Source organism: Mixophyes fleayi, chromosome 2 (genome assembly GCF_038048845.1).
Source record: "Mixophyes fleayi isolate aMixFle1 chromosome 2, aMixFle1.hap1, whole genome shotgun sequence".
Taxonomy (NCBI): Eukaryota; Metazoa; Chordata; class Amphibia; order Anura; family Limnodynastidae; genus Mixophyes; species Mixophyes fleayi.
In genome coordinates, this window is record NC_134403.1 from 133,907,538 (window position 1) to 133,979,626 (window position 72,089).

The following is a 72,089-nucleotide window of genomic DNA, read 5'->3' on the forward strand; positions in this document are numbered from 1 at the left end:
CTGGTACTGGTCTGTTCTAGTTTAAGGATCAATTGTGGATTTATTTCCTCTATATCAGGGGTCAGGGAACTTTTTTACCTTTTACCCCAAAATATATTTAGATATGCAGACATTACCCCCTTGATTTGAAAGGAAGAAAATCACATATTATTAATTATTGGAAATCAAAATTTTATTGAATCTATTCAAAATTCCTTTGAAAGCTTCAACTTCAAAACTTCAGGTTTTGGAGAAATGAAGTTGTTTCATTTTTGATACGAGAGCATCAATATTGGGGCATTTTGATGTCAGAGCAATTTGGATACAGTCTTCAGTGTCCAATCGATTTCTCTGCTTTGTTTTTATGTTTGTTAGAGTGGAAAATCCTTGTTCGCAAAGGTAGGTTGTTGCAAAAGGCATCAACTTTTTGACTGCCTCCTAATGTGTAATTTTGAATGTGTCTGCAGCTGTTGACATCCACAAATATGACAGATCTGCTTTGTTTTCAAATGCAATGCGTGCTTCATTATTGCATCGAAGCTCAAGAAGTGCCTCTGCCAACCCTTGAGGCTCTTCTGGTACAACAGCAATTTCACATTTAAAGGGGTCTACAATCCAACTGACAGCATGTGAATCGGCAGCATTACCCCCAGGAATTTCATTTTTACCCCATTTGGGGTAATTTACCCCTGTTCCCTGACCACTGCTCTATATGGTCTAAGCACAGCAGCGAGTTATTTTTGGATTGAGTGCACACTCTTTTTTTTTATTATATATATATACACATACATTTTATATGTGTATTGGTTGTTTTACTTCTTCTCTCATGTATTTATTTTTTTTTGAGCACATCAATTTTTCCAGCCATGTGTAACTGATTTTCCGGTGAGGGAATTTAGTGTACATAGTGTTCCACTCACCAGGTGACCATGTGACGTGTTTCTAAATTAAGTGCTATACAGTGTTATGTCTGCCTTATGTGTAATTAAATGTCACCATACATTTCAAACTGGGAAAGACAAAGTGCACTCTTTATTTTAGCCATCAACCATTTAGCATTTTGCATTCAGTCCTTCTGAATGTAAATTCACAGCAGGATATATTGCTTAAGGCAATGGGGGAGGGACACCCATTTGCTGCATGGGGGGGGGGGGGGGGGGGGGGCAGGTCATAAGGAGTTGGATGTCAAAAGTGTGAAACTCCCCTGGATGCATTTGGTCCTTCTGAATGTGAATTTATAGCACATTGCTTAAGGTATCAGGCAATCAACACCTTTTTGCTGCATGGGAGAACTGGTTGTCCAAAATGTACAAGAATTTAAACGGTTTTATCTTTCCAGCAGATGTTTCCTGTATAATGCCTTTATCATCAATATGCAAATGAGAGTGATTCAATAGCATTTCAATAAAATTAAGGGGGTGAGTCTGGCCTTGCCCTCTGGGAATATTTAGTTTCAATTTAATTCCTGCTGACTTGCTCTTTTACCTGTTTTAATCTTTGGTGCAATGATTTAAATTATAACTCTTGTGTTTCTGTAGTAACTGATGAGAGACCAACTCAACTATCTCCTTGCAATAGATCTACTAAAGAGTGCATAACCTACCGTGCAGAGTGTAGTCCTGCTTATAAGGTCTGTTTACAACCCATTACATTTACTTTGCAATTTTAGGACATGATTTAACATGCCTATTTATAAAAGCACAGTGGCTTAGTGGTTAGCACTTCTGCGTCACAGCACTGGAGTCATAAGCTCGATTCCTGACCATGGCATCCTTGATTCACAATTATCCTTTGTTTCCCACATCGACCCTATATCTAAGTCATGTTACATACATCTAAAGAATACGCATATATCTCACTCAAGACACTGCAAAAACCTGCACTCATCATCTCCTGCATTGACTTTTATAATTCCCTCCTTACTGGTCTTCCCAAAATCAGACTTGAACCCTTACAATCTATTTTGCACACAGCGACTAGATTGATTTTCCTTGCAAACCGTTATTCCTCTGCTGAGTCACTCTGTCAGTCTCTACATTGGTTGCTTGCTTTTCAACGAATCCAATATAAAATTCTACTAACATACAAGGCTGTCAACAAAATTGCACCGACATACATCTCCTGACTTGTCTCAAAATATCTCCCAACTTGACACCTCCGTTCTGCACAAGATCTGCACCTTATGCTCTCATCACATCCTCCCATTCCTGGATACAGGACTTTTTTGGGCTGCACCCTCTCACAATAAGACTTTCCTCTAGTCTTCAAACCTTCAAGCGTTCTCTGAAAACCCACCTCTTCTGACAAGCTTATGATATTCCTCAACCACCATCTTAATCTCCCTAGGTTACCCTATTACCACCCTCTACACAGCTAACACAAGACAACAACCCTCTGACCAACATTGTTTTGTGACTGATCACACAGCCCACTTAATACTTTTTACCTTTGCATTCTAGCTGGACCAATGTGCAATATGATGTAGCACGTGTCCTTGTGTTTCAAACTCTCATTGTCCCATAGATTGTAAGCTTGTGAGCAAGGCCCTCTTACCTCTCTGTCTGTATGTATTACCTAGTATTGTTTTATTAATGTTTGTTCCCAATTGTAAAGTGCTGCAGGATTTGCTGGCACTATATAAATAAATGTTGATGATGATGATGATAATATACACACTTTCCCTGACATACCAGACCACTTTAACTGCACAAATGCTGCATGTAGTGACAGACTACATACAAAGTAACAATATCGTAAAACCCAAAAACTCTGCAGTCCCAGGTGATTGTTGCCTACTTATAGACTGTAACCCCAAAAACTGACAATGAAAATGTACACAGTCCCAAACAATGTCCGTTGTCAACACAATGTCTAGGAGAATTCAGAAAACACAGCTTCTTTTGTACAAATATCTTTTCCAAAAATCTAATAAATATTCTGTGTAATGTTTTCTTTTCATGACTATTTATTTTCTCAGTGGATAAGTGTCAAAGAAAGGTGTTGTAGAAAAATTAACATACATAAAGCCCATTGTTTTCATTGTAAATGTGAATTCATTACCACACAGAACAGTGCCTCTACTATACACAGTATCACACTATATCGTTTTTTATCTTTTACATTAAGTTTTTGTTACACGGAGGATCATTTTGGTAAGTTGTTTATCTGATTGCCTTACATTTTTCACAAGTTTGATGTAATAATAAGGTGGATTTCCTTTGTTTCATGGTTTTTCACATTTTCCACTTTTTGGTTGAAGGGCACCATTGGGGGATCATATACTATCCTATTTTAAGTTTTCGGTTAAAATTTACTGATTCATTTTATCTACACTCATTTTTTGAGGTCACTGGTATACCACCGTTCGAAGAAAGAATTATTTTGAGAAAATAAAATAGTCCATAAAAGAACACATTACACAGAATCTGTTAGATTTTTGGATGTGACTATTTTATAGAAGAACCTGTGCTTTCTAAACTTTCCTCAACATTGTGTTGATGGTGGACGTTGTTTGGGACTGTGTGGTAGAGCCACTTACATTCAAAGTGAGACGCTGCTTTCCTGATATAGAAGAGATGCATGAATCATTGTTAGAGAAAAAGCGCACTGCTCTGATATGAAAATAAATTAGAGGCTTGGTTTGTTGCAGTTGAAGCCCTTCCTCATCCATCCTTGGGGCAATAATCTTGTATTATTATATACATCCCCAGATGTCTGGACACAGAGATTGAATAGGCTGATGTCCAGTTTAGATGCCATACTGATGGTGGAGCTCTTTCCTGTACTGTAGCACTGAATTTTATTAAGGATTGTTGCACTAAGTGTGTATTATTTTTCAAATGTGTAATAAAGCTGAAATATATCAGCATGTATCGCTTGATCACACAAAGCAAGTGTCACAATACCGTTAAACATTTACTTTTTATACCAATGTTCCCCTGTGTCTGCCCTGGCACACATTATGACTGTGTATTTCGTATGAGTGTTTTCATTCCCATAGCATGTCTGTGCTCACCCCCATACTGTGTTTGAATATTAACTTTAAGATTGGTAATATATGATATTAATAATATATAATATATATTGTATTATGTTATCTATTACACTGCAGGTGAGGTATTCTTGTTAGTCTGAGGGCTTTCTATTGTTCACTTATACCAAATGAGTAAGTCTATGTGTATTCTAGATCTGTAGACACATACATCAATAATTATATGATCAGGTAGACCAGACTATTATTTAACAGAAGCGATCTCTCTGTTTACCTAAACAACAGGAGATCTAGCTAGGGGTAGTGTCCCCTCCTCTTTTAAAATTTAGTCAGGTAAGTGTTATATATAAAACACAATGGAGTGAATAGTCACTATTACATTATGCTGTAACCATTTATATGGATTGTGTATATTTGGCCTGCTATTTACATCGCTAGTTAACCACACATTACAGGCTGAAAATGAGAAACTGTAATATTGTGCTTTTAGCTACATCTGTAGGCAAATTAGATAATGTTTAGTAGTGCATTCACAAGCCCGACATGGTGGCTTTCTGTGTCTGATTTAAGCACCTTAATTAGGAAACGTGTATTGTATTCCTATGCCTTAATATCCTAAGACAGTCAACACACCCCTCAGCCAGAGGCTATTCTGTGGGTATAAAAAGAGCAGTGGAGTGTTAGGGGGTTGATGGAGAAAAGATCAGTCTGGTGTAGGAGGTAATGGTTCCTGCCATCTGACGGAGGACAGAGATCAGGAGAAGGACTGCAGGGACCCTTGTTCCTCTTCCTTTGGATAAGTTACCCCAGGTCTTGTGAATCTGTGTGCTCACCAAAAGAGAGGTGATAGTGAAGCCAGACCACTGCCCTGCTGGCAGTCACTGGGGCTTGGTATTCCCAGGAAAGCATAAGCCTATAGTCGGATTTCCCAAGATCGCCATAATAGAACCGGTATACTATTGTATGTACTACTCTTGTGTCCATTGTGCATACCTGTAATTGTTACTCCTGTACATATGTTGGTTATGTGCCTGTTGTTAATGTTCCATTAATAAAAGCTATCATTGGTTAAGTTGGATATCTGCCTAGGTGTAAGTATTTACCCACGTACAGGGGAACTTTGTAGGCTGTTCAGCCTTGGTAGACACCGTTCCCTCACAGCAAGCAAGATTGCATAGCTTTCACTTTTGTTACTTCACTGCATATTGTGATTCTGCTTTAGAGCAAAGTCACATGGGTGTTTCATGACTGGGAAACAAAGAAATTCTAAGACGATGACATGATGTGACACACTTACCATACTTAGTCTAACATGGAAGTAAATGTGGAACACGGTTCTCCTGTCATTCTATGACAATTCCACTTTCAAAACACTACATGTCAACAGAATAGCCATTGTATGACAAGTGGTTTCCTGGTCAGAAATTGCAGTGCCCTAAAATGTCTGAATGATCTTACCCATTCTATGTTTCTCCGACAAGGTCTTACAATGCGTGGTTTGGTGGGCACCAATATTTGTGTGTACTTCACAGTCTCATGATGGCTTCTAGAGCATTTACCTCTTCACAGTAATGCTCTCTATGATCCACCATTGACAACTAGCACTGTAACATCTTTCCTTCAGCTCAAGATGCACAGCAGCGCAACCACTCTTATTTATTCTGGAAGTTCCAACTACCAGATTGTAAATGCTACATGCCTAAAATAAACTTAATTACAATTTTAAAGAAAAATCCTCCTCTCCAAATCTTTGAATTCCCATCTTCCTTAAATTATTCAATAGGGCTCCTCCCAGTGACTATAAGAGGAAATTATGGATGACCATGGTTGTGGGCATGACACTATTCACAGTAAGCAGACATTATTAGCTTTTATTCTCTTATTGATTTTAAAATTTTTCTGGATAACAGGTGACCAGACAAAATATTCCATACTAGTTTTATGTACACACCTACTCTCCACTGTCTGGAACCATCTCTGTAATGTAGGAGTGCGCAAAGATGTGTGGAGTGGCGGAAATATTTTATGGCACACTGTGCAAAAGTGTGAACATTACATCAGTCCAACCTTCTACTGCTTTGCAACCCTTTAAAACATATAAACTTCACTTTTTCTCCTAAAATAATTCTTAGTTATAGAGGCTTCTGTTAATCATAGGAGTGAGGGGACATGGGGACTGACTTTTTTTATTGCAGGTGGCACTTTTATATTCGTGAAGCATTTTACTACATTACTCAGAGTGCAGATAAAGGAGGTGAAACGGTAGTGCAAAAAAGAGAAGATTATCTAAGTGAGGCTAATCGAATACTTGGTAACACTATCACATATTAAAAAGTATTTGAGGATCAAAATGAGAAATATAAAAAGGAGTTACATAACCTTTTATTTAAAACACTGCAGAGAAAAATAATCACTGAATCTGAATATTTATATGTACAACATCCAATTATACCAATTTTTTAACATATTGCAAAAATTCATAATTCTTTGTTTAACCCACCGAAGCCATTCCATAATATCGGGTATAGGTTAAGTAACAACCAATTTATATAATTTCATAGATATCTGTTTACAAAGACTTGTTTAAAAGACTATCTACATCAATATTACAAATTTTGGATAAATTTAGTTGACAGGATAATTTATCTTGGGCCACTATAGATGTAGTACCTTTATATACTTCCATTCCTCATAGCACTGTGGCCTAGTGGGTAGCACTTCTGCCTCACAGCACTGGGGTCATGAGTTCAATTCCCGACCATGGCCTTATCTGTGTGGAGTTTGTATGTTCTCCCTGTGTTTGCGTGGGTTTCCTCTGGGTGCTCCGGTTTCCTCCCACACTCCAAAAACATACTTGTAGGTTAATTGGCTGCTATCAAAAATTGACCCTAGTCTCTCCCTCTCTGTCTGTCTGTGTCTGTGTGTGAGTGTGTATTTTAGGGAATTTAGACTGTAAGCTCCAATTGGGGCAGGGACTGATGTGAATGAGTTCTCTGTACAGCGCTGCGGAATAAATGTTGATGATGATGATAATTGTAATGGTTAAGAAGCAATTAATCCACTTTTAATGACAGATCCGAACTTGACTTTTTGGCTCAATTGTTTTCATTTTCAAGAACGGTATTTTGAACAGAAACATGGGACGGTGATGGGATCGAAAGTTGCTCCCAATTATGCTAATAGATGCATGATTAGATGCGATTGTGGTTTAAAATACATTTGTAAAACAAAAAGGTGTTTAAAAGTGAGAGTACAAGAACATCTACGAAACATAAATAGTTTAAATGCACATAGCGTACCATGTCATTTTTCCCAGATACACGGTAATAATCCCTAGTACTTTAGTGGTCAAAGGTATAGAACAAGTTAAACAAAAAAAAGAGAGGTAAAAATCGCAGTCTTGAGCGAGAATCCTTTTGAATCTTTGAATTAGATTATTTGCTTCCAACAGGTTTAAGTGAAAAGATTGATATTGTGTCTTACATACTCATTTGGAAAGACTGCTATTGTTTTCTTTTTTTTAGAAATTGTGTGTTGTATTCTTTGAAAAAATGTTTTGCATTTTCAAGAAGAATTATTCCCCTGGAAGAAAATATTTTCTATTCCTTGTTGTTTTTTTAGATATGTGATCGTCCCTCTTGATTTTATAACAATTGTAAAGTAGTATTTAAATATTTAAGAAAGTATGTGTGACATAAAAATTGATTTATTCGTATCATTTTTTTAAATTTTAGGGGAATGAGAGCATATATTTTTGGGAGTTGTGATAAATAGCTGTATATAATTAATTTGTATTGTGTCCTACTAAATAATGTTATATATATACTATATTTTATGAGATCATCCCTGTGCTGTGGGAATGATCGGAACATTTTATTATATAGGGCACATATCAGATTAGCATTATGAATTACTATGCACTTTTGTTATATATAAAATTTGAGTTAGTTAATTTTATTAAACTGTATGGAGGCAATGGTGATTAGTATTCTGCTAAAAGTACAGTAAAAACATTTGGCTGCTTATATGCAAGATTTATTGTATGGAGGTAAGTTATGCTCTCCCATCAATATTGTTACGTGCTGATATAAACTGTTTTTGGTTACTGATGGTGTACATCATCTGTTGAGTGTAAAATGGTAACAATGGGTTATGATTAGATTAAGACCAAATATTTTGACTGTGTATTACTGCAGACCAATATTTAATTTCTATTCCTATCAGTAGTGGATTACTTATAAAAGGGCATTGGTCAGCCATGGTAGGTTTTTTGTATTTTTATTTTAATTGAGATGTTTACTAGTCTTTTGTATCATATTTTTTGGGGTTATATGGTTTACATATTAAATGATAGCAACAGATATAATAGAGATAGTTTATGTCATCATACTGCAATGAATAGTAAATTGCGGTTCTTTGGTGATAACTAGGTAGTTTATAGTGGCTGTGCATTTGCAAATAGCTTACTCAGTATGCATCTGTGGAAGTTAAATAGAGAAATTTTTCATATTTTTATTAAATGAGATCGGATCTTGTGATAAATATTGAAATGTTAACATAAGAAATGGTAGGTTAATATAACTATTGTTTTAAGTATTAATTTATTAGATGTAACTTTAACATGTTAGTAAGAACAAAAGTCATGTGGAGAGTAATTGAAATACACCCGTTTTTTACTTGAGAGGCTAAATTGGTCACTGTTGCAACCTTTGAATTCGGTATGATGCACATATGTGATAAGTTTACTTTTCTGTTTAAATTTTGTGATTATATATATATATATAATATATATATATATATATATATATACACACATATATATATATATATATAGAGAGATATATACACACACACACACACACACACACACACACACAAACATATATACACATATACTGTGAAAACAACCATACACCTGACGAGGTTTTATAAATGAAATGAGCATGGTGGTTCTCACAGTTTTATGAAGTCTCTGTTAGCACTCAGCTATAACGAGATCTTCCGGCATATACACCACACCGGCTGTAGTATCCAGACATAAAATCATTGACTGAATTCGTAACTGTTGCCTGGACAAGCTTGTGTTTTCTTTACCCATTTTAAGGGTTTTAATTGGGTTTAAAAAACAAAATTGTGCGTTAGATTTTACACATGTATGGCTGCCTTTTGATTCATTCTTAGAATCAAGACTTGTCCGTTTAATGAAGAATATCTGATTACTAAACATGAGCAGATGAGCAACAATTTTATTCTGAAAATATACGCTGCTTTGTTTTGGATAATTATTAATGGTGAAGAATTTACTATGAGCGCTCTTTTATACCTTCTTTATTTTTAGTGGTTTTTCCACAGCGGGTTGTGGAGCAGCAAAAGGAGGAGCTGCTAACAACGTTTAAGGGACATTATTGCTGTATATTATTATTTGTATATGAATTGTGCTTATCACAGTTAAAGGGAATTTTAGTATTGTATTACTCAGAGTGTGCCTGGATGTCTTTCTCTACCGAAGTGCAATATGGAGGCATAAAACATGTCATATTAAAAAAGTATAGATTGAGACTCAGCCCTGAGCTGGTGCAGAATCCAAATCCTTCTCAGGAGTGGAAGTGGACCACCCATGAAAACGCACACTCTCCATCATTTTATCTTATTACAGCAATCCTGATCTGTAAATGGAGATCTCATATTTGCACTGCACCATAAATGAGATGCACAACAGTATGCCTACTCCATACTTTGCTAGGAATACCTTCATTACTCCCAACAACTCTCCTCTGACAGATGCCGGTCCTCCACAAATGTGGCTATCTTGTCCCATAAATCTATGAGCTCTAGCAGAAATCTAGGGGCACTTGAATAAAACTGAGCAACACAGTGAGCGTCAAGCTGCTTTTCCGCTGGAAAGCTCACATTTTGGTCTTTGAAAATAACCTCCCAACGTTGTCTTGTAACAGAGCAAGTCCTACACATATAAGTGGTTAGTACTTCTGCCTCACAGCACTGGGGTCATGAGTTCAATTCCCGACCATGCCCTTATCTGTGTTGAGTTTGTATGTTCTCCCCGTGTTTGCGTGGGTTTCCTCTGGGTGCTCCGGTTTCCTCCCACACTCCAAAAAACATACTGGTAGGTTAATTGACTGCTATCAAAATTGACCCTAGTCTCTTTCTCTCTCTCTGTGTGTATGTTAGGGAATTTAGACTGTAAGCCCCAATGGGGCAGGGACTGATGTGAATGAATTCTCTGTACAGCACTGCGGAACCAATGGCGCTATATAAATAAATGATGGTGATGATATATTTCACACAGTGATTGTTCTTATAGGTTACAAATTAGGTGGGAATTTAAAACAAACTAGGTAAGGATTGCTTACTTACTAGGTTCATCCGTATTTTTTTTTTTTATAATTGAATGAAGCAAGAGAGCGGCATGCCTAGCATAATCAGCAAATTGGAGAAGCCAGACTTAAAGTAGACATGAATTATGTGGAACTGACATAAGACTTTTTTCCTGGTCACTTAGGGTTGGGGTTAAAACATGGATCTAATGGATGGCATTAGCCATTTACTGTAGAGTTATACGTCACAGTACCAAGTATTTCAAATTAGGAAAACATTTAAAAAAAAAAAAAAAATATGCCAGAATAACTTTCTCAAATCACAAATCCACAGAAAGAACACTCAAAACGGATTCCTATCATAAATAATGTATTTATTGCATATGGCTATTAAGACAGCATTCAAGATCAATAAAGACTAAATACAATGCACTATCCTAGTTTTATTTATTTTTGTCTCCAGCAGCATCACATTTATCAATATATATATAATATAAATATATATATATATATATATATATATATATATATATATATATATATATATATATATATATATTCTCATGAACATCGGAAGACACTGCAAGATAAGTTAAGTCTCTTGTCATACCACAAATGTAAGAAATATATTTAACATCTTAATATTCGGAACAATGTGTACCCCGTAAAGAAAGAGGAAAATACTGTTTGATAACTTTTAAGTTTACGATAGCAAAATATTTTAAAGTTAATTGGGCAAAAATGTACAAAGATTTAAATATACATTATGGTGTTTCTGCAAAACCTGTACATTTTGGTTGCATTCTGTAAACTAAATCTCAAATTTAAATATTGCATATACCTTATGTGAAATTTACAGAGCTGAGCTAGATTTTAGTATGTTTTGCCCAACTATAATAGTATGACTCTAAATCAATCTTACAGAGACATTTAGCCACTCATATAGGTTTATATTTTCAGTATAAATCAAATATTGATGTCAGCAGGTAACAACGTTCAGTGCCATTATGGATCTTACGTAGCAAATATTAATTATATTTCATTTGGAGACAGACAAAATACATCTTTACACCATATTTATATATAAAACTACACTATACTAACTTTCAATAAACAGACAAATTCTTTAGTGGCCTGAACATTGCCGTATGAAGCGATACTTTCTCCTGCCTACAACAATCAAACTATAAAAAGGAGCAATAGAAAAAGAGATATGAATTTACATTCATTTTTGTCTGGCAATACAATCCTTATTAGTAAGACTTTTGTTGTGTAAGCAGGAAGACATGGTGTTTTTTTTTTTCATTAAATACATTTGTAAAATCCATTGTTCGGAGCCATAAAATGATTTTGTCATTTAATAGTTGACCACCACCATCAAGCCTTGATAAAGTGTTAGCGCTCTGAAAAATCACATAGACATTCAGCGAAATTAAGAAATGAATCATTTACACAAAAACCCAAAAGGAAAGGAAAGTCATTGCGATAAAATGTGTATTATCTGTCTTTGTACCTTCTGAAAAATATGGGTTACAGCCCCCCCCCCTCCCCCAATAAAATATATCCCTTAAAAACAGAAAGGCAGTAAAAAAAATAAAAACAAAAAAAAGTTAAATTTTATATATATTATATATTTTCTAATATATATATATATATATTATCATGATGCAGCACTTTGCAAGAAGGGTTGTGTTAACAACACTGCATTTTCCAGTATATTGAAAAACAAAAACACATATACCACTATCTGAGTGTGCAGAGAATTGGTTTGTTTTTAAGGTCAATGATGCATTTCATATAGATATGTGGCATCTAGGAGACATTACTGCAGCGATTTGTTCAACCGGGAAGAACAATGTCAAATGGCTAGCCCATTAGTTTCAGTGTTGTAACAGCACATTACTTAGGATAAATACTCCATAAAGTGAAAACACATGGAATTTTTTTGGTTAAAAGCAATGCAGCTAAGTGTGTATGTGTTACAATCAATGATAAAATAAAAAAGTACTGTACCTAAAGTAACAAAGTAAAACCATGAGGAAGTTATTAGTGTCAATCGCATGTGTTTCAGCGCATGAAATCTCTTGTTGCTGAAAATGTACATACTGTTTGATTATCAGTGATATAAATCCCCATTCTCAGCCAGTTGCTAGTGTACATATAGTAATCAGCTAGACCAAACTACAGGGAGTCAAGTGAACCTCTATGTAACGTTGTAGTGCATGCGGACGGCTTATAGCAGAACTAGAGTAAAACATGTCCATTAGTCACATTTTTGGTCCACTTTTGGAAACACGAAAAGCAAGTGTGCACCAATGCATTATTGTAATAGTCACCATATCACTTAGTGCCATGGTGTGTCTGTTCTCCAAGCAAACTGTGTGGCCAGTTATTTTGATCCAACAAGCAGTCATGTCCTTCTACTGTATAATGACCCTGAACACTTTCTCCGGAAACTTCATTGCACAACCAAAATCAGGATCTTCTCTTAATTTATTATTTCTCTTTGTTTACTGAGGTAGGGCAAATGGTACACGTAAATTTACAATATGTCTGATGTTACTGTCTTAGCTGATAAGGCCCAGTTTACTGTCGAATAAATAAGGAAGATTGATGAAGGACTCCTCATTCAATGTGGACTTGAAAGTATATGGTAGGTTCTCAGGTTGTCCATGTGGAAAAGATAGAATGAATATAATGCCATCCAAGTACATTGAAGCAGGTCTCTCTGTCATGGTAACTCTCTGAAGTATGTCCACCACAGTATATACCTGAGCGGGAAAAATTCAAACCGCAATAAGCGGAAAGAGACTATAGCAGCATCTGGTCACAATGTCGGCCCATGGATTATTCTGTAATGTGTTGAGGTTTTGAGCCGGCGCCTTCACTCTGCAATGCATGAAAAACAAACACAGTTAGATGTGTAATGTTATTTTTGTTTATTTTTTTTCCAGAACAAAAAATGTACCTTTCAATAAATACATTTCCTTAATGCAATTACAGGTTATTTAGCTGTTGTGTGCAATTGTTATAGCAACCTAAAGTCAGCATTGGCAATCATTTGTCATGTTCCTATTTTCCTGCGCACATAAAGATATACTTTATGTGAGCTTCCATCTCTCCTCCGTTTATCTGTCAAAAACAGGAAGGAGGGATTATGGAATTACCTAGCAGCCACGTGTACAACTCTAAAACAACATGCTCAGTGGAGAACATATGTTGGTGATGACCCATAGTCCAAGAACAGGATATTCTAGCTTGCCTCAAGTTGAGGATTTTGTAAAATAAGGTTATGTCCTTTTAGCTTTACTGTTGGCTCTAGAAGAGGGGCTTAATGATACCTGTATCCCTCCCCCCCTCTAATACGGTGGAGAACATTGTATGCTGACAGGTATAACTGCACGTTGTCGCTGTCTCATCATCATCCCATTTCAGCGGGTTTGAATTTCACAGCAAGACAAACTATTAGTACTGTTGGTCTCGAAACCACTGCTATTGGGCAGATAGAATGTGAGGGTTGAGTTGGGAGTGTAGGCAGGAGCACATGACAAAAAACAAACAAACAAAAAAAACAACAAACTAGGACCTGTTTAATTTATAACAGCTACCCATTCTTGGAGGCCAAGGCAAGTAAAATAACTTCAGGGATCTATTCCAACTAATGCTGTTAATTTATGCACACCATCAACCGGAATCCAGGAAAAAAAAATATTATTCCAAGTTAAAAAAATATAGTGTAAAACACATAACTTGTGTAAGACGGGGGCTGTAAGGTATAGCATATGAGAAAAACAAAAAACAAAGCAGTAGGTTATGTATTGCAACTATTTACAGTTGTAAACCTAAGTTAAAGGTGAGGCAAGATATATATTCACTTCATAATCCTTCCTTCCTCTTCCCTTTCACTGTAAAATGCAAAAGGAACATGTTACACTGGTTTGTTCTGAAATCAAGTAAGCATGTAAATTACACTTGACTAGAATCGCTGAAAATATTTGTTTCCCTAAAGTGCTTTCCAGAAGTGTTTTTGAATTATTCACCTGTGATCACATTACAGCACGCAAAGCTAGGACATGCCTCACCTGCACCTCTCTCCATAGCTAATCCACTAAGAAACCATAATAGCAGAGGTACCCATTCATAAACATACTGTGACCACACATGATCAGCAAAGAATATATTGTGGTAAAGAGTTACTTATCAGATAGCAAACAGTCTATAAAATGCAAATTCAATACAAAAAAAAGTATCCATAATTATTTTTAACAGATAAAAATTTATGTATCTATATAGAGTTTATATATCAGTTGGATTATCCTCAGCTGCTGCGGACATATTTATGTATTATTTATGATGGATGTTTGGCTATATCTATAGTGGCGAAAGTTGTATACATCTCTGGTTTAAGAAAGATGCAAAGTGAACTTAATAAAATTAAAGAGTGTCAATGTAGGTACCCCCCACTCCTATCCCAAAAACAAACAAAAAGCACAACACCAACTTTATGAAAATTTTTTATCTTTTATGTACGTAGCTAAAGAAGAACATATTTCAAAGAAAATGATCAATGAGTTTGTAAGGCAATGTGCAAAAAAACAAACAAAAAAAAACCAAACAGAGCACAAGACAAATCCTACTTATTGTCTGCTTAACTAGCTTGCAATCAACAATGCCAGCAGAAACTGAAAGGGTTAAGGTGTTTCCCTGTGATCTGCCACAGGTCTGAACAGCTGCCTATTGCTATTGCTGTAGCCCATCTGTCACACATGAGGAAAATAGGGAAATTCCTGCTTCCTGCCTGAATTCTGCACTCACACAATAGGCAGAGATAAAGTTTTCCAAAGGAGTTTGCTCTTTGACTCCTGTTTACTTTACTATAAACCAGAATTAGATGTAATACAATACTATGTATTAAAATGGATGTGATGTTGACCTATTATGTCCTAAGTCAATAGTGCGTACATTTTTGCATCAATTCTATCTCTAATGACGTGGGAAAATCTCTAACCTCATCATTGGCGCAAGTCTTGGAACAGTCGATAACTGTAGCCTTTTCTTTGTGTACACAGGGAGATTCCCTTAAACATTGGCAAAGCAAAGGTTGAACTACCTACGCTGATGGAAATTATTCCATAAGGTAAATATTGCTTTAATACGTGTCCATAGATCCATTCCCTTTTAATGAAGACACCATACTAAGAAGAATCATGGCTATTATAAAACATACAGTAAATGACAACTATGCTTAGTAACGTCTATATAAATCAAAACAAAATAAGATGATATTTGTATTTACAATGTCTAAATGAAGGTAGATGTCTGGATTTCCACAAAAATAATTTTGCTATATTCCAAAACAATTTATAAAACAATCTATACACCAGTATTTTCCGAAATGATCACGTTTTACAACTGTGGATATGGAGTTGGTATAGTAGGAAAGAAAGCTACACGATAAAAAAATGTTTGCAATTTATTAAAAGACGTCCATCTGTGGAGTTTCATGTATGGGTTAAATGATAATCTTTGAACTAATTGTTTGCTGAATACTGTACACTTACCATTCCTGCAGCACCTTGGTGTTCAGAATGTAATTTAGTAACAGCTAGTATTCAATGGGAAACACAGTTTCCCTGTCAAATGAGAACACTTGACAGAGTTTAACTCCCTTTGGCACAGCCTAAGGGTTTCTTATAATAAACTCCAGGGGGTAAATTTTTTAAGCTGCGGGTTTGAAAAAGTGGAGATGTTGCCTATAGCAACCAATCAGATTCTAACTGTTATTTTGTAGAATTCACTAAATAAATAACTAGAATTTGAATCGTTGCTATAGGCAACATCTCCACTATTTCAAACCCGTAGCTTGATAAATTTACCCCAGGACTGTACTGGGATGTGCTGATATATTCATTTAAATATGGTGTAGAAATAAATGATAACAAAGGCAAATGTATTTTAATTGCTTTAATAATGTAGATTGTATAACATTTTAGGTATTTTGATTTACGTTAAGAAAAAAAAAAAAATTCCATGCTTCCACTTTGTTTTCATGTTCAATATTTGTATATTTGTTCTAGATGAGAAAAAACAAAATGTACTCCCACATCAGAGATGTACTTACTTTAAAAGTTTGTGTGGTTTTGTAGCAATTTATACTGAGAGAAATAAATATATGTGTGCAAAATACATTGTTCATTTTTAATGAACCTCTATATAATAAAGTCAATAAGTCATTATGACTTATTTTATAACATGGTACAAAGAGCAATGACTGTAACTTATCAAATATCAGCTTTTATCAGTATAGAGGAGTCTGAATAATGAAAGCTTATATCTGAATGGTCAATATAGGGTGCAGCCCAGGTAATATATATATATATATATATATATATATATATATATATTGCAAAAGATCCCCAAAGAGAACTGCTTATGGCATAAAGTGCTTATAGTCACTGAGAACTAAGCAATGTGGAGGGTGTGATGCCAAGGGTAATGTGCAGAAGAACATTTATAAATGATACTCACCCTACCCAGGGCACCTATCACAGGAATCATGAGACTGCCCTATGCAATAATTTTTCTTGTGGCTCCCTGGTTTGTCTCACAGACCAGGGGGCTGGTGACTATGCAGAGGGAGGGGGGAGGTGTGATTGTATGTGACCTCTCAGGCCAAAAAGAAGCCACAATCAGAGATTGTGGCTTCTTATCAGTCCTCCCACTCACAACCACCTCCAGTTATTTCAAAGTGGTGAAGAGATATCTCCCCTATCTATCTGGGAATGCAGCTTTAACATATTTTATGCATGGAGAGAAATCCTTGTGTGACATCTAATTGCCATGCATAATATCCCTTAAAAAACTTACTCTAGAATATAGCAGTTCCTATGCTTGGCACTGAAGAATTGACATTTTAGCTAAATAATGTCTGAGAGGGTTTTTTTTGTTTTAAACAAAAAAAAAACAGTAAAAAAAAAACGGAAATAAACACCCAAAACCAAACATTTCAACGGAGTATAAAAAGGAGGCTGTCCTTGGTTGGCTACTACAACATCCCAGCCCTTCACTGCGAGTTTAGCAATTAGCCTCCGGTTACATTACTATGCAAACACAATCTCTGTTTGACAGTCTAGCTTTGTGTCCGCCTCAAGGCTCTGACTGGAGAAGCTCATCAACAGCAGCAAGCAAAACATCATTTTTTTTAATCTTTGCAGGAAAAATGCTAATCGCTTCTCAATCAAGTGAAAACATTTAAACCTCAACTTAGAAAAGTATTGATGTTTATGGCAAGCTGTAACAATACAGCCATTTTAGAAATCTATTCTGGATTGCAAGTGCTGGCTGAGGCAATTGTTTGTAAGGGTTTCCCATTCGCAAATCTTGCTCCAGTGAGTTAGTAACTGTTATTCAATTCATGTTTTCTCTGTCAATGTACCAAAATAGTGAATATAATAAAATGCAATCTAGATATGGTTTTATGGTCATTTTCGCTAGTGACATTTTAGTCATATTAAAGCATTTTGAGCTTTTGGGTAAGTGATTTTTTTTTTTTTTCTGTTTATTTGAATGATGTGACAGCTATTTATCTAAATGTCATATGTTGGTCACTTATAGCTGCCACATATCTAGGGAAGTCTCACATAGTACTTCACCATTTTTTTATCAGTAAAAAACATTCCTGTTAGCAATGTTTTTTGTCTTCCTTTACCCTGTCACAATAAATTGTTATTTTTGTATTTTTGGTCGATAACTGAAACATAGAATTTCCATCCTCATAGAACTGCTTCATATGTATGGGAAGGATGAATGTCTCTTAAATGGAATTTTAAAATGAGGGGATTGACTTTTTGGGTAGAGTTCCATTTAGATACAATTTAATACTATTGTCGTTTATGTTGCAAAGCAATTTACTTGTGGCAGCCAAATGTAGTCATTCAAAACTGTACAAATTGAAGGTGTTTCCATGAATCATAAGCTTGGGAGCAGGTCCTTCTCGCCTCTATGTCCGTTTTACCCAGTTTGTTTATAACTGCGTTTGTCGTCAATTGTAAAGTGCTAGGATTTTGCTGACGCAATATAAATAAATGTTGATGATGATGGCGTTTGTTAGTGTGTTCCCCAATTGAACAGGCAATCAATAGGGTGTTGCATTAGTTCTAATACCTCCTCTAAATGGCTTTGACTGCTATGAACAGCTGTGATGCTCAAGGCTTGGATCCTCCTCTTGTGATTGTGACTACAACAATCATACAATCAGGTAACAGAAGGGGTCCCAGGGAGTAGGGGGGTACCTGCTGAAGCAGTAATCATGGGGAGCATTATTGAAATAGCGGGTGTTGTGGAAACGTGGACAACCTCTTTAATAAATATGAATGGAACTGCTATCATTGCAGAGCGCACCTTATTGTTTGCTTTTGGCACAAACAGTACATGTACCATGAGAAACGGCAGCATTTCATTTACTCAGCAAACATATGCAGAACGGATGTGAGTCTTACCCTGTAGTAACCCTGGAGCCAAGTGCCACTTGCCATTCTACAGATTTTAAAGTCTTGTATTCGATTTAAGACATAGCTAGCATGGAAAAACAACAAGTTATTGTAAAATAATGAAATGTAGAGGCACGCTCCTTTATCAAAGAGTCCAAGGAGTAAGCAATAGACATGAAACACGACAATTCAGGTATTTTCATATTGTGAGATATTGTGGCAGCAACAATCAGTATTGTGGCTATAGAGAACATAGTCTGTGGCTTTGTGAAGTCATACAAAAATGTGCTACTTTGCTTTTATGTGCGCCCTGTGATTTGCAGTTAACTTTCCCTGTTGATACTGGTGTCAGCCAGTTGCGCATTACACTAATGCCACCATCTCTGACCCTTTCCATTAAACCAAGCTGCTCAACAATGCCTAATCCATGTGTCATATAATCCCCCTTAATACTGTATAAACTCTGGGTGATGTTTGGACATTTTTTATTTAATTTAGCAAGAACATCTTGGCCTATTTCAAAGAACTTGTCGTGGGACAAAAATAAAACTATAACCCTAATCTACAAAGAAGATAAAAGTGAAACAATCTGAGCCAACTTGTGGCATGTCTTTATGTCACAGCCCTATTAGATAGAAATCGTAAACAAAAGTAAACATACTAATGCCCCATACTTATCATATAGAAGCACATCTATGGATACACCCCAAATTATAAGTGTGGGTATTTCAAACTCCATATCCGTTAAATACTTTGTTCTTCTCCTGCACGGTACTAATCTATGTACACTACCTTTTCAAAATATACGACTAGATATACGATTAAGCAGTCGGGATTTTCAAAGTACTTTTCTCAATTGTGTCTTCTTTAAAAAAAAATAAAAAAGAAAGGTTTACAAAATTGTTTACAACAAAGAGTATGTGCAATGGTGCTCTGGTCAATAATGAATTCCTTCTTGTTTTTCTAAACCTTTTGAACCTGCTCAACAAGATCACACATTCCAGCTTGCAAGCACATTACTACAGATATTCTGGAACTGCACTTTGACCGGCTTTAAATAAAAAAACAAGTGCAACAGTCAGGAAAATCTAACACAAGGTTGTGTACTCCCTTTACGTTGCCGCATGTTGATTATAGAAGATCATAGTACCATGACTGTAGCACAGAAGCAAATCTTCAAAAGTACCTTGCGCAAATAACTAATAGGTACGACTGTTAATCAAATGTACCTGCAAATCATGTTAAAATGCTCCCATAAAATTCCCAAAGGTTTGTGGTAGCTGAATGAAAGCGACAGCTCTCAATTCTTAAATCGGACTAAGCTCCTTCAAAACAAGTCCTGTACTGTCCCCTCCATCCTCTAATCTCACTTGCATTGTCACTATTGTCTCTATAAAAATCTGTGGCTGCCTTGTTGAAGAAATCTTTTCCTCTACTTTGTACTAGGCCTGGGAGGCAGATGGCATGCAATCATTAGCCTATTGTCAACAGCAGCGCTGGGGTAGATTACTAGTGTGCCTTGCTTGTCGTGGCAGGTGCAAGGCCCGGAGGCGGCCATCTGCTAAGAAAGGAAGTGTGTTCTCCTGTAAGATATGGATGGGACTTGCAGACAAATGTAAACAACAACACTGCATCTCTGCTGATTGGCTGAAATCTGTTATTTGCATGCAGCAAACCAATTCTCTCTGCAAATTATACGGAGCAGTAGAGGAAACTCCTAATGTCTGCAAGGCATCTCACCAAATATAATATGTAGACATAGTGAGAGTCAATGTGTGGCTGCAAGTTGGAGCATTTACTATTTCAATAAGTGCATAGTTTTCCTCTTTAGTCATCCAAACAGAATGAAGAAGACAAGAGGAATTGCAGATGATGCAAAAAAATCAACATGAAGTGATTCATAATGCAATAAATGATTGGAAAATGAAGCAAATTATGTCAATTCAGCTCTTGAAAGGCTGATAACAGACTAGTTTATTGTGGATATCTGTACAGCTGAAGGCAGTATGTCTTAAAATGTATATATAGTAATTGGCAGTATGTTGCCCTTTGCCCTGCTATGCCAACACAACATTCTAATAATCAACAATAGTCATTGATCCCGTTTACAAGTTATGACACAATGACCGGATAAAAAAAAAACCTGGCCTCAAGTGTACAAATTGTCAAGTTTGCTACAAGAAAATAATAAAATTGGATTGTAATTTAATGACCAATGCAATCTTTCTAGATGCACGATTTAAAAATGATGCCGTTCTGATCCTTAAAGCTTCTAAAGTCTGGCCAAGACGCACCAATTATCTCCAACCAATCAGCGCATTCAGAAATGTCTATACAACTGGGGCACAAATAAAGTCATTTGATAGCTTCAACTTGCCCACTCACAATAAGATTTTGGTTGGTCTATCTGACCTAACATTTTACCACCCATAGTAAATTGTGCACAGGTATTGTCCAACATGGTAAAGCAGACAGATTTACTCCACATTGCAATCTGGTTCTTGTGTACAATACCTAAGAAAGCAGATCAAAGCAACATGGCCACACATATATGTAGATAAAGTTCTCACTTATCTGCTTGGCTTGTTAAATGGTCATGCCAAACAGTCAAAAGATTAGTTTCCTGTTTCCTGTTTAAACTGTAAACTTTTACACTGCATATACTTGAATTTCACAGTATGACATTTGTAAATATAACTCACCTTCAGTGTCTCTGGGAATAAAAACACACTAACTTTTCATTCTCAGAGTCACTTTATTTTCTACAAAACTCATACAAGGTAATTAAGAGTTATATTAAATATTAAGAATTGCATAGTTGAAAGGTGGTAAATGTGTACATTGTTACAGAAAATACATATACTTGATTGTATACCAGCTAGCTACTGTAAATAAATAGACAGAGGGGAAATGCTGTGTGTTATTTTGTATTTATAGTATTGTGAGACTACATGATTCAAGTTTTTTTCTACTTAAGGGAGACAAACAGAAATGCCCTGCAACCTGCAGTTCCTAGATCTGCTCATGTATAATTACATGCATTGCAAACAAGTACCTTTGCTCTCCCAATAAAACAGATTAGCTCACTTCATTCTGACATCCACTGACCTTGAATACAATTTTGGCACTGTGCACATGCTGAGCTTCAACACACACTCTAATCCTGAACTCACAGGCAAAGCCTGGGGTCTTTTAAGGCCAGCATCCTTCCTTGTCTTTGTTAGAGCTGTTTATAATCATCAAGGACTACATTATGAATAGGTAGACATCAAATGTGGAGGTTCTGGGTACTGAATAGTGTTTTATTTAACCCAAAACTACACACGATAAAAAAAAAAAGGTAACTGCAGTGCTGCCATATACAACATAAATGTGTAATATAGTGACACAATTGTATCTATGCCCTTACCACATTTAACTATTCACTTATAACAATTATCCGCCCTCATTTCACCCTCTACCATACTGTCCCCATGGCATGTTCAACTTCTCTAAATCTCCCATTTTGCCTATGCCACACCTTACCTACTCTGCGACAGATATGATATACATCATTCTTGCCAACTTTCTAAAGTTGGCTTCCGGGAGCCTGCCGGGGGAGGCGGGCGTGAGGGGTGGCAGGGGCGCCAAATTATCATTTTAGACCTGCCCCCAAATGCCGCGATTCCCGGAGAATCGCTGCATTTTGGACCGAATTCTGCCCACTTCACTAGGAAGTGGACAGATTCGGGAGATTGCCATACTCTCCCTGGAGTCCGGGAAACTCACCGAAAATGCGGGAGTCTCCCGGACATTCCGGGAGAGTTAGCAAGTATGATACACATAGTGTGGCTTTATGTATATACTACACTGTGGGATATTGTATGGCTAATTATTCTAAGCAGACGCGGGCTGGGAGAGGCGTGGCCGGGGGGCACACAGGCGGCCGCATCTCATGAAAAGGGATGCGGCTGCGTCATTGATGACGCGCCCGCATCCCTTGTCATGTGATGCGGCCGCCTGTGCGCCGCATCACAGGCGCGGCCGCATCTGATGTCATCAGATGCGGCCGCGGGGGAAAGAATTGTATTTTGCAGCCGGGGGTCGGCCTACCCCCCGGCCCTAATAGAGGCCTGACCGAGCGGCCCGGGGGGGCGATGCCCACCTGCCCCCCGGGCCAGCCCGCCACTGATTCTAAGCATATCTTAAGCTGTATTGCATGTGCATCAGAAACACTGTGACTGCCAAAGAGGTGACACACAATCACATAGTACATTAATATAAAGCACCAAAAATATTCTACAGGACTACGTAGAAAGTACAGCGTGACATACAGATAAATTATGCATATATGCAAAATGATACAAGACCGGTGTGATGTGAGGAGTTCACGGTTTTAGACGAACCAATTTTTCTAGCAGTAGAGCTTCCAATATTTTCAGCTATATTACTACCTTCTAACTACTCTTTGAAGTCTTTTTTTTTTTGTACATATCACCTCTTGTTGAAATGTTGTTCGTGTTAGGGCCAGCCTGCATTCCTTATAAGTAAGTTTACAGCATCTGTTTGTCAAATGCTAGAGGAAAGTTATGAATCATAAATTCCAATTTCAAGTTCTCATGGTTGGGAAAATAGATCAGCAGAGTATCATTTGTGTATAGTTCTGCATTTTTAGAAACCGTAAAATGATATAAACATGCATTGCATTTCTGGGAAAATAAGCATATTTGTTTGCTGAAAGAATATAGAAGCAAGTAAATCGGGCTAATAGCCAAGGCAATAATTGAAATCCTAACAAAGGCATATTTTCTGAAAATGGAAACATTTGATAGTATATTAGGTTAAATGTATACTCTTCAGTTCAGAATTTATTACACCAGAACACATATTTGGAAGGGAAGTTGTTTTTTTGTCATGGGGTGAAATTACAGAGTCAGAGTCTGAGTCTAATTTGGAACAGTTTATATTAAAGCCTAAAATGTCCTTACGTTCCTTTGTATTGCTGGAAATATTAATTCAAAAATCTGATCACACACACTAGTGAGCTTAAGCATATCCTTTGTTAGTGACTGCGGACACATATCAAATATCTCAACTTTCTATATGTTGTTTATACATATAGAACAAGGGACTGTAAGCTTGCCTTGTTATCTGGAAAGTAATCAGAGGCAATCAAAGGAAGCACTTCCTCTGCCTTCAGCAACAACTGCTATAGGTTTATTTTAGAACACACAATCCATTCAGAATTATTCTGCCTCAATTTATTTCCAACTCTTCCATGAAACCATTAACATAGAAATCTTTTTAACACTTTGGAAACAGTTTTTAGAAGAGGATCTATACTAGGCATGTAATAAAGAACGTCATGCACATGTTTATTTTTAAAATTAACTCTATCTACACTCAACAGAACAGCCTGGACCCAAGCCGGATGTTTATTACCCAGCTTTTTATATTTACATGTGTTTTGTTAATTTTATTTATTTAGTTAAATACTACTAAGCTTTTTTATATATGTGTTCCTACGTTTGTTTTTAGGAATGTGTTTTAAAAGGGGTGTTTGTTTGTTTTTAGGAATGTAAAGAATTATGGGCCATTGTGAAAAATATCTAAAGACGCAATTCCCTTGTACACATCTGGTGCTTGACTTCTCCTATGAGGTATTCACTATGTGGACAAGACTGCAAACCTCAATAACTCTGATGGTGCCAACCATGGAACGTGCAGACTGTTCGTGAATTATTTCCATATTTTACAATTGAAACAACTTTGATAGATGCTATTGTAAATCGCGTTCCTTAACCGGAATTATTTCAGACAACATTAATTCACTAAGAAGGTCAATGGACAAACAGGAGCAGAATGTTGTATGAGAAGTGAAAGAGAAGACAAATATTTTGTGGGACTCTAGCAGGAGAGCAGACACACCAGAATCATCCTGTTGTGACAGGAGAGCACAAGCTAAACCAGAATGGGTAAGTTATCTTTACTGGTAAATAACTGATGCACTTAACTTGTGTAAGAGTGATCATATCTGAAAGTCACATGTTCTCCTTGTCTTGAAAGACTGACTTGCATTTGTACCAAGTGCTTTTCAATGCCTGATGTAAGTGACAGGTTAGACTAGCAAATCCTTCGCTCTATAGTAACACTTCAAGCAGATTTCCACAACTCTGCAGCTACACATAGAAAAAAAACCCACAATAAAAATAAATTTATATAAAATGACAAAACCAGGACTTGAAAACTAAAATTAATTTAGTCAAATTGATGCATTTAATTGCAGTAGCATAATGTTTCTGCTGATGGGTAGTAATGATGATTTAGACGCGTCCCAAATGATTGGAAGACAAATCACATTGGCGTTGGGAAGCCAATGAACTTTAGCTGTATTATTTACTAGAGAGAGCTATGTGAAATCTTTGATCATATTAAATGACTAAAGGACTGAATGTGCCATGATATGAGCTGGACACACACATGGCTGTCGTTATACGTGCCTCTATCACCGAATAGCAGAATCCACTTTTAATAGGACTGCATGTGTGCATGACCAAATTGGACCGTTCCAGTGATTCAGCATTGAAGCCGAGAGTCCAGAAACACATCTTGCTGTGGTCAGCAGATGAATGCACAGATAGTAGTCATCTGCCGAAAATTATCCAATTGATTTTAACCTGATTTTTCACATGCCTGACGATTGTTATTTGAAATACATTAACAAATACAAACAGTTTATGTGATCTGTTAGCAGCAATTGAAATTACTTGTGTTCCATCATTTAATCAATAACAGTTCCGTTACTTGGTTAACACGTTGGGGCTGATTCAGAGTGGGGGACACACCAGTTTGCATAGCATACCTTGCATGATATAGCCGTGTGCATGCCCAGTAAGATGGCGCACGCATATGCTCCTATGCAGACTTACATATTTCTCGCACTTATACTTTCCAGCAACTGGAGAAGCAGGACACAAGAGGGAATGTGTGTGCAAAAACAGGCAGAGTACAGCAATGGTGAGTTCAGTAAAGTAAGCACAGATGATGAACTATTGTATAGCAGGTGTATATGCTGCTGATGCAGAGGAAGGCTCATGCGGCTCTGCCTATGGGTGGAAATAGGCTTGTTTTCTTTACTTTACTTTAAAAGAGTAAGTTACTCCCGTATTGCGTCCAGCTCTGTATCAGCCACATTAAGCATTGGTGATACAGTGTCTGGGCCTAGCAGCAAGGTAAAAAAGTGCCAAAGTAATCCCACACGTCAGCAATTTATTAATTTTCATTTTACATCCCCTTACTGCAGTTAGTAATGTTGCCCAGTGTAAAACGTGCACTCAATTTAATTGTGTATTTTTGTATACAATACAAGGTTTCCGCTGGAACTAAAAATTCTGACTAACTGAAAACAGCCTGAAATCTATAACAGATGGAATGGAAATATCTATACAATATATATATATATATATATATATATATATATATATATATATATATATATATATCTCGTGTAGTAACTGCAGATATTCACTTTGCAGTCTCACACAGTGCCTGCATTTACTGTTCTTTTTTTTTCTTTATCCCAAGCTTTCTCTAAACTCCAAGCATAGAGCCATGAATGTGACGTGGCCATGTCTAAAGAATGCACTGCCTGGATTTAGTCTCAATAGAAAGGTGCTATATAAGGGAATGTTGTTGTCCTCGCCTGTTTCACATCCTATCAAGATACCAATCTCACTCAGAGCGCCTAGATAGTCAAGTATGCTGGGTTATGTGGGCTAGTGCAAAATGTTACAGTACAGTACAAGGTCTCAAATGAATCTTATGTTAGGCTACCATGCAATTAACCAAGTCAATTATAGTGACATATCTTGGAATGTATAAAGCAGTTTCAGTGTAATAGGCTGTCATGTATTTTAAGGCTTTGATTTGTGCTGTTAAGAGTATCCCATAAACATATACATAACGTTGCTGAATTTGGTGGTCTATATACCCCACAGGTCACCAAGTGAATAATTGAATGGTTTGTTATAGAGTGCATCATTTTTTTCTTAGGCCCATTATTGAAGAAGAGACAAATGCAGAGAAATGGTTATTTATATTATATTCCCTTTAAGTTTGATTGTACTGGGACAATTGTTCATCCCGAATAACAATGTTCTCCGGTGTTTAACTTGGGACTGGTCTTTACTATATAGTCATGGGGGATATTTATAAAAAATTGAGCACATTTTTTTACATAATTGTGATATAATTAAAATGACACTGCATTTTTAAAGCAGCAATGCCACAAAGAAAATATTTTATTTTTATTTTACTTAGCGAGTTAAGTACCTTTTATACATGCATCAACAGTCATTTTTCTCAGATATCCTCGGACAAATTATTATCTACTTTTTATAAGCCCTCTGATTGGTGTACAAAAATGACTGCCAGACAAAGTCACAGCTCTTAAAATATGATGGCAGAGAAGGAGGATGTCACAATTCAAACAGAGCTCAGAGGGGCATTCCAAAGCCTCTCTGCTCACTACCTCATGCGGCACATGACTGTGGTTACCATGTCTGTGCAGAATCAGCATGCAGAGGAAAAAATACAAGGGAAAATTGTATAAACTAACATTCTTATTATAGACTGCCACAGTGATTTATATTAACAAATAAAACACACCTGTTTTTTTTCATGGATTTGCTGCTTTAGAATGATCCCTAACTTAAAAATGCTTTAACACCTGATGAAAGGTAGTAATCTAATGCAGCCCCATCTCCCAGAGATTTGAGATGCCTTTGATGCACCAAATCTCATAATAAGAACAGGAAAGATCACATATAAGACAGACTCAAGAGCATTGAGTCAGCTTTTCAATAGTGCTTTACTAAAGAACTATAGAGGGCTTGTAGTGCACTTGTTTTCCCTGAATGAACAGACTGTTGTGTGGTCTGCTGCGTAGCTTCAGATATCAGAGAGAGGTAACAGTGGATCAGGGTGGAGGGATGTTATTTTAAGTATAGGTTTCAAATGAACTGGACAATTATTTTAATGATAAAATGTTAGCACCATATGTATTTTGATTAATCAGGGCCAAAAAACAAAACATTGTAGAAATGATAAAAATACATGGGCCATGTTCTCTAGAATCGATCCATATTGATGTTGTTGCAAGCCTGAGACTTGCTCTGTTCCCTTTATTTACTACACCTCAGATCAGGCATGCAGGTCCCTATGGAAAAGTAGTATGCAATTTACAAGAGTCTTTTTCAAAGCAAAACAATAATGAGCTCCTCCCCATCCAATGCTAATCTCTGACAAGATGCTCTTCAATGGCTGAACAGGGAAAGTATAACTACTACCAGCATCGCTTATACAAGTACATCAAAAATACCAATTTTTCTGCAGCAGAACGAGCACATTCATAAAACCTTTTAAACAAAGTAATAATAAACAATGTCAGAATTACATTGTAATTGTAGAAGACGGGACTAAAGAGCTGTTTACACTTTCCCCTCAATAACTGTAGACGTGATGCGCAATCAGAGTGGAAATATTTTGCTTATTTAACCTTCCCCTTACAAAAGAGGATTACATGGCACTTCCGGAGGTTATGTACATGGTTTCAGACACATGAAATTCATTATGTGCAACAAGGATTTATAAAAAATAAAATAATCTGATTGTGATGCAACTGCACATATTAGTTAAAAGGAACAAGGAACTGCAATAATTATTGTATACATCATTTATGCTACATCTTGCATAGAGAATACTTTTTTTTTGTTAAAGAAAAACCTCCCTCTGTTTACAACAGCCAAGGCTTTCCAACTGATCTACGATTATAAGGTGGATACAACTGGCATAGACTGTATTTACCAGTATATTATCTCTCTCTCTCTCTCTCTATATATATATATATATATATATATATATATATATATATATATATATATATATATATATATATATATATATATATATTTATTTTTTATTTAAAATATATATATATTATTTTTGCAAAAATAGCTCAAATTAAAATGTGGAGGAAGATTGAAATAGTAGTAGAAGTAGTATATTAAAGTAATTAAGGTAACAAAACCAAAGTAGTTTTTTCTAATTAGTCAATTTACATATCAAAGTACAAGGGACAATCACAAAAAGCCATAGGAAGACTGAAATAAACAATTTCTCTATGTGGTGTGGCAAGATCACTGATGAAAGAAGTGAGTGACCTCTTTATACCTCTGTCAGTGACAGACAGAGAATAGGGGTGAAAGTTTTGTGTCCACTGCAGGTTAAAAGGTTACAAGACTGCATGGCTTTGATGTCTTTGTAAATAGAGAAATAGTTGCTTACTAATGTTTGAATGAAAAAAATAAGATTAAAAGTAATAAGTACTGTTTTATTTTGTGAATACTAGAAGACAGATAAACAACTCTCATACCCAGAAATTAAAATACCACGGAAGTAAATTCCAATGCGGATTTGCCTGTTAAACACTAGATAAAGTTTTTTGAAGTACATGCACTTTTAAGGAAGTTCCTGAAGTTCTAAAACCATGTTAATCACTTCTCACATTCAAGATCATATCACTTAAAACTGTATTGCTCAATTCTATAGGATAGTCAATGGCCATAATTAGAAACAAGTTACATCTGCATATACTATGAGGCATCATGATATATTAAACCAATTGATAAATAAACTCCCATGGTAATATTAGATAATTTGCAGGAGTTGAAAAAGGGGGATTGCTGTAGAGGAAAATAGATTTTAGCCCAAATATGTGTTTATTTGTACACAGTACTCTGGTATATGCATTAATCATATACCTAAAAAGGATAAATACTAATTAACGGAGTATCTACATTTGCTAAAGTTATAAGTAAAGTCATTTTACTGTACATGTAAAAAGCATGTGTCAGATCTTGTGCTGCTTCATTTATCAAATGTGCTTGAATGGGATATGATTCTGACTAATTTGTTGGGGATTGTGTTATTGCAAAACAGGCAGTTTCTCACCTCTGACAGTGGTGGCACCCTTCATCCTATGTCCCAGGAACTCAATGCTTGGATAAGATCCAATATCCATACTGGCAAGTCCTAGAGCAGGCAAGTGCCCCCTGGAAGAGGCTTGTGTTAGCAGCAACAGGTTTCGCTCTTCAGGTGACAACTCAATGGCAATGTAGTTAAGTCCATTTTGGAACCCAGCTGAGGTTTCCCTACACATGGGACTGCCACACTCACCAGCCTCCAAAGTCTCTCCAGGCCGCAGAGACACATTCTCCACTGAGGCTGAGCTATGTCTCTTGGGACTATGTGCAAAGGAAGGAGATACAGGAGTCACTTGTGTAGTGGATGAAAAAGTCTCAGAACTGTGGCGACGACGTCCCCCTTGTGGATCTGCACGGATGAGCTTAGCACCTCTGTTTGGATCCGGGAGAGGACTATGTAGGTTAAATTCCTCATTCATGTGGTCCATGAGCAAGCTGAGGCACTGCACACCAGAAATTGTACTGTCTATAGGTAATGTTTCATTTTTTGGTGGAGATGACACAGGAGTTGATGGTTGTGGTACGGTTTTCCTTGGGCTCATTTCTGTGTAGTCTGAATTTGGACATAAGTTCGGGGAGACTTTCGGTTTTGGAGAGGGAGGTCCAAATTCCAGGTTCATGTAGTCTGAAATTGGTGAGCGCTGAGGCTCAGATCCAGAAGATGAGGAAGTTGAACTGCCTTCAGAAACTGAAAGAGCAGGTGGAGTAGGCAAAAGCAAGGAATCCTGTGATCTTGTCTCACCAAAACATATGTGAATATATTCCCCACCAGGTGGGCTTGGTGGTTCTGGAGGATGCTCACTCATGCTAGGTAGAGTCCGTAGTGCAAGGCGGGATGGTCGAGTCGCCCGACCATGTGGTGAAGAGGAAGCAGGAGACCTCATCATTACATAGGGTTCAGCGTCTGCTGGGCTAATAGGTTGAGGTGCCATTGTGTGATTCTGGCAGCAACAGTTATTTTTAGGTTGCATGAAGAAATAGTCAGGGGGGGTAAAGGATAGCGGCTCTGCAGGGGAAAGTCTATGATGGACTGGTACTAGCCGTGCTTTTGGACCACACCACATCTGCATATAACCATCTGGTGAATCTTCCCGACATCCTCCAGTGGACTCAGTGCAGCAGGTACGTGGCTGTAGAATTTGTTGGGGGGCAGATACGCTTGCTGGGCTCATAGGAACATAATCTGTGGAAGAGGAAATGGAAGCTGTCCCATGAGTCATGGGCATGTATCCATCATCCTCCCGATGCCCAATCTCCACATCTGCATAGTCTTCTGGATAGAAATGGCATGTTTTGGGAGATGAAGACAGAAGACCAGGACTTCCTTTATATGTGGCACGAATCAGAGTAGCCTCATCGAGGGAAGCAGAGGACAGCTGAGGAGTTGTAATTTTCTGTCTTCCTGGGGTAGTTAAGGAGTATGTTCTCTTCCTGGGACACTTCTCTATTCCTGAGCATTCCAATCGACGGCCAAGGCATAGACAGCCACCTGGAAAAGGTCTATCCATGGACATGTACCCATTCATTTCTCCTGTATGAGGGGGAGTGCCAGAAACAGAATCTGGAGTGCCACTTCGGCAACTTAAATATGCTCGTGCCAGTTCTCCTGGGCTTGAACTATATTCATCCAAGGATATAAAACCAGGGTCACTTGGCGACCCAGTTGCTGAAGCACTGCAACTAGAAGGACGTGGTGGAATCAGAGGGTCAGAGGCAGAGCCATGACTACTGCTACCTGAAGATAAGCTAATTGGACTTGCAGCTGATGGTGGAGACCGAGGAACTGGCATGGACATAGACCTGCTATGTTGAAGGGGACCAGGAGCTGGAAACAGCTTTCCATTACGACCACCCAAACTCAATGTATGGGAACGACTTAGTGGTGCCCGTAGAATACTAGGACTTAAGGGACTGCTTAAGACTAGTCTGCTGCTTAAATTGTCTCCTTCACTAGCGGTGCGGAGTCGTGAAGATTGATTCATGGGAACACTGGCAGAGGAAGAAGAGGGAGGACAGTCTGAACGAGTTTTCCTGGCCAGCCCTGTCTGGCTTGGTGGCAGCTGACTGTGATGCCGTCTGCCAGGGACAGTGATGGGGTTTGAACTAGAAGACTGGCTTTTACTCCGGGGCCTAAATTCAGCCAACTCCTTCATGGCTTTCATAGCCTCTAAAATAGTCTCATGAATGCTCTGGGCTACAACACTATCATCAACCTGCATCCAAATCTCCCCTGGTCCAGTGGAAGCTGAGCGACCAACCTCTACAAAAAAGTAGTTGTCAGAGTGACCGCAGCGGCGGATATTCATTAACTGGAGGGTCACTGATGGAGTTTCGCTATTCAGACGCACAAAACTGATGCTTCGTGCAGACAAGCACAACCGATGCACACCAATCATACTTTTAATCTGGCCCAAACCCTTGGGTTTCAAGTTTACTTGCCAAACCTCTCTGTAGGCTGCGTTTGCAGGAGTTATTAGTCCATAAATTGGGTCCTCGGTCAAAGCCAGGTGATTGCTGCAGTTAGTGCTGCAGCTGGAAGTTCCTGAACAGCAGCAGCCTCCTGTACCTGCACATCCATTTCTCTCTTTTTCTCCTCTGCCAGTACTAAGCAGCTCTGTGAGCGCCCGGTACCAGCTTTCCTGCTCCTGCTCACTCTCTGCTGCCACTGCAAAATACTCATCCCGAGTGTAAAGGGCAATCAGGTATTTGTTTTTAGCATCTGCTCGTTTGTTAATGTTAAGGCAGCTGTCCAGAGAAATCACTCTTTTGGCTGCTGCAGACTTGCTCCTCCACTTCTTTTCACTCTCATAATACTCAAGTCTGGCAGCAGGGCAGCCCTCCCCAGGCTCTTTTAGCACAAAAAATCGTTTGTGGCCATGCTTCTGTTTGCGTAAATAGCCACATTTTTTTACACTGCTGCTGTTGTTGTTGTTGTTGTGGTTCAGATTAGAGCTAGCAGGAAGAACGCACTGCCCTGGCGTGGGAGGACTGGCCATCCTCTTCTAAACAGGTAAACTGCTGACCCAACCTCTGCTTGGGTAGACTTGCAGGGATGACAGATAATGTATTTGTAGTTTTCCACCTTCAAATAAAAAAAGAAAAAGAAAAAAGACGAAGACTTGGGTAAGGTGTAGTGGCAACTCCTGTATGTCTTTATTGATCCTCCTTTCTATGCAGGTAGTAACAGCAATTCAATGTAATAATAATATAAAATATATAAGTTGTGATTTTGTTTTTTTTCTTGCAGTGCTTCTTATCCTCCTGGACAGGACAGTGCTTCAGTACAGTAATATTTAAAATGCCCTGATGCTGCTGCTGTAAATATGACCGGTCCAGTACATAACAGTTCTCTCAATGAAGAAATAGTAATCATATGTAGAGTACTGAGCAGTTTCCACTAGATGCAGCTACGCAGAATACAAGTGACAGACCTTTAAAATGCTCCCTCTTGGCAAACAGGGCGAGTAATCATCTCCATGAAAAACATCTTGTAAGTCCCCGGTGTTGTCAAGCGGTGTTTACTCCTCATAGCAGTGTAGTGCAGCAGTGAAATGAAAATAAATAGGTGGCAAGTCTGTGCTGTCTAGCCATGCCCCGGTGTGCATCAGCTGCGCTTGCCAGGCATGAGGTTGGTCACTGCAGACGTAGAGCTCTCCTTCCGTCGGTCACCGTTTAACAGTAAATAGCACATATCATCGAGTGACTGAACTAAAGAAGCAAAACAACATGTGACGTACCAAGTTACCGACAGCTAAAAAAAAAAAAACCACACATACACAGGCAAGAGGCGGGGAGGAGGCGGTGTTTGTGGCTGGGGGTGAGACTGTCTATCAACCTGCGTTTCACATAGGGATTGATTACCACAAGGAAGAGGATGCTGGCGTGTGCACCATATATGAGAGAAAGAGGCAGGGCTGCAAGCGCAGACGGTATCTTCTAAAGCCATATCCCTCCCCCCAGTCTACCTTCAGCCCCTGATCTCCTCCTACCCACCCCCACCCTGGCAAGACAGGCTGAGCTGTCAAGGTCCAACGCATGAACATGACTAGGGGGTCTCTGGTTCTTCCCCTGTTCTTCTTACTCACCCAGCCCTAATAAAGACTACAATTGTAGATTATATTTAAAAAGTGTCCTAGAGCCTGTGCATGTTAGTGATTCATTAGAGAAGCTGTGATGACGCCGATACTGAGTGCAGCTGCCCTTGAGAAAGTAGGACGTTATAGGGAAGAGGTGTCACAGTGTGGGACAGTCCTCAAATGTAATTTCTTTATAATGATGACTAACATTTTTTTTTTTTTTTAGGCATTGTGGATCTCAAAGTGACCTCACTGCACTTGTCCCGGAATGTGACACTGGTTTACTTTGTACGCAAGGTCTCCCCTTTTAACCCTTGCGCTGACACTGCTTAGGAATGTTTTGCAGATGCAATGAAATGCTCTTTAGTAGATGAGACATTTTTGGAAAGAAAACACTACGGGGCTGTAAAGGGTGGAGAAAGCTCAGGCGAATCAGCTATGGGGGGAGTGTGAGCTGTCTGCGCCCTGACGTTATGAAGGTATGTGTTTGCCTATAATAAATGTTCTAGGCATCCTCCGCTTTCTGCAGTGATTCATGTTTATACTGCAAAATAGTACTCCTAGGGAGTGTGAATGGTTAAAGTTCTGGTAGTGCTGATGACTCCCCCTCCTCCACCATCACAAAAAATAAGGAGAGAGGTAAAAGGAGGCTGCGCTGCAGCTCCTCATTAATCAGTGCTTGTTTTGTATTATCATGTGGCTTCTCTTACTTAAAAAATACCACCCAGAGAGTAAAAGCGCTGCTGATATATTTCATCACTCAGCTGTTTCATGTATGCATGTACACGTCCTTGTAGTATCCACCATTCTGTGCACAGGCTTTCTGAGCATTTGTAGAGCTGAACATTACTAAACCAGTGATATAAGTGATGCATTCAGTTACCTGAAATCCTTCCATTTTCTGATATTCATAGAGGTTGAGACTTATGGTAAACTGTTTTGTTTTTTTTACAGCTACAAGAATTTTAAATGTCATGAGAAAACGTTTAGAATTTCAGCCTCTAAACAAATGTAGACGGGAGGTTCCCTTCTTGTTTACTAGGATCAAAATGAGTCATCCTTCTCCCAGCAGATCTCTAGTACTACGGCTGCACATTGCAGTGCTGAGAACACAGTCTTTAACCCTTTATATGGAAAAGGCTAAGATCTGCCAGCTAAACGAATTCGAACTTTATAGTTTGTGCAAAGATTTATATAATTGAAAATGTGGTTTAATTTAAGCATGTCATATTGTCTGTTTGTCATTGGTATCAAGTAATAGGTGGATATGACATATGCACCCCCCGCAATTACGTGTACAGCGCTGTCTCCTATGAATAGGTACACTTATTATCACCGTGTTTCTTACGCGCTGTTGTTATGACACATGTATTTATGCTCCCTGTGTTTTATTCTTGCAGGGAGTCCTATTGAAGTCATCTGTTTTGAATGATCGTAGTTTCCATAGTGCATCAATGGGGCGGGATTTGCTTTCATCGGCCACACAAGGCAAACAATCACAACGCTCCCTGTGCGATGGCTCAGGAAAGCACCAGCCCTAATCATCAAAACAAGCAGACCTGTTTTATGCTAAGCGTAGGATAGAATATCACCCTTTCTCTCCACCCCCTTAAAAAGACCACATACAAAACAGTGGGCTGGAAAGAATTCCTAACCGCTCCATATATGGCAACAGTCACACATGTCTCCATCATAGATTGAAAATCTTAGGCTTTATGAATGTATTTTGTTTACAGCCTGCGACAGAACTATCCCTAAGAGCTTACAGTCAAATTTTATTACCAGGGAATGCGCCACATATGATCATTTAAACTGCTGACATGAACATGCTTTCATCTTAACATTAAGCTTTAGATGAAAGTGAGAATTGTTAGGGAATTTCCTTTTCACGGTGTGTTTTTATAGCTTCTGTTAGTAAAGTTTATCTCTATAAAACGTCTTTGAGTCCAGATTCATCCAGAGTTCCATATTTTTCATGAACAGTTTTATACTTTGATGTGCAAGCTTTGACAGGTGTTACTATACTAAAATACACAACATTCCCATTATTATGGATTTTCTCAGAACTTAGAGACATCATCCTGGCATCTTAACTGCTGATCAGCACAATGTTCCAGCATTTTGCTGTGACCTGCAGATTATACCCATGAGGACAGCAGATGCATGCAGGGTCAATCATCCCTATGCTTACAGCATTTTAAAAGCAGCTTGTGCATCCTACGTTCCGCTCAGCAAGGTGTTTTAGGTGACAGGTGCACATTCTCTCAAATCGGTGATCTAAGTAAAATGAATCGCATCAATTATCTTGCTACAATGGCACCTGTCAGTGGGTGGGATATATTAGGCAGCAGGTGAATATTTATTTCTTGTAAGTGATGTGTTGGAAGCTGGAAAAAATTGCCAAGCCTAAGGATCTGAGCAACTTTGACATGGGTTACATTTTCATGGCTAGCCGACTGGGTCAGATAGTCTCCAAAACTGCAGGACTGAGGGATGTTCTCCATATGCAGTGGATAGTACCTACCAGAAGTGGTTCAAGAAAAAACAACCAGTGAACTAGCGTAGGGGTAATTGACGCCCACCTCACAACTTATAAGACTAAAAAGATCTTCTGCTAACGTCTTGGTGCCAGATACTACAGGACAACTTCAGAGGTCTAGTGGAGTCCATGCCTTGATGGGTCAGAGCTGTTTTCCTGGCATGAGGGGAGATCTACACAATATTAGGCAGGTGATTTAAATGTGGCTGATTGTTGTAAATGAAGGTAATTTAGTACTTGAGGGTTATTTTAAAGTCTACTTTAACATACACATCTAGGGATGTGGGACAGACTTTCACCTAAATATGGCAACATGTAGTAAGCAATTTCTGATTTGTTTTCCCCGGGGGGAGGGGTAAAACATAGCTATTCTGCGCTATTCTGATATGAAAGAATATGCAGTAAAGGTCATCTTAAGTCTTTGTACCAGCATATCAATATATATTTTCTGGTTAATTCAACACTTAGGGGTCTATTTATTAAGATCGCAGTGATGCATGATGAAACACCTGCTGTAATTTACCGTGTCGGGGCTGCTCTAGGAGGTCTGTCAAAGTCCCCCTTCCTCCACAAACTCTTTTTACTATTTACCAGCAGACTAATGCTGCTGGTGAATGAAAGAAGTGTTATGCGTGAGGTTTCAGCTCGTTCCAAATAAAAATGACATGTAACGCCATAGTGAGTTGTTTTTTCACAACTAAATAAACTGGATACATTCACAGTGCCTATATTGCGTTAGGCAGCGCTAAATGGGTTATGGCAGGAGATATATATAATTTTTCTGGTTGAACTCTTCATAAATGATGCAATTTACAGAGAAAACTGCTTTTTATTTGTTTTTATGACTGATCACTCCTCAGTACATAAACCCCTAAACATGGCATTGCTCCACTCTTGTTATAGTTGTAGCCTGTTATTATGTCATGGTATACTAGTGTCTAATTATACTGAGAAAGAAGATGCTTAGGGGGGTATTCAATTGTCAGCAATTATTTTTTTTTCCCCCGCAGCATAAAAAAAAAAAAAAAATCTCCTGCGGGTTTTTGACGGCAATAGTGACCGTTTTGAGTTAGCTCAGCGGGAAAACTCGTGCAATTCAATTGAAAAAGAGGGAACGCTGCCCCCGCGCGTTAAAAATTGTGTTTTGCAAGATTTTAGGGGAGTGAAGGGGAGTTTTAACGCGGTCATGTATAACACAAAAGGAGGTTTTACATACATTTCCATACATTAGATTGCATTACACATTGATAATATCTACATTACAGTACTTTCTTTAGCATATTTTTTAATTGAACTATTTATTACCATACAATCATCTATACAATGTCAAAACACATTACTATATTCATATTTGTACCAGAAACATACATAAATTTAATTAGTGATTTTATTTTATTTTATTTTTTTTATGTTTATTTTATTTCATTATTTTTTCACAAGAAAATCAACTTACACAAGTTAGACATTAGTGATAAACATAAGTTTAATTTTTTTTTCACATTATTACATGATTTCAAATACTTTTCAGAGGTTTTTTATTTTTAACACACCCCAAAGAGGTGCGAGATAAAACAGCATATTTAACTGTTTAACCCGCCGCGTTAAAAAACAATTGAATAGCTTTTAACGTGGATGCCTCTCACACACCCTATACTTTCAATAGACCTTCTACAGGACCGTGAGATGAAAAAAAACTGAGCATTAAAAATGGAATTGAATTGCGGGTAAAGTTAACCCGCTCAAAAATTTTAAAAAAAAACAGCATTAAAATGACTTAATGCGGTTAAAAAATACAACGCGCTGACAATTGAATACCCCCCTTACAGTGTATTGTAGAACAGACTGTGGTGATAGGGGGACATTCCTGAGTCAATCGGAGCCAAGCATCATGATTATCAGTCCTTAGTTCTATATCATAGAACCTTAGAAACAGCACTAAGCCTAAAATGCATGTTGCCTTAAATAAAAGAGCTACTGATAGTATTCACAAAATAGAAATGTGAAGATTCCTATACCTTGAAAGAACCTCAGATATTTTGGCATTGTGTCTGCATTTTGTATGCTATTGAGCACAAACTATTGTTCTATTATCTGTCATTTCAGATTGAAAGAGGCCCACTGTCTGTGTTCTGCAGGCCTTGTGTGTGGTCAAATGAAAAGATCTGGCCATTCGGCACTTGTTACAGTTAGGCTGGGTACACACTACAGGTTTTTCACCCGATTATCGTGGCAATCCCCCGATAAATGACTGTTAGGTTTGATATCGCATTAGTGTGTACACTCCCACAAACATGTTTTATCGTACCATAGCACATCCTATTGTTTGATTTTATAAACTGATTAAAAATCACTATGAACAAAGGAACGACGTTAGACATGTTCTGAAGTGTGTATGTTCTCACGACCAGCAGTGTAGGCAGATCTTCATAGAGTTTACAGTCGCAATCTTTTTCAGCAGATGGTTATGACAGATGAAGAGCACAGATCTGATGTGTGTTCGCATGAATCGGCATGCTGATTGGGACTTTGTTATTGGTAAAATCGTTTAAAATATCGTACCAATTTTCCTGTAGTGTGTACCCAGCTTTAGCATGATAGGACACATGGTCAAGATTAATCTATGTGCACCAAACCATTGGACAGTGTTTTAACTTCCCAAATTCTGGATTTCCAGTTTTGAAATTTGAAAATTATGTGTCAAAATCTCAAAATTCCTTATAAAATTTCCTTTCAAAGTATGGGTTACATACATAAAATTATAAACTTAAGATGAAATCTAACAAAACTAATTTCTGTGTTATTTCTGCTGTTAAACTAGAGTGACATGACTTTGGCATGGACTGTCCATCATCTTGTGGTTCACAAGTTTAAACATCAAAATGAGTTAGAATTACCGATATTTCCTAATTTCCCCAAAATGTCAGTCTCCGGGTCAGTTATCCAGAATACCATGTCCTAATGTTGCAAAGGAGATCCCTACCTATTACCTGCCAATGGGAGCCAGACCTCCGTCTATGGGGCATATTTAACAAATAGTGATAGTGCACTATCGTTCACTTACCGTAAAATACACGTCCCTCTGTGTGTCCCGCATATTTGACAACGGTGCATCACAGCAGATATCGTGGATATCTGCTGCTTTGCATTCTGTTTCCTTTTGGGGAGCAGTCACCATACAACAGTATGGTGACTGCTCCCTACCGCAATCTAACAAGTTACGAAAAAAAGTTTTTTTCGGTAACTTGTCATGTTAATTCAGCTGGCGTACATTATCATAAATGAAAAATGTCAGCTCTGCTCCAAAGAGCAGAGATGGTCAGCGCATGTGTTTAGGGATCATGTGATCTGTCACACACAGCTCTAGTTGCAGAGACAGAGCAGAGATGTTTGTGCGCATGTGCAGTTATTCGAATGTGCAGTTCTTCGAACTGCACATGCGCAGTTGCTGTAAGAAAAGAACCAAACAGGACGAGGAGGAGATCCGGAGACAGTGCATTCCGAAGAGGCAGTGGTATGTATGATTTTTTAGCACAGAAACAGCAGTTTATCGGAACTGCTGTTTCTGTGTTGTGTTCTTCATAAATTTGAGAAATAGTTCAATCCTTATCAATGCGATAAGGATTGAAAACGATTTTTCACTTTTTGTATTTTTCACGTATGTAATCATTGCCTGGTTTTATGTAGCGTGAACCAGAAATCTGTTATACTAAGGCTGGGCCCTCCCTTCTTCACCTTTTGTGTAAATGAGTGTTACATTTCATACATTCTTACCTTGATGATTAGTTATACATATATTTTCCTTGTTAACTGTGTTGCATCTCTGCAACCACATGCTTTCACTGTAGGTTATAGGCAAATTCTTCCCCTTCCTATCCAATGCCTACCGTTGTCAGTGTGCTCCTCTTATGCTGAGTACTGGAGGAGGTACACAATGATTCATCTGTGTGTGATACAGTCATTACACTTCTCCTCTGGCAGTCCAGGTATGAGGTTTGCTTGCTGACAGAGTAGATATTGGGGAGAGAGTGGAAGTATGCTGCTTCTATGTGTGAAAAGTAGCTTGCACTTAAAGTTTGGGTTGCGTAGACTGGATATCATTATAACGGTAATTTTTTATTAATTTCTCCTACCTACTGACTGCCCTTAAAATTCAGCCGTCTGCCAGAAGTTTTTCCTGATCACAATACCTGCTACCATAGAGACTCTAACATAGGTGTCACATGGGCAATTTTGAGCTTAATGTTTTTCCTTCCAGCAACTGTGAAGCCCATTTTGAGAACTACAGTTCTATTGAGTGTTTAGGAACATTGTAGGCTAGTAAGATGCTCCTTTCATGGGGTTTCCATTAGGGGTGAGCGGGATCGGATTTTTGAAATCCGAACAGTGCCGATCCGAGCACTGTTCAGGGATTCCCGCCCGACGCAAAACTCAGAACGAGGCAAAACGTCATCATCCCACCGTCGGATCTCGCGAGATCCGGATTCATATTATTTCCCGCTTCCCGCCGCCATCTTCACTCGGGCATTGGAGAGGGAAGAGGGAGGGTGTGTGGTTGTGTCCTCTGTCCTGCTCAGTCCAGTGGTGCTGTCCGGTTCTCTGTCCTGCTCAGTCCAGTGGTGCTGTCCTGTGCTCTGTCCTGCTCAGTCCAGTGGTGCTGTCCTGTGCTCTGTCCTGCTCAGTCCAGTGGTGGTGCTGCCATAATTCCAGTGGTGCTGTCCTGTGTTGTCCTGTGCTGCTTAAGTCCAGTCCAGTGACACTGCCATATAAGTCCAGTCCAGTGGTAAAGCCATTTAAAAAAAAAATCAGAACCCAAAACCTTGAGGGGGGTGTTTAGGCAAAACCCATTAGAACCCAAAACCTGAAGGTAATCAGAACCCAAAACGCGAAAAGTGGCCGGTGCACATTCCTAGTTTCCATAGTAATCATACCATACCTCCTAAAATTTATCCATCATCATCTTCATCATTTATTTATATAGCGCCAACATAATCCGTAGAGATTTTGAACTGGGGACAAACACAAAAAACTAACAAACAAACTGGGTAAAACAGACAAAGAGATGAGAAGACCCTGCTTGCAAGCTTACAATCTATGGGACAATGGGAGTTTGATACATGAGGTTAAGTCTACATTTTGTATTTCAGCCCAGCCAGACTGCAAAGGTAAAAGTGACTCATAAGCTAAATGATCCTGTCACACAACAATGTTGGTCAGGGGGTAGTTGTCTTGTGTGAAATTGTGTAACGGGTGGTAATAGGGTAATGTAGTGAGGTTAAGAGGATGGTTGAGGAATATTATAAGCTTGTCTGAAGAGGTGGGTTTTCAGAGAACGCTTGAAAGTTTGTAGACCAGAGGAGAGTCTTATTATCCAGGCAAAATTGGGATAAAATAAGCCCAACACCTGATCCACACAAGCCATGACCACAATTCACTAAAAACCCCACTCTAATCTGCACAAATATGCCCAGTTTCTGACAAACTGTCACCCTTTTGGGGTCCACAAATCAGGAATATCCCATTGAAATTGGGAGATATACCATCCATCTTTCTATATTTATCCTGCTAACTGAATGCTTCTGGGGTTAAAGTCGCCTCCTCTCAACTTCTCGGAGTCTTGAACTGTATAGTAAACTCCCTGTGTAAGCTGAAAAGGAAAGTAACCAGTGATGAGATGCAACAGCGGTTAAACTCACACATTGGTGAGTTGAACCCACTATTGCATCTTTACAAACCTTAGTATTAGCAACAGAGAAAAATGGAATAGCAAGAATTGTGTCTTTCACTTTGTCTATACTAGTAGTGCTTCTAAGGTTCTATTTATTAACCTACTAAGAGGTGAAAATCTCCAGAATAACCGCATTGTTAACTAACGATGCTAATTATATAAAGCAGATATCGGCGAAATCTGCTGCGATCCCACTCTCATCGTACGCATACATACATACATACATACATACATACATACATACATACATACAGTCCCCATAGGTTTCCATTGGAACTGCAATGTTACATGATTTATCAAGTTCCGAAAATCTAAGGTTTTTCGGAGCTTGTCCTCCTTAATGTTCTCCATAAATACATTTATTATTTTATGGTAGGCTACTTTATTTGCTAAATGCCTCAATGCTTTTCTTCACCTTTTTTCGGTTTGCACCTCTTAATGTTATGCCCTCATGTCAAATAAGAATTCTTTCAGTCATGTATACATAAATCATTCTTTATGTATTTACTTTTATATTACGGTGCTTTACCAAGTGATGTTATTATCCTCACACATTTACATTACTATTGTTAGTCTTGAATATTAAAATATACATTTTGCTTTTGTTTTTAAATAATCAATTTTGGAAGATTTTCATCCAATTGAAAAGAACTTTTAGTTGAATTTTTGAGAATCTATTTCCAGATCATGCTCGCAAGATCTGCAATTTACCAAGAGGCCCATATCACATATCCTAGACTACAAAGAAGAAGACATCTTCAAACAGCACGTGTGTTCAGGCCATGCCGAGCCCTTTATGGTCTTCATGAGAAAGATATTGTTAGACCCTATCATTTTGCCTTCTGAGGCCATCTTAGCGTTAAAAAGCTTAAAATACACCCAAAGACAATAAGAAAAAACGCTGTGTCAGGAATCACCAAACTGTTAAGTACACTTAATTTTTTGGCATCTGGATCATTCCAACTCACCAGTGCAGTTGTTGGTGGATTACCCCAACCCAGTTTTTGCAGAGTTTTTTTCACCATTATAATGGCCATCCTTAAACATGTATATGACTACATATATAATTTTTCTGTGATGCAAGACAGTGGCAAGAGGTCAAACAAGCATTCTATGTCATTGGTAAAATTCCAAGGTCATGGGAGCAATAGAAAGTACCCACATTGCATTTACACCAACCCAAGATATGGAGGAAGTGTGTCGTAACTAGAGATGGTCACTGACCCCCGTGTTTTGGTTTTGGATTCGGTTTTGGATCTGGATTACCGTCGTGTTTTGGTTTTGGTTTTGCAAAACCGCCATTGCGTGTTTTGGTTTTGGTTTTGGTTTTGTTTGGTTTTGTTTTGCTATTTTGTTGGAAAATCCATGTTTTTGTGCCTAAAATAACCCAATTTAGTGCTCCAACTGTTTTAGAGATAAGTAATCTAATTGTTGAGGTAATAAATCATCCAAAAAAACTGTTTAATTCTTCGTTGGTAGGCCTTCATTTATTCTACATACAAAACAGATTGTCTTCCTCTCCATCTATGCATATTGGCAATGCAGCCATCGTCTTTGGATGTATATTACACCCTACACTTATAGTTAAATATGTAAAGAAATGGAAAAAGACAGTTTGCTTTCTGTCTCTATAAGCCCCCCTCCACTTTTTTAAAAAAACAAAAAATTCAGCAATTATAGACTGTACAATATTAATTGACATGGAGAAAGCCAGTTTGGTTTCTGTCTCTCTAGGCTCCCCTCCACTTGTATAAAATACCAAAAAATCCAGCCGTTATAGACTGTACAATATTAATTGACATGGAGAAAGCCAGTTTGGTTTCTGTCTCTCTAGGCCCCCCTCCACTTGTATAAAATACTAATAAATTCAGCCGTTATATACTGTACAATATAAATTGAAATAGACAAAGGCAGTTTGGTATCTGTCTGCATCAGATCCTCTCTCCACTAGGAGTAAAATAGAAAACTATTCAGCCGTTATATAATCTAGAATATAAATAGAAATTGAGAAAGGCAATTTGGTATCTGTCTGCATCATAATCATCAACATCATCATTAGCGCCCTCGTCGCCTACACAAATCTCCCCCTCATCCTCTTCTAATTCCAAAGTGGCATCCTCAATTTGGGTATCACCGGCTACACTCGGGCTATTAAGGCACACATCAGCAGAATGCTCACGATTAGACATCCCACTGTTGGATGGACTCTCCACAGGGATTGTTGTCATTTGTGAATCAGAGCAAATATTCTCCTGTAATGCCTCACTGTTATCTTGCAGCTCGGCTTTGACGCGTAACAGTAGTTGTGCACCAATTGTAGGCTGGGTAACTTTTTGGGATCTGCCACTAATAGCCAAAGGTGAAGGCCTCATTCTCTCTTTGCCACTTTGTGTGTAGAATGGCATGCTTGCAATTTTTTTTTTATCATCACTTAACTTTTGCTCAGTTACACTTCTTTTTCGCTTCAATACAGTAAATTTTTTTTTTTATTTTTTTTTGCACTAATTTGAAAACACTCTGTTGTTTGACATCGCCTTGGCCAGATGACGTACTGGGAACACTAACATCAGGACTGGTGACAGAACCTGGTTGCTCATTCAGATCATATGTGGACTGCTTTGAATCCATTCTGAGCGCAAACCACTGGGGAGTGCTAAAAATTATTTGGTAGATATTTCTGACGGATATGACTTTTGACAGCCAGAAATATTAATGCACAATTAGGGAGGACACCCCAAAAGCACTGAGGAGTGCTAAAAATTATTTAGTAGATACTGCTGACAGATATGACTTTTGACAGCCAGAAATATTAATGCACAATTAGGGAGGACACCCCAAAAGCACTGAGGAGTGCTAAAAATTATTTAGTAGATACTGCTGACAGATATGACTTTTGACAGCCAGAAATATTTATGCACAATTAGCGCTGGGGAGTGCCAAATATTAAGAAAAAATAATAAACCTCTATCCTCCTCTCTGCACTAGCGATTTTGGTTAAAGCAATTGCAAGAACAATATTGTATTCTCTGTCCCTGCTCTAATCAGCCTATGACTACACCCTGCTCTCTCCCTCTGTCAAATGACGATGGATTGCTGTGGAGGCGTGTATTTATAAAGTTCAAGTATCGCGAGAACCGAGCCCCGAGATCCGACGACGTCACGATGACGTTCGGCCTCGATTTGGATTCGGAACGGGCGGGAGAGTACCGAGCTGCTCAGCTCGGTACTCGGATACCCAAAGTTCGGGTGGGTTCGGTTCTCGGAGAACCGGACCCGCCCATCTCTAGTCGTAACACAAAAAACACTTCCACTCTCAATGTTAATGCAGGTTTTCCAGGTTCTATTCTCAATTGAAACATACTTTCCAACTCATCACTTTTCTGGAATCAAGACTAAAAGGTGGATGGTTAGTTGGTAAATTATCATAATTAAAATATGCTATTTAATGTTTGTTATATTTGCATTATTATGTAAATCATGTTTTATTTTTGCTATTTTTAGGTGATTCGGGATATGGTTCAAGAGCGTGGTGGTTTATCACGCCTGTATCAAGACCTTGTAGCTGTGCAGAACAATGGTACAACCATGCCCATATAGCCTCTCGCAGAGTTATTGAACATAGTTTTGGAATTCTGAAAAGTAGATTCCGTTGTTTGGACAGATCTGGAGGCGCCTTACAATTTTCCGCTGAAAATGTCTGTCACATTTTGTTGTATGTTGCACAACATCTGCATAGAACACAATCTACCTGTCCTGCAGGATCCAAATATACCAGAGGACTCTGTCAACTCTTCACTTGCCCCCTCTATCCTATCCACTCTTACATCCTCCACTGCCTTTCTCCGGTGTTCTTCTCCTATCTTGATCACCTCCTCAACCCATCCATCTCCCACATTCTACCTTACCCTTCTCTTAATCTCTCCCTCCTGTCCCTTATCGCTATTTCTCTGTCCTTCTGAATGTTCAATAGTTTTTAGAGATGCCATTTTGCAAATACTGAAATCTTTGTCAAGCTGTCCCATGTATTTTACCCTTCTCTCCCCACTTCTCTCTATCTTTCACATGAAAAATAACTGTTAATATAGTTATTTTGTATTAAAAAAAAAAACGTTTAGTATATTCAGTTTCTCAATTAAGTGAGTAAGTGTCATCCTCGACACCTTCTCTTCCAACAGTGAGTCACCCTCTCATTCATGGGAAGCACAGTGGTGTAGTGGTTAGCACTTCTGCCTTACAGCACTGGGGTCATGAGTTCAATTCCTGACCATGGTCTTATCTGTGAGGAGTTTGTATGTTCTCCCCGTGTTTGCGTGGGTTTCCTCCGGGTGCTTTGGTTTCCTCCCACACTCTAAAAACTGGTAGGTTAATTGGCTGCTAACAAATTGATCCTTGTCTGTCTGTCTGTCTGTCTCTGTCTGTGTGTGTGTGTTAGGGAATTTATACTGTAAGCCCCAATGGGGCAAGGACTGATGTGAGTGACTTCTCTGTACAGCGCTGCGGAATTAGTGGAGCTATATAAATAAATGGTGATGATGATTCCATCTAATTTCACCACCGAAAAATGTCCATGATCTGTACCTTTTATACCCATGGAAGCTATGAAATCTATCATTGAATGTCTCATTATCTTTCGGGTTCATTATGCAAACCTCTCCTCTCTGCTCTATGTACCTCAAACCTTGCCCCCTTTCAGTTGTTTCAGCCTATCATGAACATCACTTTTCCCATTATTTTTCTTTTGTTTTACCATTCTACCTGTGCATACCCAGGTTATAACTAGACCTAGTGCCTGTCATTTTTTCATTTCGTGATGGGAGCTCTCCTGCAGTAAAGAGCTAGTTTGCGTCGTCTGGAGTTTTTTATTTTGTCAAACATGTTTCATTGGATTATTTTGGTTGTTTATCAAGCAATTTCTTTTTACAATCTGGGACTCTGGGATTAATTTTACTAATTTATATTTTATTTATATATATATATATATATATATATAATTAGTCATTGTGTATCATTGTACTGTATTGTGCTAGTGGGTCCACTTTTTATTTATAGCAGCAGGTAAAAACAGTACAGTTCAGGTAAATCGAGGGTGTTTTTAAATATTAACTATGTTGTGCCGGCATTGCCCTTTGCACTAGTTCATGATCAAAAATAAAAATACGTCACCATATGTTATCTCATTATTTGGTTTCACCCTTTATTCCAGAGATTTGACTTGGCGAAATATTAAAAACAATATACAAAGATGTGATTAAAGTATAGAAATGTATGTTTATTAAAACCACAGAACCCTTTAATAGTGAATGGATTAGTAATAATAATAGGAATACAGAATTAATATCTCATAAAGATGAAAAAGTACACAATCTATTACTATTTATATCTGTCTCTCATTATATTATCTTGCAGCGCAAATAAATAAATAATAAAAGCAGACACATTGTTTGTTCTTAACTGCAGCAAGGGAAACAATATATTGTTAGGCTACACATTAAAGTATGATTCATAGTAGAAGGGATCATATACAGACATTATCCATACATGTGTATAATGTCTAGCATAAATAACATAGTAACAGGCACCTCTATCAAAAAAGTGTTACATAGAGCTCCCCCATCTCTGTTAATATTCTAATTATTAACATCTAGTGGCTTGTGACATTGTAGCTGCCACATGTATTGAGGTCTAATGAATTAATAGATATAAATAGGAGCTTATATTTCATCCAATCGTACCCAGGGCCGCCGAGAGGGGGGGACGGGTGCTAATTACCCGGGCCGGGCATGTCAGGGGGCCTGGCCCGGGCCCTTGCGCTGCTGTTTTTTTTTTTTCTTTCTTTTTTTTTTTTGCGGGGGGTTCGGCTCGGTTGTTGGTGGGGGGAGCAGGCTAGTTTAAAAAAAAATAAAACATACTCACCTGATCGCGGAGCCGGCATCCCTTCTCTCTGCTGCTCTGTGCTCCATTCAGACTGTCTGAATGCCGGGTGTGACGTCATCATGTCATGTCCAGCATTCAGTCAGTATGGAGCACAGAGCGGCAGAGAAGACCAAGAAAGGAGAAAAGGTAAGTGAAGGTTAAAAAATGGGGAAGCAGCATGACATGGGTTAAAAAACAAGGGGGGGGGCATAGAGGGGTTAAAAACGGAGGGGGGAGGGGCAGCACGACAGAGGGGTTAAAAAATGAGGGGAGCACAGGGGGGTTAAAAAACGGGGAAGCATCATGACAGGTGTTAAAAAACGAGGGGGGCGTAGAGGGGTTAAAAATGGGGGGGGGGGAGGGGCAGCATGACAGAGGGGTTAAAAAACGGGGAAGCAGCATGTCAGAGGGGTTAAAAAATGAGGGGGGGCATAGAGGGGTTAAAAATGGGGGGCAGCATGACAGAGAGGTTAAAAAATGAGGGGGCTCAGAGGGGTTAAAAAACGGGGCAGCATGGCACAGTGGGGTTAAAAAACAGGGCTCAGCATGGCATAGTGGGGTTAAAAAATGGTGGGCATCATGGCACACTGGGTTTAAAAACCGGGGGCAGCATGGCACAGTGGGGTTAAAAAGGGGGGGAGGCATGGCACAGTGGGATTGAAAAAGGGGGGGGAGCAGCATAGTATAGTGTGATGAAGGGGAGCCAGATGAAGGGGCAAAAGCAGCAGGGAGGGCGCAGTGTGATCATAAGGCATGGCGATGATGAAGGGGCACATTATTGTAATATTGGAGCTGGAGGAAGGCCTAATTATTAATCGTGGATGGTATTGATTTAACGCCAGGGTTGTTTGGGATTATCTAAATGTAGCCATTTTTTTCCAAATAGGGCCCCAGCATTCCAGGATCCAGACAAGCCGCAAATAAAGAAACATGCAGCAACAGGTGGTGAAAGTGAGAAGAACAGGTAGGAGAGAGCAGGACAGTATGTGAAATGTTGTGATTCTAGTAGGGACAATGGCAATTTTTGGTGAGTGTTGTGCCCAATGTAAGGTGGAGGCCAAGACTGAACTCTTTGTGTTCACACTGCATTTTTTCTATACTACACTTTGGTGCTAGATGTCCTGAAAGTCAGGAGTGCTTAGACATATGTGACGCTCTGGTGAATTGAGAGCCTAGTGATGTTGATGTGTTAGCCACGCCCCAATGGCGCATTTGCCACGCCCCCAAATGCATGACCACAGTCTTGATTTTTTTTTTTACCATACTCAACTATGAGGGGGGCCCCATGAATTTGTTCTACCGGGGCCCTGAATTCCTCTTGGCAGCCCTGATCGTACCCATAGATATTTCTGGATCCTGGGACTTATCATGTCTCAAAGTTGTTAAATGTCTCCTGTATGTATGTGTGTGTGTGTGTGTGTGTCTGTGTATGTATGTATGTATGTATATAATATATATATATATATATATATATATATATATATATATATATATATATATATATATAATCTAATAAAGAGGCTATACGTCTCTCATCCTTTTGATCATATATTTCATATGGTGCTTAATGCACTATGTCAGTGATGGGGCAAATTACGGCCCGCGGGCCAGATCCGGCCCACTTAGAGGTTTTATCCGGCCCATTACACTTCTTCCTCCTTCCTAAAAGGACACTTCATATGTCAATCACTCAAACACCTGCCCGCCCCCTAATGGCTGAAAGTCATGTGAGAAGAGATGGACTGGGCCATATACTAAGGCGGATTTCGATTGGCTGCTGTGTTGTCAGTTAGTGGCTCACCAGAAAGACGGATCTGCAACAACCTGCTGAAATAAGTGCTGTGTCTGTACGATCGCTGCACTTATAGAGGTAACACTGCTACATAACACCCTCCCGTCCCATTCAAAAAAATTGTATTATATATTTCGATATTTGAGTTTTTTAATAAATTATATTGGCCCGCCTAAAGTTTTTCTTTTTTATTTGGCCCGCTCCTGAAAAAGTTTGCCCATCACTGCACTATGTTGTTGAGGACATATAGATCTACAAATTGTTACTATATATTTCCCTAATCATAAATATGGTATGTATATACAGATGCTATGATCCATAAGGTCTTACATTATTGCCACATATGGATTGACTTAAATTGCCTCTAAATCTTAGGGAGATCTTATAACTCATAGGGGTAAATGTATCAAGGTCCGACTTTTTTTTTTTTTCCAGCGATTTAAAATCACGGCAAATCACCCGCGATTTTAGCCCCCAAGTCATCAGATGTATTAAGCTACGATTTCAAACACTCCAGAGTTTAGCTAACTCTCCCATGTTTAGCAAACAATCCTGTGTTTAGGTTAAAAATCCCATAGACAACACACTGCTTCCTAGCTGCGTGATTAGTAAACCCATCACTGTCACACTGCCCTGCCTATAGACCCGCAGGTCCGGCGGCTGTCAAAAGTGTAAATAGATAAATGTTAAAAAAAAAGTGTACTGGCCCCCCACCATTAGCCTTAGCGCTGCCAGCCTACTGCTGGTTATGTAAAAATCTGGAAAAAATTTGCATCAGGTCCCCACAATCTTCACATAACCAGCACTAGGCAAACCAGCCAGGGTGGTTGGCACTATAGCAGAGAGACACACGGCAGGGGTTCCCCTGCCATAATGACATACCAACCCCAGGTTGTTCAGCACTGGGCTGGATTCCCTAGGGAGTGGGGTCCGCAAAAAAAAAAAAAAAAATGAGCAGGCCCCCTCCTCTAGGAATAACCAGCCCAGTGCTGAAAGCACTAGGGCTCTTCCTACCCCTGTGGGCTGTCTGTAGTAGGATAATAACGGCGAATTAGTAGTTATAAAAAGGATGCCATTTTGTTTTGTGGAAATATAAGTCCCAGGCAGCCGGGGCTGCCCTATAGATTCTGGGCATGCTGATGCTTGCAGAACTACAAGCACCAGCATACCCATGGTAGCCAGGGCATGCCGGCACTTGGAGAACCACAAATGCCAAGATGCCCTGACACCCATGCCTAAATAAGCCCTGTAGTACCACAAAACAAATTGTTAAATAAGCCTCAACTCCCTGTTTAAAACCACAACATTTTAATAAAAAATAATAAAACCCCAATAAAAACACAAAACACCCTCTTTAATACCATATATATTTTATTAAAAATAATGAAATCCCATATACTCACCAACTTTGATGTCTTCATCTGTTGTCAGCAGCTTTTAATCCAAAAATGCTTGGCCACCATGTTTCAAAATAATTTTTAATCCAAAATGTCCATGCTTGAAATCATCTTTTCTTCTGGCTAGAAGGGCCTCCATAATTGTATTAAAAATCCAGAAATGTTTTTCTGTATTTGTATACGATATACAGTTAATATGGGGATATTGCCATTCATTATTATTTATATCTGAAAGCAGCGAATGAAATTATTGAGCGCCAGATAATGCCCAATATATGGGTGTATATGACTAACATGCTAGATCGGGGACATTAAGCTTCGCATTAGCTTATATATCAGATGGAAATGCAACGCTGATAACATTGGCAAATAACTCTATGGAGTAAATGTATCAAGCTCTGATAATGAATATCCTGCAATTTTATTGTGGGTGTTTCATCGTGCAGATCTATTTAGTGAGATTTTATGTAAAATTGCCAGAGATGTGTTTCTGTCAAAATCGCCATTTCCAAAATCGATAGAGATCAAAGTCCTGACTGTTTGCGACTCTACCTATACAAGTCTCAAATGTATGAAGCTGCGATTAAGCAAACTCTCCTGAGTTAGCTTTAACAATTGCTAGATACAACACGCTGTTACCTAGCTGTGTGATTAGTAAATACATCACTGTTACACTGCCCTGTCTATAGAGCAGCAGGACCCCACGGCTGTCAAAAGTTTTAACATAGATAAAAGTTAAAAAAAAAAAAAGTGGGGTCTCCCCGCCCGAGCACTATTAACCCTAGTGCTGCCAGCCTACTGCTGCTTACATGAAAATTGGGGAAAAATCACCGGTCTCTAATTCCGAATCTGAGACGTTTTGCCGTCCGCTTTTCAAGCAGTAACCCGACTGGACACTATGTATTCCTTTTATTTCCAAACCTGCCAATCACATGTATTTAAGGATTTGTTAGATATTTATTGTATCCTGTCTGAGAACGTATAATAGTTCCGATACCTCTATCATTACAATTGGAACCATTGTGAAGATATGCAATATATATCTCATTTAAAATAGTCTATACATTTTTAGGTTTCTATGAAAAATTGTATATTTATTGGTGTGTTTATGTGCCGCAAAAGATGGTAAAAAATACACAGTTAAGTTCTGAAGTTGTTTAAACCACTATAAATGAAATTAATAATCTGCTGATCTTATCATTGGTACATTTATTATAGTGTTTCCTATCTTTACAAATTAATAAAAGGATTTGATTAGCAATTGCATACAATTCTAAAGACATTAGGAAATTGATAAATTAATAAAAAAAATAATAAATAATTTTAATGTATAAGTGAGTGAAACTGAATGAGGAAAAAATGGTGAGGGATGAGACAATTTTTTTTTTGTCATAAGACACTCAATAGAGTGAAAGTGAATACAAAGTGAGAAACTAATATGTTAGACCTACATAAAGTAAAGAATAAAAAGTGATAGACAAACACATGAAATTTGATTATATATATTATACATATTATGAGAGTAAAAATGAAAACAGGATTTTTATTTTTTATAACATGACTAAATATTTGAATGAGGTACTAAACATAACAATATCCATCCAACATAAAAGGGTTAGTATCCAAAATATGTTGAATAATAAGATACATTAATTAATAATGTTCTCCTAGTATAAATAGGTAAGTACTTAAGAGATTAATATTATATTATATCATTCCATTAATTTACAAACAGAAAATATGAAAGAAAATACGATTTCTGTACTTGCCATAAACTCTCAGTTAATCCAATTGGGAGACAATGCTCACCTTGTGGTATAGAGGGTGCTGTGTGGAATAAGGCACTAAAGATCTGTCTAGCCTGCTCCCCTCCCTTCTATGCCCCCTCCAGCCATCATATCCAGTTTATTTAACAAAGCCACAAGACAGGGCGAAACACAACCAACAATACAAACAACAGAACTGTCAAAGTGCAGTGTCCCCCAACTGGATTAAGTGAAGGAATTTTTTACTTACCGTAAAATCTCTATTTTCAATTGCTTTACCAGTCGAGGGACACTGCTTAACCTGGGGACGTCCCAAAGCCTCATGCCACGCTGCCCAAGAAGCGCTAACTGATCTGGTAGAACAGGCCATGAGACCATCTGGAACTGGAAAATCACTCGAAATGTAAGCCTGATGGATAGCTTCCGTGATTCATCTGTTATGTATCCGGCCAGTCACGCTTATGAACATCATAAAGCACCAGAAAAGAATCTGACTTACGTACAGAAGAGGTACGGTCCACATAAACCCCCAAGGCCCTAACCACATCTAGAAAGTTTCTAGAACTCTGCAATTCCAAGGACCTGTTACCAGGGAAAGCAGGAATGACAATATCCTGGTTATTGTAAAATTTAGATACTACTTTAGGCTGAAATGACGGTACGGTGCGTAGTACCGCCTTATCATGATGAAACACAAGGAAAGGCGTGCAACAAGAAAGAGTCGCCAATTCCTAGACCCTCTGAGCCGACGAAATGGACAACAAAAAGGCTGTCTTACAAGTCATGAGTTTCAGAAAAACTGACTCTGTCACACATTGCACCAGCTGACCTGCATTTTGTTCACTGTTCTTATCTGTTTCCCTTTGTTCTCACTTAATGCACTTAATGCATTCACTTGCTGGTCTGAACTGAGCATGCACACCTGGTCTTTTCAAAACTTCCTGCATTCTCTTAATTGGCTAATTGCCTGTCAGCTCTGTCTATTTAAAGCACCTGCTTCTCTACTAAGTTGCCAGATCTTCATACCTGTTAGGATGCTGTTCTCTCTGGCTCCCGTCTGCACATCGGTATCCTGTGTTACCTGTTCCACGATCAAGACCTGTGGTGCTAATGCAAGAACCTTGTGCCTCATCATCGGTCCCGTCCTCAAGCTATTCGCTTTCCAGGGATCTCAGTGCATCAGTTGTCTGCAGTTCACCACCTCTCAGTTGGTATCCTGTGTTACCTGTATCACGATCAAGACCTGCGGTATTGTTGCAGAAAACCTTGTGCCTCATAATCAGTCCTGTTCTCAGCTTTTTGCTGTCTAAAGACCTCAACACTTCAGTTCACTGCCATTCACCTGAACCTCTGCATTTATTGTCCAGCAGTCCTGCTCCACTACATGGTTCCATCTCACCCTGCTCTAATCCCCCTTAGAGGACAGCGACCTGTGGCTATAGAGCAGCTAAGTCTGTATTCCCTTGCGGGGATCTCTGGTGAATAGATCTCTACCGTTAGACTCCGCACCTCTCTGGGGGTAAGTCTGTTTAGAGCTGGGCTTCGAGGGCTATTCCAAACTCGAGCTCCGTGACACTCTAATGGCTCAAACGGAGGTTTCTGCAAGGCCAAGAGAACTAAATTAAGATCCCATGGAGTTGCTGGAGAGGTAAACGGGGGTTGGACATGGAAAAACCCCTTCAAAAAGGTTTGGACATCTGGTAAAAGTACCAGATGTTTCTGTAAATATACGAACAATGCTAAAACCTGTCCTTTAAGGGAAACAAGGCGCAAACCTTTGATCCAGGCCAACAACCTGCAGGAAAGCCAACATGAAAAGAACCTCTTGACAACTTATGGCTCTCGCACCAAGTAGTGTACAACTTCCAGACACAATGGATTAGGGTTGCAACAGCCATGTCGTTAAAGCCAATTGAACAAGGTTCTGATGAAAGAATGGGCCTTGACTTAGAAGATCCACTCTGTGTGGCAGTCGCCAAGGAGCTCTACGTACACTGCGAGAAGATCTGCGCACTAAGACCTTCTTGGCCAATCCGGAGCCAAGAGAATTGCCGTAACTCTTTCGCATCTGATCTTTTTCAACACTCACGGCAACATTGGTAGTGGAGGAAAGATGTACACCAATCCGAAATTCCAAGGAACTGGGTCCCTCATCTGTGCACCGTTTTTCGACACTTTTTTGTTCCATCTGGAGGCCATCAAGTCTATGTTTGGCTGACCCCACTTGTTGACTATTTGGGTAAACACATCCAGGTGAAGAGACCATTCCCCTTGATGGATTGCATGCCGACTCAAATAATCCGCTTCTCAATTGTCCACTCTTGGTACGAAGACCACCGAAATTGCCTGGACCCACCGTTCCACCAACTTCATGATGCGTGAGACTTCTTTCAGAGCCAGGGAGCTTCTCGTCATTCCCTGGTGATTTATATAAGCCATGGCTGTGGCGTTGTCCGACTGCATCCATATTGAATTGTTCCATAGTTAAGATTGAGCCTTGACTAAGGCATTGAACACTGCCATTAGTTTGAGTACAATGATGGGCAAACCTGTTTCCTCCAGGTCGTCTAAGTACGGAATAAGCTTTACCCCTCTCAGGTGTAAGACTGCTGCCATTACCGCCATTATTTTGATAAAGACTCTCTGTGCTGTGGCTAAACCAAAAGGAAGGGCCCGGAACTGAAAGTGATCTTAGGCCACTGCAAACCTGAGGAGCTCATGGTTACCAGGCCAAATCTGGACATGTTACACATCCTTGATGTCTAGGGAAGCCAGAGTTTATGACAGAACAAATGGACTCCATCTGAAAACTTGGTACCTTCATGTGTGTATATCAGGAAAAGGGGTGTGTCACGAACACGTTCCCAGCTGCCATGACTTTGGGGTGATTTGCTGTATGAGGTCACACGATTCCAGCCCGCAGTCTCTTTAGCTATCATGCAGGTTATAGACCTACTGAATTGCCCCAAACAGCGCTCACACCACACACACTTCAGGTTTGCCACCACCTATTGAATACGGGCAATAGGACCCCAATATACTCTCCCACACTGGCACACAAGGCTTCTAGCTGCTCATAGACTAGCAAGACCCACACCAGCAAGCAAAGGGTTAACTCTTCACACCTCCAGACTGTTACACAAATGTAAATGCAAGTACACACAGCTTGTCAATCAAATGTATCCACAAATCACACACTGGCATTCAAAGGGTTAACTTGGCATAACTATTTTCTTCTTAACAGGCTAATAGATTTGTTAGAGTATCAAGGACGCAACATATTAACTTATAGATTTAATATACAAAAGTAGAGGGTAAACAGATATAAAAAATAATGAATAAACAATTATTAGATTAACATAACAAGTAAACAGTTTAAAATGAAAGGGGTTACATTGAGAATAGCACTTAGTTGAGTTGTATAATCTGTGCCATGGGAAATTGGCTAGGCAGATGTACAGCTTATCAATGTGAATTGATTTCCCATAAAAGTTTGACAATCTGCTATGCCTGGTCTCAGCCTTTTAAAGACACTTCCACACTTCTTTCTACCCCCATGGGGTTGTAGCCTGTGATACTTTTTTCAGTCACCATTTGCATGTTGCATGATTAACTAACCAATTCTACTATGTGACCTAACTTTTCTGTGGAGCGTCACACAGATCCAATTTTATCATTAATAAATCCCCTATGACTCTGTCAAAATTTCATCATGTTTGGTATCAAAAGATGGACAAAGATATGTGATTTTAGCTGTTCCCGGATACCACCCGTATCTGTCACTCACAACCCTTGTGTGATTTCTGCTCCTCAGTATGAAGTGACTCCTGGATTTCGCAAAATATGAACTATGAAGGCATTTTCCTTGGAAGCTCATACTTCTATATACCTGTATAGGCCTTCAAAATGCTGCCGTGGGCTGCAAGGATGTCCAGCTGTGACCCACAAAGTCTATTCAGGAGTCCAAAAACTAACTTGTGTCAAGATATATCTCACAGCAAGAGTCCTTTGAAGCTGTCATAGGTGACACTCCTATCTTCTCATACTGGAATGTGCAAAGCCCTCCAATACATTTACATCAGGCTTTCTGTCTTCACATTTTACACTTATCCATCCATTGATAAGCTAAACTTTTCAATGGATTCATTTGAATCAACATATTTACACTGTAGTTATGATTTATCCCTTATAAATAGCTCTATGTTCATGACAGTGTGATTAACATCCCAAGCCCTTTTCCTTTTTCTGGAACTGGAATAACCACACCTGAAGCCACCAGATCCCTGATGGCTTTTAAGAGAGCTACTCTCCAGACCTTGTCTCTGGGAAGAGGTGTTGACATGAATCTCCTGGGACTCGGACCTTCCAGATCCAAAATGTATCCCCGTGAAGTCACCCCTTTTACCCAGGTGTCTGTGGTTGAGCAAAGCCGCTGATCCTGAAAATTCAGCAAGCGAGCTCCTACCACTACAGACCACAGAGGGGGGCGGTAGCGAGTCATGCTGAGGGCTTCTCTACAGGTTTTATTTGTGGGATGGCATCCCGACCAAACATGTTTGCCTCTCTGGCTACCTTTACATCCAGGAACTGAAATCTGACCTAGTGGATGTATCCCTTTGATTCTTCCCTTCTGCCAAAAGGACCAAAATCGCCTCCCTTTCGATTTTGAAGCAGCCATTGGAAGAAAGAAACTTTTCCCTCCCGTGGCCTAAGCAATAAACTTCTCTTAACGGTTGATCAAACAGTGAGAGACCATCAAAATAAATAGTTTCCAAAGCTCTCTTGAATTCGGCTTCCACTTCCTAAGATCTCAACCAAAGTGTGTACGTCTGGCCGCAATGTCCAATGAAGACGTACGCGACAACTCCTGTCCAGCATCTATAACCACTTCCAAAAATTCGTCCGCCTTTTTACATGGTCTGCCAAGGGAAACAGTTCATCTTTTAAAGGCCCTGCCTGTATACCTTCACTCAGAGCGCAAGCCCATTTTTTATTTGCCTTAATTACCCAGGCTGCTGCCATAATAGGGTGCAGTAAGACTTCTGATGCCAAATAGATGGATTTGAGGAGGCCTTCGCACCTTTTATCAGTGGTGTCTTTTTAATGAAGCAGCACTGGCCACTGGGAGAATGGTATTTTTAGTTAGGTGTGCAATGTGAGTATCTACGCAAGGATGATTCTCCCAATATCCAATTTGCACTTCAGGAAAAGGGTTAGTAAACTGGTAACGCCTGGGAATGAAGGATTTACCATCAGGTCTATTCCTGGCTGCTCTACATATTTCTAACGATTGAGGAGATGGGGGAATGAATACAGTTCTTTTCTTGGACCTCTTAAACATAGAAGTTTGGGCCACCTCTTGGTCAGAATCAACAATAGTGAGCACCTGCCTTACCGCCAGAATCAGGTCCTCAACACCTTGTCTACCAGAGTAATCCTCCCACCCCGGTGATTCTTCACAGTCCGAGTCGTCGAGCAGAACATCCTCAATCTTGTAAGTACAGCTCATTGTCTGAGTCTTCCATATACTGAGACACTGGTTGACCCAGGCACTTGTGCATCCTAGATCCCAAAGTGGATTGCAATACCCTTTCAAGGGAAGCAGTTACCCTAGTCAGTCCTTGGACTGATCTCTCTAAATTCAGCATCCAAGGAGGATTTTGGGAGGAGTTTGCTAAATCGAGTATCAACTGATATGCTTATCCCAAGGGAAGGGCATCAGAGGACTGCGTACCCTGGGAAGCACTAAAGTTGTCAGCACCTACCGGTCCCCAGCGCGGATTGCCTCTCTTCAATCTTGCAATGGACTTTGCCAATTCTCTGACCCAAGTCTGTTCCACCACTTCACCAGCTGCTGGAGATGAGCATTGACACAGGTCCTCAGCCTCACAGACATTGCACAAGCTGTCTGGTTCAGAACATCCATTTTGAAATTGTGCCTGACACCTGGAGCAGGTGAAATGTAATACAGCGACAGCTTTGGATTTAGAAACTGTCCCACTTTCTGACATAATTGTAGTACAGGGTAACAGATATGAGAGACACACTTCAAGACAGACAGTATCCAGAAATCCTACCACAGTTTTACACCCCCGCTATCAGTGTGTAAATGGGTGAAATGGGTGCAGACAGTGTCACTCTGTAATATCTCTATAACAGTATATGAATATATATATATATATATATATGCACACAGAAATGAAAATAGATATTTATCTCTTACAATGGAGGAAAAGTATGACACTCAATCACTCATTCAGTTACAAATATCCTGCTTTGACTCTAATATGTCCTCTAATATGTCTAACTGAAACTTCTTTGTGTCTCAAGGGATCTCTGTGTGTGCGACTGCAGGCTATAATGGTCTTCCCTCCCGTGACCAGACGATACAAGATGCCTGGGAAAGTATGGAGGCAGTTCCATCTGCCAGATATTGACAGTTGGAAAAATGGCCTGCAAAATGGCCGCTTTAATTATGATAATGAGAATAATGATAATGCCTGCCCACAGAGAATCGGGTGAGGACTGCACTCTCCATCACAGCCTACCTCCGGTAACGTGCCCCTGGTACCTGACCTCCACCTTTGGGCTCTCCTCCTGTTAGGAACTCCCAAGTCAGTACAGTGAAACTCGGGAACTACTCAGAAGGCCAGGTGTTCGCTGGAGCCCCTAGTGGTGGGTACAGACTGGGCTGCGGGCCGACCGAGGGTCGAGTAACGTATACTGACTTAAAGGAGTTCCCAGGAGGGGAGTGATTGGTGGACTGTAGTATAAGAAGAATCCTAGGTCAAAAGGTCACAGGCACAGATGCAATATCCAAGGGCAAGCGAAGGGTCAAACTCACAGGCAGAGAAGCAAAATCCGATTTCCAGGCAAAAGGTCAAGGTCAGAAGAGAAGGGTCACAGGTCCAATAACAAGCAGGGGTCAAAACACGGGTGATCAAATCTAAGGTAGCAAGAACCAAAATGGATAGCACAGCAGGCAGCAGAACTGAGGACAGAACGCTATAACCGGCAATGAGGCAGCAGGCCTTATGCCCTAAATACTGAAGCAGACCAATGAGAGCCTAGCTCTCTAATTGCCCACAAGCTGTTCTAATTAGCCTTCAGGCTTGCCCCGCTGTTGCGCACGCGCCCGGCTGCTCTGTAATGCCGGGACGCGGCGCTGGACGAGAGAGCTTCTTACCGTTGCCATGGCAGCGTCTGACGAGCCCCCGGAAGTGACCTCCCGGTCGCCATAGCGACGGCCGGGACGGAGGCAGGGGAGTCGCGGCGGCTGGGCACCGCCGCGGCTCGTAACACCTCCTCGCCGCACCCACAGCTGAACAGCTGAGCGGGCAACTGAATGGCACAGACCGCTGGCAGCGCTGACATCCCCTCTGTCTGGGAGCCACTGCTTCAGCCGCGGTTCTCAGAGTAGCCTGCCACGCTCCCTGGACAGCGGGCAAGTCCCCAGGTACTATTTGTGGTGGTAGGTGACTCTTTTCCTGGAGACCAGCATCTGTGAGGGGGGCGGCACTAAAACGCCTTAGGCGTTCTCCCTCATTGCAAGTTGCGCCGTACACTCCGCTATCAGAAGAAAACTATTCTAATCAAAAATAGTAAAATGAAAGCTAAACTAAGAATGTGCCCTCTTTGTAGGCTACACAGATCTTTAGTGCCTTACTCCATACAGTGCCCTCAATATCAGTAGCGAATCCAGGGGGGGTGGGCAATCGGGCCAATCACCTCCCCTAGCAGGGGCTTGCTGACTGTGGCTGCATACTATATGCAGGTTCGTTCAGCAGAGACAGGCAGACAGAGAGTCTTACCCGACTGCTCTGATTGTGTTTTAAACACAATTAGAGCAGCCGGGCAGCACACTCTCCCTGCCTGCCGAACGGACCTGCACATAATGTGCAGCAGCAGGCAGCTTTAGCTGTCAAAAATTGGGCGGAGACTAAACCCCCTCCCCCAACTCGCCCCCAGTAATATTATTTTCTAGATCTGCCCCTGCTCTATATCCCAAGGTGAGCCGTGTCCCTCAACTGGTAGTGCAAGTAAAAAGAAGAGGAAGGAATATATCCATCAGTTAATATTTATCATATTCAATCCATCTTATACTGATTACATGGCATTTCTACTGATTTGTTATATAACTGTTAAATTGAAAAGGAGGAAAGAAAAAAGAAATTAAGTGAACTTCAACAAGTTGGATTAGAGAAATACACTATAAGGTGTCCCATCGTGCTTCTCCGTCTCTGGGCATTTATTCATGGTACTACGTCTCATGAAAATAAAATCTCCAAATCTTCAGAGATCTTAATCCATAGATTAATTATGAGGGAAATATGATCTCTTGTCAAATAGAGTGTAAAGCTAAATAAAAAAATTATCTAATACATATGAGTATAATCTTACTCCAAAAAACTTGCATAACTATTGTCTTCATTGAGGTCGGAAGGAGAAAGAGAGTCTAATAGAAAATTCTATTTGTTTTCTCTTTGCAAGAATTGTTTTTTTTATATCACCCCTTCTGATTCCCAAAGAAATCTTTTCAATTCCAAAGCATCTGAGATAATGGGGATTACTCTTATGTATTTAAAGGGAGTGTTGAGCTACAGAAGTTAGTTGTTTCAGATGTTCTTTGTCCCGTTGTGCATTTGTAATAGAGCCAGCGTGTTCAAAAATCCGTTGTTTCAGCATTCTGCTTGTTTTCCCTACATAAACCTTGTCACATGGACACTTACGAGCATATATGATTCCTTTTAGTATTGCAAATACCATAGTTGTTAATATGATGAACGTCTCCATATCTATCTGAGAATTTGTTAATTTTGTCCATATGATCACAGATTTTACAACCACATTTGAAAGATCCTACAATTTATCTACATGTTTCTTGGAGGTACAATGAGTACTTAAGCTGGGTACACACTACAGAAATTTCAACCAACTTTTTATGACCAGTGATTTTACATGCGATTGATGGTCCAATCGCTCGGTCCATGGACTGTATACACACTAGCCTTGTTTAGGAGGATAAAGGGAAGAGCGGACGTTCCTTTAGCGACTTTTTACAGCCATGTTGTCGTGAGCAATGACTTTAATTTCGTACTCACTGTTGTGGATCGGTCGGAAGTTTATACACACTACACAATGAAAACGAGATTGGAACGAAAATATTAAAAGGTACGACCAACCAAATGAGGCGACAATCATCCATTTCGGCAGACTTTCGACCATCGTGTCACTGCACACATTGACCCAGCTTTTGAATGAGTGGTCGTATGTCGGCTGATTGAGCCGATTATTGGATGAAAACTGTGTAGTGTGTATCCAGCTTTACTAACTAGTCTGTCCTTCAAATTGATGGTTCGCCCATTCATCTAAGCCCTTCATCTGATAATAAAATTGACCATTTTTTTTGAATAATTGATTGAATCTCTCTTCATTCATTTCAAAAAATCAGCAATGAATCTTATTACAATTGTGTTTCATGTTTTTTGGGAGGAAAAATTTAATTGTTTTCGTCTTTGTGATAGACTTCTCTTAAGCCTTTCTTAACAGATCTTTGACTATAGGCTTGCTCAGTGAGTCTTATGCTCTGTTCTTCTGCCCTAATTACAAACATTCTGTAAATTTTAGCAATTTCTTTGAATTCTGAGAAGCAATATTATGCACCACAGATGGAAAATGAAAACTGTTTATGTAGGATGCTATTAGTAGCGGATTTCTTTCGGAAGAGGTTCATTTCTAATTTACCATGAGGTCCTTTCTTAATAGTAATGTCTAAGAAATTAATGTGAGTTCGACTCATGGTATATGTCAATCTTAAATCATTAAATTACTATTTAAGATGTCAATAAAATATTTTAATAAATTCTCATTGCCTCTCCAAAAAAATCAAAATATCGTCGATATATCTGACCTAAGTGATAATCTGGTCAGAATATAACTGTAAGTTTTAACCAAAAGCTGTTTCTCTTTCCCAATTACCTAAATAGCGATTCACAAACATTGGGGCACAGGCTGCCCCCATAGCTGTGCCCCGAACCTGCAGATAAAATTTATCTGCAAATACAAAGGAGATTTTTTGAGAATGAAGTTTAGTAACTTAATTAAGCAGTCATTGAACTGGCTGTTAACTTCTGTTTGTAGGACATATCTCACAGCATCAAATCCCACTTTCTGTCCTATAATGGTGTAGAGAGATTCCAACCAAATCTCATCTTTCAAGTGATTCTAACATTTTTGGTATCTCAGTTGTATGTTTAATATATGAGGCAACGCTGTGACGTGTTTCCTAAACTGTCTTTCTGCTTGCTTGCTCAGTAAGACATTTATTGCCTGAAAGTATCTTTCTGCCTGGCGGTGTCTTTTGATTTTTATGGATCTTAGGCAATAGATATAAAGTAGGGATCCTCGGATTATCCACTTGTAAAAAATCAAACTCAGTTTTGCAGATGACTCCATTTGCAAAAGTGTTTCTAATGATCTTACTTACTGTAATTGGAATGAAATTTCTCAACCTGGTTTGAAAATAAACATCTGTAACAATTGGTATCATTTAATTGTCTGATAATTTCCTGTTTATACATAGAAATGGGCCAAATAACTACATTCCACCTTTATCAGAGGGCTTGCTAATCATATCCTCCTATTGTTCCATTTCCTTAAGAGCTTTTCTCTCATCTCTTTTTAAGGCTAGGTACACACTGGAGCATTTTCGTCCAATAATTGGGCAAATCAGCCGACATACGTCCGTTCAGTCAAAAGTCGGGTTAGTATGTATAGTGACACGATAGTCAAAAGTCGTTCCAAAGTGTCGATTGTCGGCTCATTTGGTTGGTCATACTGTTTAATATTTTACAACTAATCGCCTAATGATCATGTTGTGTGTATGCACTCATGCTCAAGATCTCCATAGAGTTTACAGAATTGGGCTCTTTTCAGCTGATGCTAGCTATGAATGTCCCGGTGAATAAATGTAGAGAGTGCTGTAGAAGGAATAATTAATTTGTTCGTTCTGGGACTGAATGTTTTGTTTTAGAGTGACAGAAGCTAACGAAATTCGTTAGGATTTGGATAGCTATAACAAAGCGGTTTTAATCAGTGTAACAATGTGACATGAATGAATGAATATTGTGCTGCCATTCTCTGAAGACTAGAGGACCAGATGAAGGACCAGATGAAGAGCACAGATCTGAAGTTAAATCATGTCAGTGTGTATGCATCAATCGCCAGACTGATCGGACCTTCAGATGTACCTAGCCTTATGTCACAATGGGTCATCTCTAAAGCAATGCAGAGCAAGAGCTGTCAGACCTATGTTACAAAATTACATGAATCCTTTTGCATTATCTGCGACTAGTTTATGCCTTTGTGCCCTAACTCATTTAGTTGCCTACTAACACATCCTTCCAATATTCCTTTCATAGAAATATATCTGACTTTGTTTAATAAGTTTATCTATTATGAAAAATGTTTGCACAATCGTATTTGATCAGTTTGCCAGAGAACCATATGAGCAGCTCATATGTGAAGCAGGAAAGACCTTTAGTGGACCTTGTAGTTGGATCAAATCCTGACTAAGCGAGACAGTCACCCAAATTTGGGACCGCCCGACCAGATTCAGGACAGTTGATAGACTGCCCTGCTCTCTCTTACCTGTTCTTGTCACTTTTACCACCTGTGGCTGCTTGTCTGGATCCTGGAATGCTGAAGGCCCTATTTTGAAAAAAATAATGGGCACAGGAAATTTAGAAAACGCCAACCAGCCCCAGCATTAAATCTATGGCACCCATGTTTAATAATTAGTTCTCTTTCCAGCCCCAACATTAAAATAATAGTACTCACATTTGATAAATAGATATATTTCCCTCCAACCTGCCCTGACTGTCACGGGCACTAGGAGTCTGTACCCAGGGATCACCAGGTGGTAGGCTTGCCAGAGCAATATAGATGGTAATAGGGTACTCTGGTAGCTGGGTGATCACGGACCAGGAAGCAGCAGATGATGAGATGCTCAGGAAAGTCTATGACTAGCAGCACTGGTAATATGGAGGTAATAGTACACGAGGAACTGTAGGACAAGGACACGTGAAGGTAGTCAGTGGTCTGCGGTAGCAAGTTGTACCACTGCTATAGTGAGGAATGTCCAACAGAAACGAGGAGGTGATGAGAGTCAGCGGTCTGCAGATAGCAAGTGGTACCGCTGTCTGAGTGAAGGAATGGAATCCAAGTGGAGGTATCCGGGGAGTCAGTGGTCTGCGATAGCAAGTTGTACCACTGCTATGTGAGAGGATACTGGAACAGGTGATACTGGAAACAGGGATCAGTGGTCTGCTACCAGCAAGTTGTACCACTGAATATATATGTGAGGAGGTGCACGGGGAGAGACTGCAACACAGGATATACACAGGCACCTTATATACGATCCACAGTAACATGCACAAAATATATATATAAATGACTGAACAGGTCTGCAAATATAGAAAGTCTCTTGAAGTAGTCCAGCACAAGTTAACACAGTCAATGATGATAATAGACTCAGCGGATAGCAGACTCCAGAGGAGAACCAACACAGTCCAGCAAGATATGCAATACACCAGCACAGTCAATGAGAAGTATGCATACCGTGGTTCAGAAGCAGGCAGTCAGATAGGAGTGCAGCGATACCTGAGCGGCAGGAGGCCGGCTGGATGAGAAGTCCCAGGATACCTGAGGCAGCGGTCAGTAGGTGCAGCGCACAGATAAGTAGACCAACAGGGACACGAATCCACCGGGATCAGTAACACGTGGAACTGGACTCAAGCAGGACCCAGGAGCGTGGAGATGATCCAGCAGAGGAGTAGTAGATAAGATATAATCCAATGCTGACAGGAGGGTAGACCTGCGGGACACGTGAAGGCGTGGAGAGCGGATCAGCAGTAGATGGGTGATAGCGCGGTCAGCAGCAGCAGGACTCTGCGGTACCCGGGGGTAACCAGTAGCAACCAATAGTTGTCAGTAGCGATGGAACACGGGAGGGCAGAGTAGACCAGGAGCTGTTGATCACGGGGAGTAGCAAATAGCAATAAGAGCAGCAGACTCGAGGAAACACAGGAGAGCTGAGAAGAGACTGCAGTGCACAGGAGCAGCGGATAGGAATCAGCTAACTTGTCACGATGATGAACACAGGCGAGTTGTAGGCTGGAGGCTGTAGTGCACGGAAGCAGCGGATAGACATCAGCTAACAATCCCGATGATGAACACAGGCGAGTTGTAGGCTGGAGGCTGTAGTGCACGGAAGCAGCGGATAGACATCAGCTAACAGTCACGATAATGAACACAGGCGAGTTGCAGGCTGGAGGCTTGTAGTGCACGGAGGCAGCGGATAGGAATCAGCTCACGGACTTGATGAGGAACAGGTGAGTGGATGTAAAGTAAAGGTTGGAGTGCACAGAGGCAGCGGGTAGGAACCAGCAAACAGTCACAGTGAAATATAATAGCGTGATGTGGATTAGAGGACTGTAGTGCACGGAGGCAGCGGATAGGAATCAGCAAACAGTCACAATGATAAGTAATAGCGTTGAAGTGGTTTGGAAGACTGTAGTGCACGGAGGCAGCGGATAGGAATCAGCTCACAGTCACGATGATACAGATGATGGTAGAAGTGGTATGGAAACCACCGAGGTAGAAGTGGTTAGGAAACCACAGGGGTAGAAGTGGTTTGGAAACCACAGGAATCAGCAGCGCTGAATACACGAGGAATACAGGAACACCTTCAGAGACTCATAGGGAATGAGACTCCAAGATCAGGCAACGTGGTGTTGACCACAGGTGCTTAATATAGGGAGTGTTGCCTGATCTGCCAATTGAGTTAAAGGGACATACACTGAAGTATAGGAAAGGGCTGCGCATGCGCAGACCCTCAGGATGGAGGACGACCACGGTTCCTAAATGTCCGGGAAGAGGCACTCACGGTCCGGTGAGTGACAGTACCCCCCCTTTTAAAGGTGGGCACAGAACGCCTGGAACCGGGCTTGTCCGGATTTTTGGAATAAAACTTCTTCAAAAGGGCAGGAGCATTAAGATCTTCAGCTTTGATCCAAGAGCGCTCCTCAGGACCAAAGCCCTTCCAATGAACGAGGAAACGGAGTACTCCTCGCGAAATTTTTGCGTCTAGTACCTCAGTAATTTCAAAATCCTCCTCCTGATGAACTTGAACTGGCTGCGGAGCTGAGGGAGGATTTGAGAAACGGTTGATAATAAGAGGTTTGAGCAAGGATACATGAAAGGCATTAGAAATCCGAAGATTCTTAGGAAGAAGAAGTTTCACACATACTGGATTGATTACTTGAATGATCCTATATGGACCAATAAAACGAGGGGCGAATTTCATAGATGGAACCTTCAAACGAATGTTTTTAGTAGATAACCAGACACGATCTCCAATTTTCAGTGGTGGAATAGCCCGCCTCTTCTTATCTGCGAAAGATTTATATTTGATAGATGTCTTCTTTAAACAGGTTTTGACCTGAGACCAGATATTTTTAAAGGTCTGACAAGCAATCTCCACCGCAGGAACTTGGGTGGGCGGGAGGGCAGGAAATTCCGGAAAAGACGGATGGTGACCGTAGACCACAAAAAATGGAGTTTTGGATGATGACTCATGGTACATGTTGTTATGGGCGAATTCAGCCCAAGGGAGCAACTCTACCCAGTTGTCTTGATTGGCTGAAGAGAACATCCTTATAAAAGTCTCAAGATCTTGATTGACACGTTCAGTTTGTCCGTTAGATTGCGGATGGTAAGAAGATGAGAGTGCTAATCGTATGCCCAAGGTCTTACACAGGGCTCGCCAGAATCTGGAAACGAATTGTACTCCTCTATCCGACACAATCTCAGACGGACATCCATGGATACGGAAGATCTCTTTAATGAAATGTTCAGCCAGAATCGACGAGGAAGGCAACCCAGTCAGAGGAATGAAATGAGCCATCTTCGAAAATCTGTCCACCACCACCCAAATAGTGTTATGATTCTTACTAGGTGGTAAGTCAGTAACGAAATCCATACTAATATGGGTCCACGGTTTGGACGGAATGGGTAGTGGTCGCAGCAACCCTGCTGGAGTTCTGCGGGAGGATTTGAACTGGGAACATAGCTCACAGGAAGCAATGAACTCTTTGACGTCTCTCCTCATTGAAGGCCACCAGTAGCTTCGAGAGAGAATCTCAAAGGTCTTGTGTTCACCGGCGTGTCCAGAAAAACGAGAGGCATGGAACCACGAAAGGATTTTCCTCCTTAGAGTAGGAGGCACGAGGGTCCTCCCAAATGGTAGCGTTTTGGTGGATGAAGCAGCCAGTGAGATACATTTGGGGTCTAGAATGGTATGGTTGGAAACCTCTTCTATATCAGAGGACGTCACAAAAGCTCTAGATAAAGCGTCAGCTTTTTTGTTCTTGGCAGCTGGTTTGAAGGTTATAATTAATTCAAAACGGGAAAAGAAAAGAGACCATCTTGCTTGACGAGGGTTCAAGCATTGGGCAGACTGGAGATATGACAAGTTCTTATGATCTGTGAAGATCGTCACCGGATGGCGAGCTCCTTCCAATAAGTATCTCCATTCCTCTAATGCAGCTTTGATAGCCAGTAACTCCTTGTCCCCGATAGTATAATTCTTCTCTGCGGGCAGGAGACCCCGAGAATAGAAGGCACAAGGATGAAGTTTTTGCTGTTCCGAGCGTTGGGAGAGAATAGCTCCTAAGCCCACATTAGAGGCATCTACTTCCAGGAAGAAGGGAAGTGTCACATCAGGCTGTCGAAGGATTGGAGCCGAAGAGAAGGACTCTTTTAGTGTTTGAAAGGCTTGAAGAGCCTCAGGTGACCATTGCTTAGGATTAGCCCCCTTCCTAGTCAGGGCCACAATAGGAGATGCAATGGAAGAAAAGTCTTGAATGAAGCGTCTATAGTAATTGGCAAAACCTAAAAAACGCTGGATAGCACGAAGAGTAGTTGGCTGGGGCCAATGTAGTACAGCATTCACCTTGTCGGGATCCATCTTCAGGCCAACTCCGGAAACTATATACCCCAAGAATGGAATCTGGGGTACTTCGAATGAACATTTTTCTAATTTACAGAACAATGAATTTTTCCGTAGCCTGGAAAGGACTTCTGCCACATGTTGGTGGTGAGAAGGCAGGTCCTGTGAAAAGATCAATATGTCGTCCAGGTAGACGACGACACATACATATAATAAGTCCCGGAAAATCTCATTGATGAAACCTTGAAAAACAGCGGGGGCATTACACAGCCCGAAAGGCATTACCAGATATTCGTAATGCCCGTCTCTGGTGTTAAACGCTGTCTTCCATTCGTCACCGGAACGGATTCTGATTAAATTGTAGGCACCACGAAGATCCAACTTAGTAAAGATACGGGCTCCCTTGATGCGATCGAATAGCTCAGTGATCAGCGGAATGGGATACCGATTCTTGATAGTAATGGCATTGAGTCCACGAAAATCTATGCAAGGGCGTAAAGATCCATCCTTCTTTTTAACGAAGAAGAACCCAGCTCCAGCGGGAGAGGTGGAAGGTCGAATAAACCCACGCTGGAGGTTCTCCTGTATATACTCAGATGTAGCTTGAGTTTCAGGTAACGAGAGTGGATAGACCCGGCCCCTGGGGGGAGTCTTGCCAGGTAGAAGGTCGATCGGACAATCCCAAGAACGATGAGGAGGAAGACGTTCAGACTGAGCTTTATCAAAAACATCAGTAAATGAAGCATATTGAGGAGGGAGTCCCGGTGAGGTAGATGAGATGGAAGATTGCTGTACTTTGAGAGGAATGACTTGGGAAAGGCAACGATGGTGACATTCAGACCCCCAAGACGTGACTTGAGGGGTGCGCCAGTCAATCTGGGGAGAGTGACACTGAAGCCATGGAAGGCCTAAGACAATTGGACTTGTCGTAACAGGAAGGATTAAAAACGATATTTCTTCATGATGCAGGGCACCAATCTGAAGGGTTACTGGAGACGTACTCTGAGTGATGAGACCGTTGATGAGACGTGATCCATCTATAGCCGTCACAGTAATGGGTGTTTTTAAGGTAATCACTGGTAGAGACCATTGATTTACTAATGATTTGGAAATAAAATTTCCTGCTGCTCCGGAATCAATCAATGCCTGTGACTCAAAGGTTTTGGTAGCACAGGAAATCGTAACATCAAAGGCGCAGACTTTAGATTTCATGGAAGATGGAGAGGACTCCAGGGACCCTAACTTCACCTCTCCAGAACTAGTTAGGGCCTGGCATTTCCCGATCTCTTAGGGCAAGAGCTGAGCATATGAGTGGAATCAGCACAATAGATACAGAGTCTATTCTTTACTCTTCGTTTCCTCTCCTCTGAAGATAATTTGGAACGTCCTATCTCCATGGGAATCACAGAGGGTGAAACTGGACGAAATTGAGGGTTAGAACGAAGAGGTGCTTTAGCAGAAGTTGTTTTCTCAGCCTCTCTTTCACGAAATCTCATATCAACACGATGGCAAAGAGAGATCAGATCTTCAAGTGACGAAGGAAGCTCCTGGGTAGTCAGTGCATCTTTAATTTTATCGGAGAGCCCCTGCCAGAAGGCGGCAACTAGGGCTTCAGTGTTCCACTGAAGTTCTGAGGCTAAGATCCTAAATTGAATGACGTACTGTCCTACTGTATGAGATCCTTGTCGCAAACGGAGGATGCTGGAAGCAGCAGAGGTCACACGACCTGGTTCATCGAACACACTTCGGAATGTAGCAATGAATTTGGCACTATCTTGCAATATTGGGTCGTTTCTTTCCCACAGAGGGGAGGCCCAAGCCAGGGCTTGTCCAGAAAACAAAGAGATAAGATAGGCCACTCTGGAACGATGGGTAGAAAAATTTTGAGGTTGGAGCTCAAAATGGACTGAACATTGATTAAGGAAACCCCTACAAATTTTGGGGTCCCCATCGTACTTTGACGGAGTAGGCAGGTGAAGCGTAGAAGCTGTAGACACCTGGGATGGCACTGGGGAAACGGAGGAAAGCACAGGAGCCTCAGTAGTAGCTGTCACTGTCTGTCCAGATGTTCCTTGGGAGGTTAACGATTGATAACACTGAAGTAACAGCTGTTGGCGGGCATCCTGTTGCTCTACACGGCTGACCAGATGCTGCAGCATCTCTTTGGCTGTAGGTCCCGTATCTGGGTCTGTCATGGCCTGATCTTACTGTCACGGGCACTAGGAGTCTGTACCCAGGGATCACCAGGTGGTAGGCTTGCCAGAGCAATATAGATGGTAATAGGGTACTCTGGTAGCTGGGTGATCACGGACCAGGAAGCAGCAGATGATGAGATGCTCAGGAAAGTCTATGACTAGCAGCACTGGTAATATGGAGGTAATAGTACACGAGGAACTGTAGGACAAGGACACGTGAAGGTAGTCAGTGGTCTGCGGTAGCAAGTTGTACCACTGCTATAGTGAGGAATGTCCAACAGAAACGAGGAGGTGATGAGAGTCAGCGGTCTGCAGATAGCAAGTGGTACCGCTGTCTGAGTGAAGGAATGGAATCCAAGTGGAGGTATCCGGGGAGTCAGTGGTCTGCGATAGCAAGTTGTACCACTGCTATGTGAGAGGATACTGGAACAGGTGATACTGGAAACAGGGATCAGTGGTCTGCTACCAGCAAGTTGTACCACTGAATATATATGTGAGGAGGTGCACGGGGAGAGACTGCAACACAGGATATACACAGGCACCTTATATACGATCCACAGTAACATGCACAAAATATATATATAAATGACTGAACAGGTCTGCAAATATAGAAAGTCTCTTGAAGTAGTCCAGCACAAGTTAACACAGTCAATGATGATAATAGACTCAGCGGATAGCAGACTCCAGAGGAGAACCAACACAGTCCAGCAAGATATGCAATACACCAGCACAGTCAATGAGAAGTATGCATACCGTGGTTCAGAAGCAGGCAGTCAGATAGGAGTGCAGCGATACCTGAGCGGCAGGAGGCCGGCTGGATGAGAAGTCCCAGGATACCTGAGGCAGCGGTCAGTAGGTGCAG

General features: G+C 40.0%; 1 protein-coding gene and 1 long non-coding RNA gene across 2 annotated transcripts; one reads left to right on the forward strand and one right to left on the reverse strand.

Moving 5' to 3' along the window:
- Window positions 1–10,812: 10,812 nt before the first annotated feature.
- Window positions 10,813–33,532, reverse strand: IRS2 (insulin receptor substrate 2). The gene is made up of 2 exons (XM_075200001.1): window positions 29,784–33,532; window positions 10,813–13,194 (listed from the first exon to the last, which is right to left on the reverse strand). The coding sequence occupies exons 1-2, from the start codon at window positions 32,809–32,811 to the stop codon at window positions 13,190–13,192; spliced, it is 3,033 nt and encodes a 1,010-aa protein (XP_075056102.1). The 5' UTR covers window positions 32,812–33,532; the 3' UTR covers window positions 10,813–13,189.
- An 83-nt stretch (window positions 33,533–33,615) lies between these two features.
- LOC142141480 (uncharacterized) lies at window positions 33,616–35,846 on the forward strand. Its single transcript, XR_012688679.1, has 2 exons — window positions 33,616–33,744; window positions 34,118–35,846. It is a non-coding gene; the product is annotated as an uncharacterized LOC142141480 (long non-coding RNA).
- The last annotated feature ends 36,243 nt before the right edge of the window (window positions 35,847–72,089 follow it).

Bases quoted from the DNA above. Each gene is read 5' to 3' on its own strand.
- IRS2 (XM_075200001.1), bottom strand. From the start codon at position 32,811: ATGGCCAGTCCTCCCACGCCAGGGCAGTGCGTTCTTCCTGCTAGCTCT.